Here is a 71,879-nt window from a genome sequence, read left to right as displayed (position 1 = left end):
AAAAGTAAGTATTTTTCTTTTGAAAAGTTATTATGTGTATAACAATTCAATGCTCCTTTAAGTGCACTAATTTCCAGTTTTACCTTTCAAAATAATTGAGTGGTATGCTGTATTTGATTCAATGCAATGCATCAAGGGAAAAGTAAGTATGAAGATGTAACTTTACTTTGATATTTGTTTTGGCGTTTTGTCGTGTCTATATATTGTGCCTTGTGTTGCTTTAGTGCTACGCATGTATGTTGACATCAGAAGTGTTAGACATGTCTGTTGTTTATACTGTATAACTTTTTTTTTTATTGGGAGCTTGGAACTAAACTAGGGAAGAGGAGGTTCCAGGTCAAGCATGTAATTGCTGAAATAGATTTGATACCTATCTAGTTATCTGAATTCAAGATAGTATTAGATGATCACGTAGCCCTTGATGCATTGCTAAGTCTATATGCTGTAAAATATAATGTTATAATGTTTTTACTGAATGTAGCTGAAACATAAGCATGTAACAAATATAGGAACAAAGTTTATAACTTACAACAGTTGTATTCGTTGTGCTACTGTTGTTTCTGTAATATGCATGTTTAGTTATGTAACAATATTGTATATGAATTTATTTCACTTAGTGGCATATTTTATGTGAAAAATATAATATGCTTTATATCTAGTCTTAATTCTTGCATACATTATTTGCTCAAGCTTAATTGATTATTTGCATACATTAATTCTCGCAGATCATAATTGATGATTCGCATTGATGAACCAAGCTTGGAGTTTTAGGTTGCTACCTCATGTAATGGGATGCTGTAATGGGATGCTGATTTTATTCTGATTTTAGGCATAATTGTATTTTAATTCGTGTAAGAAAGATGTACATAAGTTGTTTGGCTACACTGGCAGAACCTTGTTTTCTTTCTTCTAGTTGTGATGAAATGATGCTGTTTTCTTGCATTAATTATATTAATCACGAGACTTTTGATTTTATTTTGCTACATTAGTTAGTTAAAGCTCCTAAAGAACTTTAACCGGAAAACTTTTGGATGACATTTTGCTACATTTTGCTGTTTTCTTCTAGTTGTGTCAAATATTGTGTACATTTATCATTTCAAACGTTACAAATTTTTATTATGAAGTTTGCTATCTTGCATAAATGTTATTCGAACCTATTGCTTGAATATTTTGGATGACTGTGAACAATGGTCCTTCATTCATGATTCTAGTGGTCCGATTCTAGTGAAACAAACCACAGCAGATGATTTGATCAGGTGATTTGATCAGGTGAATCATAATGAATCAGGAAAATCAGAGAAGCAGCAGAAACAAACTGATTTGATCAGGTGAATCATAATGAATCAGGAAAATCAGAGCAGCAGAAACAAACGACAAGTTGTAGATCGGTTGCTCTCTGGACCGATCAGGACTCATCCTAATCGGTCTGGGAAGAGTCTGATCGGTCTGTGGACCGATCAGACTATGGGTGGATCGGTCCACAGACCGATCCCCCTCTCGCTTTGAGTCCAGCGTCTTCTTTCTGATCGGTCTACAGACCGATCAAATAACCCACAGAATGCTTCTGTGTGGTTACTGATCGGTCCACAGACCGATCAGATAACCCACAGAAACTTTCTGTGTGGTTCCTGATCGGTCACGAGACCGATCAGATGACTATGTATCACTGAATCGGTCTGCCGACCAATCCAGACAACTAGAGTATCACTGGATCGGTCAACAGACCGATCCAATGTCCTTGTGTTAGTTTTAGAGCCTCCCAGCCCTAAACCCTAACGTCTTCCTGGTCCAGAGAACGAGCTACCAAGCCCTCTCTGACCTAGTTCGGAGAACGAGCTGCCGAGCCCTCTCCGACTTCGTCCGGTCCAGAGAACGAGCTACCGAGCCCTCTCTGACCTAGTCCGGAGAACGAGCTGCCGAGCCCTCTCCGACTTCGTCCGGTCCAGAGAACGAGCTACCGAGCCCTCTCTGACCTAGTCCGGAGAACGAGCTGCCGAGCCCTCTCCGACTTCGTCCGGTCCAGAGAACGAGCTACCGAGCCCTCTCTGACCTAGTCCGGAGAACGAGCTGCCGAGCCCTCTCCGACTTCGTCCGGTCCATAGAACGAGCTACCGAGCCCTCTCTGACCTAGTCCGGAGAACGAGCTGTCGAGCCCTCTCCGACTTCGTCCGGTCCAGAGAACGAGCTACCGAGCCCTCTCTGGCCTAGTCCGGAGAACGAGCTGCCGAGCCCTCTCTGACTTCGTCCGGTCCAGAGAACGAGCTACCGAGCCCTCTCTGACTTGCGTGCCAAGTATCCGTACTTGGACTTCTCCTCTCCTCATGATCAACCTTGATCATTAATCAGTCTGAGTTTAATTACTATATGATACAAACTTAAATCAGTGTCAACATCAAAACAACAGCCAGGTCAGATTGTATCAACAAAGCCATCGAAAACATACTTTTCTCCATTCATGGTCACCTTGTTAAGCATACAAATATAACAAAATTTAGGCAAACAAACGATCAACCTGTCCAATGGATTCGATCTGTTGATGACCTTTCAGGCAGCAGTGCTCATGTGTTTGACATAGATGGAAGTGCCTACTTGCGCAAGTGGATGAAATCTACTAGTTGGTCGTCAAGCTTGTCCATCACCTTCTGGAAGAATTGCTTAGTTAAACATGCAATTGTGTTGGCTAAAAACATGGTTGTAGCTGAACTTAGTCTTGTAGAAAGAGCAGCTTTGACATGTAAAGAGAAGAGTCAAATAATGGAGAAGACTCGAGCAACAATTGATGCCGCTATGATAGAAGGGATCCCAAGCAATATTGATCTTTACGAGGTATTAGTTTCCGTCCAAAACCTATCAATAACTTGTGTTGGAGCTCATGTATTGCGATGCTGAGTTTTCTCATGCTCTATCATGTTCTGCCTTTGGATCCAGGAGCTTGTTCTTCCCTTGGTGGCCATTGGTAAAAATTTCAACAAACTTAGGCATTGGAATACTCTATTGTGACACATCTAAAGTTACATGACAATTTATATAATGGTCCTCCATTCATGGTCACCTTGTTTACTAGTTTAGCAGCAGAATAGTGGAGACAAAAGGGATTCATAACTTTACTTTGAAGTGTAAGTGTTTCTCTACAACCAGAATCAAATACATTCAAATACATTCATTCAATTAAATAAAAAAGTTTACTGTCAAATACATTCATCCAGCTAAATAAAAAAGTCTACCGTCAAATACATTCATCCAACTAAATAAAGTCTATTAATTAATCACTGATATGAACAGAGTCCAATTTTTTTTGAATCTCTTCACACATCTTGGTGATCTTAGCTGTATTACGACGATATTCATCAGCTAAATCTAGTTGACTTTTTATCAACTTCGCTAGTTCCTCTGTTTGCTTCATTTTTTCACCACAATTTGAAGATGCAGTTGAAGTTGAACTCGAAGTTGAGCTTGAACATTTTTGGACAGTAGGGGCAATGAAAGCATGTTCTTTCTCATTGTATGAAATAAAAGCTCGAAATACTTCCTCTTTACTGAGATATGATCTATGCAATGCACCGCTATATTTGTTAACTTGAGTATGAGTTTCTTCCCAACTATCATAAACACCGGGGTTTCGTCCAACAAATATCACATATGTTTTTCCCTACATTACAATAAATAAACATTAAAACATAAATTCTAATCTTAAAATATAGATTGTGAAATTCAAATAGGAAGCTAAAATCAAATCAAAGGGTTTACCATTTGAGTATTGAAATCCAGCTACAACACCGACCTGTTTTATTCGATATAAAAGTTACAAAATTTTGAATCAAACAACATGCAAACTGATATGTATTATAAAAGATAAAAAAAGCAAGAAACAAATATAAAAAGGGCACACAATATGCAAACTTATCATAAAAGGTCAAACAACATGCAAACTTATCATTCTCTCCGCATAACATGTATTATAAAAGGTAAAAAGAAAAAAAAAACAAATATAATTTGCATCTAATTATATTTATTCAATCTCTATGATATCATAATCCAAAAATGAAAAAGAGTATTACATGAGTTCATCTCTTTCAGGTATCATAGTTCTTAGTGCCATAAACGTAAGTATTTTTACCCCAAATTGAATTCATTTATCGAACAGATCTTAATTGTAAAAGTGATCTGAGTATCAAGATTGTACCCATTTGGATAGGCATGAAACATCTTTGTCACAAATAGATAATAGAAACTTGAAACAGGAAGAAGCTTTCTCAATTAAACATAAAAATTTAAAGAGGTAAGTGTGCGGAGAGTCAAACAGGAAGGTGATAGCCGATTCTGCTAAGGTTCGAGGAGAGGGAGGCGCCGGCGCCGCTTCTGCTAGGGTTCACTGAGAGGGAGAGCTTGTAGCTGGAGACGGCTCGACGACCAGGAAAGAGGTGGCTCGCGAAGAGGAAGGTGGCGGAGAGGAAGGAGATGGCTCACAGAGAGGAGACGGCTTGCGGCAGGTTTCGAAGAGGGAGAGCTTGCGGCTAGAGACGGTTGAGCGGCACCGCACTCTGCTAGGGTTCGCGGAGAGGAGACGTCTCGCGGAGAGGAAGGTGGCTGGCAGAGAGGAGGTGGCTCGCGGCAGGGAGCGCGAGGGGGTTCTCTTCGGCGGCTAGGGTTCGCGTGTTGAGGTGTTTTGAGACGAGGAGAGGAGGGCGGCTCTGCTTCGCAACGAGCTTCGGCGAGAGAGGAGGGGATTTGGAGAGGGAGGAGAGGCGCGAGACAAGGAGAGGGAGGAAGGAGAAAAATCGCGGCTCCTCTTGTGCTAGGGTTAGCGTAGAGGAAGGAAGGAGAAACGCTCGGCCGCGATTTTTTGTTTTGTTTGAAGGCTTTGACATGCCTTATTCTCGCGATGACGTGGAACTTTCCATGTCAGCAAACCGCACGAAAACCGCAGCAACCGCACCGCAGGGTAAGATTTCTCTCTCTCTCTCTCTATATATATATATATATAGAACAGCGCCCGCTCCTCCCACCCACTCTCCCTCCCTCTCAACCAGCCCTAGTCGTAGGCGCTGTTGCCATAGGCTCATTTCCCTTGACGTTTTTGTCACCAAAGCCAGCGCCAACACCAAAGTTGCAATCAACGCAGCTTCGCCTCCACCGCAACCCGCAGCAACGTGGACACCTATATATAACAGTGCCACCCAACTCCTTTCATTTCGGCCAAAGGTAGGTGGTCTCGGGTCAGGTTCAATTAAGAAATTTGTCACGATTTGTCGCAGTTTTGTTAGTAGACAATGATTTAGTTGACGGATGGTGAAACAAAGTTTTTTTTTTATCAACTGTGTAACTGATGATTTTTTTAGATGAATTTAAAGACCAGTTTAATAATATAATTTCCTATTATTCTCAGTCATTACTATTCTTTTCCACAACAAACGCCTTTTTGATAAACAGTAATCCAGCACAATGTCACATGAATTAAATATTAAACATAACATTAAGTTTTCTTTGCATTGTGTTATATATGCATTTTCTTCTCACATATATATGTGCAAGTGAAGAGGCTAACATCAAGTATCTCAAACCCTTAGAACTTGTGGCACAAGGAGAATGACCCTGAAATTTTCACCCCCTATTTCCTAATTTAGGGATCAAAATTAAATTTGGTCCCTAAATTAGGGACAATTAAATTCGGTCGTCAAATTCTTATTCCCTAAATGCATGTGTAGTTCTTGTTCGGCATCCTAATCTCTAAGTTAGGAACTGAATTTATTTTTGATCACTAATTAGAGACCGAATTTAATTTTGATCCCTAAATAGGGACCAAAATTAAATTCGGTCTTTAAAATAGCGTTTGAATTAGTTTCGGTTGTTATAGTCGCTAATTAACGACCAAATTTAATTCTGGTCTCTAAATTAGTGACCGAATTAAATTTGATAAATATTTCCGTCATTAATTTAGATTTTTCTTATTATAATAGATTACAGCTTACCTCACTACCTTTTTACTTGATTTGTTCAATTACAGTCATCTCATACCTTGTCGTCTAACTTCCAAACTAACCAACCTCACGCATTGTATATATCTTACCTATTTTTCCGGACAATAGAACACTTTGACTTTCTTTTAGGGTGCGTTTGATTCAAGTTATCATGTATAATCTTGGTTATGTGATTACCTACTAATCACATAACCAAGGTTATGAGGAATAAAACATAACTAAATGTTGTTTGGTTCAACCTAGGTAATGCAACAAAAACTTATTTGTTTGAAGGTTTTAATGAATACATTAGTTTAATATTTTACCGTATTACCCTCAGTTACAAAATCAACTATATATTATTATTATTATTATTATTATTATTTATTTTTTTAATGTTTTTTTTTACTTTTCTTTTTCTTGTATATATTTTTTACTTTTTTATGTTTTTTTTATTTTTTTAATGTTTTTATATTTTTTATATTATTAATATTTATATTTTTTTTTATTTTTTTACATTTTTAAAATTTTAATTTTTATTTATTTATTTTATTTTTTATTTTTAAAATTTTAAAATTTTTTTAAAATTTTTAAATTTTTTTAAAATTTTTAAATTTTTTTAAAATTTTTAAATTTTTTTAAAATTTTTAATTTTTTTTAAAATTTTTAAATTTTTTTAAAATTTTTAAAAATTTTATTTTTTTAATTTTTTTTAAAATTTTAAATTTTTAAAATTTTTAAAACATTTTTTTATATTTTTTTTACATTTTTTCCATGTTTTTTCTTATCGGAGGGTATTTTTGGTAAAAAAAATCGTTAACCCCGGAATCAAGAAAAACCTTAGTTTTCTGAGGTTTTCCGATTCCGGATTGCATAACCCTTTTGCTGACGTGTCAGGCATGGAACATTATTCGGGAATCATTGAATATCTAAACCAAACAAGGTTTTTGTTGATAACCTTGGATGGATAACCAAGGTTATCAAGAATAACCCTGAACCAAGCGCACCCTTAGTGTCATCTTTGAGATAAGCTAAGCTGATACGATGCATGTTTGTGGGGTCCTAAAGATGATATGGTTTTGAGGCATGACCACCACAGGAAGGTCAGAAGTTAAGCCTCCGTGGTTAGTCAGCAGTTAAGCTGACATGGAAGTCAGGAAGGTCAGAAGTCAAGCCTCCGTGGCCAGTCAGCAGTTAGGCTGACGTTGAAGTCAGGAAGGTCAAAAATCAAGGCTTCGTGGCCAGTCAGTAATCAGGCTGACGTGGAAGTCAGGAAGGTCAAAAGTCAAGTGTACGTGGCCAGGGTCAAAGTCTCAGCTGACGGGGCGATCAAAGGAGGAGATCATAAGCCGGACAAGGACCAGCCCCGATAACGATCTATGGCAGAGCCCAAGCCCATGGGTCAGGTATAGTTGAAGACAGCCCACAAGCCAGGGGTAACATATATACGAGCAGGTCTGGACACAGACCTAGCGAGCAGGTCGGAAAGTGCCAGCCATGGATAACAGCGGATAGGAGCAGATCTGGACACAGACCTAGCGAGCAGGTCGGGAAGTGCCAGCCATGGATAACAGCGGATAGGAACAGGTCTGGACACAGACCTAGCGAGCAGGTCGGGAAGTACCAGCCATGGATAACAGCGGATAGAAGCAGGTCGGGACACAGACCTGTCGTACAGATCGAGAGGTACATGCCAAGGATAGCAAGTATAGAGGCAGATCTAGATACAGATCCAGCGTGCAGGTCGGGACATCCAAACCAAGGATCACAGGTCTGGATATAGATCCAGCGTGCAGGTCGGGACATCCAAACCAAGGATCATAGGTCTGGTTACAGACCCAGCGTGTAGGTCGAGAGGTACAAGCCATGAATAATATTAAGCGGTAAACAGGTCTGGATACAGACTCAGCGTGCAGGTCAGGACCCAGACCTGGCAGACAGACCCAGCATTTCGGCACTACAGGACAAACAAGCCAGGGAATCGTAACTGCTTGTCAGAAAATGTCAGAAAGCAATCAGCGTGTCAGGGAATATTCTCACAGTCAGGGCTCATTACCCCGGTTGGTTACCTCGTCAGCCTATGAAGAGGCGCCACGTGTCATTCACCACCAGACAGAGCCTGACAGCCGACATTCCCTGACACCCGTCAGACCCAAAAACTTCCATTGCAGTATAAAAAGGGATGCCTTGTCCCTTATGCAGGTACGCTCACTCGTCATTTCTCACTAGTCTTTTGCTTTTTGTCCTTTCTCTGTGATTTTTGGGGAAAAAGTACTTGACTTGAGCATCGGAGGGCCTGACCCGGGGACTTTTTCCCTAGTTTCTGGTCCCTAACGACTCGGGAGATCGTCTGAGTGTGTGCAGAGTGACAGCGTCATCTTCCTGGTCGTCAATCTCAATCAGTCGTCCGTGCGAACCTTTCAGAGGGGGCCCCAGGTAGATCAGACGCCTCCACGACCTTTCGTCAACATCCAGTACACCAAGGTCTACCTCCATCCGACTCAGCTTCCGGACAGGATCAAATTTGACGTCGTCTGTGGGAAATCACAACAACCTGTTTCGGGACGTGACGATGGAGTCGGGGCGTATCAATGTCACAATGACCGCCGGAGAGTACGAGCTTTTCAAGGAGGCTAAGAGGCGAGCGGCCTAGGAGAAGCAAATGACCGTTTCGCGACCGCAACAAGCTCCTGTGGAAGCTTCTAAGGAGCCCCTTCCTGTCTTAGATCGGGGCTCTAAAAGAAAATAGCCTGAGATATTGCCTCAGGTTCCTTATCGTGAGCCTGGTGCTGGATACTATCAGCCAGAGCCCCAAGACCATAGCCTCAAAAAAGAACAACCACAAATCTCCATGGTCGAAAGTTCATTGCCGCAAGACTCGAAGAAAGTAAAGGCTCTTGTCGTGGCAGAAATATTCCCTGAAGATCCGGATGAGAAAGTGCCTTTCTCGGCCAGGATCTTGAACGAGAGATTGCCTAAGGGCTACAGAGCTCCTTCAATCGGCGAATATGACGGAAGCAAGGACCCAGAGGAACATTTGCGCAAGCTTAAAAATGCGGCCCTGTTACATCAATACAGTGATGCTGTTAAGTGTAGGATTTTCTTGAACACTTTAGCTGGCTCGGTTTTAAAGTGGTTTGATGGGCTACCTCAAGGGTCCATCACCTGTTTTCTGGACTTCAAAACGGTTTTTCTGCGTCGATTTGCCAGCAGTAAGAAGTATCAGAAGACAGATCATTGTCTCTTCGCCCTGAAGCAGGGACCGACCGAGCCTTTAAGAAGTTACATCAATCATTTTAATCAAGTGGCTCAAGATGTTCCCATGGCCACTTCAAAGATTCTAATGAGTGTCTTCTCTCACGGATTAGGGGAAGGAGAATTCTTCAGAGATCTCATCAAAAATCCAGCTCGGAATTTTGATGAGATGGTGGAAAAGATTGCTTCTTACATCAAAGTGGGAAAAGCCCAAGCAGCTCGGAGGAAAGCTGATAGACCACCTCCCTCCACCAACAAGCAGGAAAAAAGAATACCCCAACCTCCTCAACCTCTACCGCGAGCCCGGGAAGCCAGACTTGCCTTCCATCCTGGCCGGAGATCAGACCGGTTCCCCGAGTTGCAGCTGTGCATGTTCCCCGACCGGGACCATGGAACAATCAGTACTGTACTTATCATCGGTCTCGCACTCATGATACTAACCATTGCTTTTAGTTCGCGCGAGATTCCAAGAAGGCTGCCGAGATGGGTTTGCCTCCACCTGAATTAGCCCCTCAGTTGATTAGGATGATGGAGGAACAAAGAGGCATGACTGGACAGGCCGGGCAATCTCGTCCCGATCTTGCAGGACCCAGTACCCATCAACCCGGTCGGGGGAAGGAACCGGAGGGATCGCGGGAGGCTGAGAACAGAGTTAATGCCGCTGTCAGGGAGATCGGCATGATATCTAGGGGACCAACCGATGGAGATTCAGGGAGAGCACGCAAGTCACATGTGCGTCGGTTGGAGGTACATACTGTCGTATGCAGTCAAGAGCAGGCTGCTGGCTCTGTAATCAACTTTGGGCCAGCAGACCTGGAAGGTCTAGAACTGCCTCATGATGATGCTCTTATCATCAAGGTCATCATTGCCAACAACCGAGTTTCTCGGGTTTTTGTCGACACCGGGAGCTCGATCAATATTCTATTCAGGACTGCATTCAAAGAGATGCAAATTGATGCTGCTGAACTCCAGCCGGTGGTCACATCTTTATATGGGTTTACGGACAATGAAGTGAAGCCCATGGGTCAGATTAAGCTGGCCCTATTGTTGGGCACCGAGCCGTTGGTGTGCACAAGGAGGAGCACTTTCATAGTAGTGGACTCCCTTTCTTCTTATAATGTCATTCTAGGAAGGTCCGTCCTGCATGAATTTAGGGCTGCTGTTTCGACCTTCCATCAAAAAATCAAATTCCCCGTGGGCGAGCAGGTCGGGGAAGTTAAAGGAGAGAAGAGAGTCTCGTGACAATGCTATATTGATATGGTCCGAGTGGAAGCTTGGAAAAATCAAAGAACGCAAGACAGGGGTGTGCACACTGTTCAAAAAGAGCCTCTACCTGTAGCGACAGAATCAATCCCGTGGGAGGAGGTGCAACTATATGCCGAGCGACCTGAAAGTCTGACTCGGGTGGCAAGCGACCTTCCCTCTCCCCTCAAGGAAGAGCTAATTCAATGCTTAATTCATAACAGGGATGTCTTCGCCTGGTCCACAGAGGAGTTACCTAGAGTCAGGCCGGAGGTAGCCGAGCATAAATTACATCTGTTACCTGACTCCAGACCTGTCAAGCAGAAGAAGAGAAACTTCTCAGCTGACCAAAATAAAATAATCAGAGTTGAAGTGGATCAGCTCAGGAAGGCAGGTCACGTTAGGGAAGTACAATTCCCGTCCTGGCTCTCTAACGTAGTCCTGGTAAAGAAGCCCAACAATAAGTGGAGGGTGTGTATAGACTTCCGAGATCTTAACCGAGCCAGTCCCAAGGATTGTTATCCTCTACCTCAGATTGATCAAATGGTGGACTCCACGGCCGGATGCGAGAGAATCTGCATGCTGGATGCCTACCAAGGATATCATCAGATTCCTCTAGCGAAGGAAGACCAAGAAAAGGTTAGCTTCATTATGGCAGACGGTACTTTCTGTTATACTGTTATGCCCTTCGGTCTCAGGAATGTTGGAGCCACCTATCAAAGAATGATGGACAAAATTTTTCGGGAGCAAAATTGGACGCAATGTGGAGGTTTATGTGGACGACATACTCATCAAGTCCCATTAGCCAAGAACCTGATTAAAGATGTAGAAGAAACATGTCGGACTCTCCGGTAATATGGATTAAAGCTGAACCCATTGAAGTGTTTGTTTGGAGCTAAGGGAAGAAAATTCTTGGGTTATCTGGTGACTGAACGAGGGATAGAAGCTAATCCGGAAAAAGTTCAAGCACTAAAAGATATGCAGCCTCCTCAAAATTTGAAAGAAACCCAGAAGCTGGTCGGCAGAATAATAGCTCTGTCCAGATTCATTTCCCGATCTACAGACCGAGCTGCTCCTTTCTTCAAGGTGCTAAGGAAGGCCTCCAAATTTCAATGGGATGAAGAATGCACGAGAGCTTTCGAAGAATTGAAGAAGTATTTGGAGACTCTCCCCTCTCTCTTTAAGCCAGTTGTAGGAGAACCTTTATGGGTCTACTTGTCTGCCACCCCCGAGGTTGTAGGGACTGTGCTTGTTAAAGAGCATGATAATGTACAACGGCCAATGTACTTTTTCAGTCATCTATTAAAAGGGGTCGAGTCTAATACACGACCCTAGAGAAGTTGGTTTATGGACTGGTTCTTATGGCTCGACGACTTAGACCGTATTTCTTATCACATCCCATCACGGTTCTGACTAATAGCACCATAGGAAGAGCACTAACTAATATAGAAGTTGCGGGTCGGCTTATCAAGTGGGCAACGGAGTTGGGAGAATATGGCATACAGTATCAGCCGCGCACTGCCATTAAGGCGCGGGCCTTAGCAGATTTCCTAACAGAAATTCATCAAACCAACTCTGAAGAAACCTGGAAGGTTTATGTAGATGGATCGGCTAATCACCAGGGAAGTGGGGTTGGAGTCTTGGTAATATCTCCTCAAGGAGATATACTACAATTGGCAGTTCGATTGAATTTTCGAGCTACGAACAATGAAGTAGAATACGAGGCTTTGTTGGCAGGACTGCAAGCAGCTCGGTATGTTGGGGCAACCCGGGTAATTATTTATTCAGATTCCCAGTTTGTGACTCAGCAAGTAACCGGCAATTTTAAGATAAATTGCGATAAATTGCAAACGTATCGGGAAGCTTATGAGAAGATGAAGGAAGAATTTACAGAGGTTACTGTAACCAAGATACCCAGATCAGAAAATGAGAGGGCAGATGACTTAGCAAAGATGACCAGTTCCTTAACTACTTGGGTGTTAGATCGGTCAACGACACAAACCTTTCTAATAGCCTAGATAGATTTGCAGAATAATCAGGAGGCAAGTATTGATTGGCGGGCGCCCATGATCACCTATCTTAGGCAAGGTGTCTTACCCACTGACCCAGAAGAATCACGGCTGGTTCGGAGGCAAGCCCATGCCTATGTCATGATCGGAGATCAGCTCTACAAGAGGTCCTTTTCCAGGCCCTTACTTAAATGCTTGGATACGGAAGAAGCCAACCAGGCCTTGCGAGAAATACATTTGGGATGCTGTGGCAATCATGTGGGTAGTCGGACATTATCTCGCAAAGTGCTCCTAGCCGGATATTTTTGGCCTACATTACAAAGGGATGCTCATAAGTTGGTAAATACATGCCTATCCTGCCAGAGACATCAAAATTTAATACACCGACCGACAGCTCTGCTCAGAACCTCCATAGTCTCATGTCCTTTTGATCAATGGGGCATGGATATTGTAGGACCCTTTCCGATGGCTCCAGATCAGAGGCGCTTCTTATTGGTGGCAGTATATTATTTTTCTAAATGGGTAGAAGCAAAAGCCTTAGCCCGGATCACCGAGGATGCCGTCATTCAATTCCTGTGGAGCAACATTATTTGTAGATTTGGTATTCCTCATAAGCTAGTGTCTGATAATGGAAGGCAATTTCAAGGACAAAGAATCCAGGCCTGGTGCAAAGGATTTGACATAGTGCAAGCCTTCACGTCGGTAGCATATCCCCAAAGCAATGGTCAGACCGAGGTAGTCAACAGAGAAATAATACAGGGCCTAAAGGTCAAGCTGGATCATGTCGGGGGAAGTTGGGTGGAAGAGCTGCCAAGCATTCTGTGGGCTTATCATACAACACCTCGAGAAAGTACAGGTCTGACACCATTTCACCTGGTCTATGGCAACGAGGCAGTGGTACCAATAGAAATCAGAGTGCCATCAGTCAGAAGGATATTATATGATGAAGAAAATGTGAAACGGCGGTTGGCTGAGTTAGATCTTATTAGCGAAACCCGTGACAGAACGGCGGCTCGGCTGGAGGCTTATCGACAAAGAATGAGACAAAATTATAACAGAAGAGTGATTCCTCGATTCTTTGGAGAAGGAGATCTGGTCTGGAAGCAAATCAAGCCCGTGGGGGACGTAACTAAGCTAGCACCTCAGTGGGGAGGGCCTTACAAAGTCATTAAAAAGTTAGTATCCGGAGCTTACTATTTACAAGATGAGCGGGGTAAGAAGCTAGACCGACCTTGGAGCGCTAATTATTTGCGACCTTGTAGAGACTGAGGGATTATATAACAAAGAGTGAGCTAGGCCATGAGCCGAGCTGTTGCCTGATTGACAGACCTGGTAAAAGCCAGATTGGAAAGAGCGATGTGGAAGTATAAAAGCAGAAAATGTACATCTCAATATTCCTTTCGGCCAACTAAACAATTCTGACAAAAATAAAACCTAGAATGCAAAGTATTTTATAAGAAGTTGTTGTCATTATGTACAAGTAGCCAAGAAATGTCACTTGAAGGGTGCAAAAATGTCATCTGGGATCTCTTTAAGGATCCGGTCATGATCCAAAAATTCAGGAGGCGGAACTGATTTCAAATAGTTTTGCTCATAAAGTTGACGCAGAGCCCCGCCTGCAGCATAAATGACAGAAGTGGAGAAGCGCTGACCTACTTGAGTGCAAAATTCAGGAGAACTCAAGTATAAAGCCCGGCTCTGTTGACATCGATCATTTTCACCTTCTCTATAAAGGGTCAAGGCTGTCGATACGCCCTCTGTAGTGGCCCGAGCCTGAGCTAGTTCATTCTGGGCGATGACCAGTTCCGCTGCTTGGGAAGTCAATTGGGCTTCCTGGGATTTCAACTTCTGGTCTTGCTCCTGAGTTAGGGCCTCGGCAGCATGTAGCTTTTGAGCCAATTGGTCCATAGCTCGTTGATGCTCTGAAGTTTGTTGATCTATATTCCGCTGGTGCACAATATTGACTTGGCTTTGTTCTTCCTGGAGAGTTTTAAGCGCACAGTTGGCCTGAGCTAGGGATACTTCTAGGTTGTTCTTCTTTTTGGTTAGAGCTTTTATTTTGGCCCTCAGGGCATGGCTAGCCTGAACAGGATCATTCAACTGTAATTCCAATTCGGATACCTGGTCCCTCAGCATTTTATTTTGATGATAAACATCATGGAAGGACTGGTTTATTGACAGGGACTCTGCACAGGCCTGGGATATAAAAAAAATATCTGGTAAGAATAGGGAAAACAATAAAAGTGGTAGTCCGTCATAGAAGCATACCTTGATGTATAGCTCAGAAAATCTTTCCATCTGAGCGAGGGGTGGTAGGTGTTCCATCTGGCGCATACTTTCTTCCCACAAGGTGGCCAAACGACCCTTCATGGTGAAGCAGCTGGTAGAGACATCTTTTCGGGACCTTAATCCCGCTTCAGCAGGGGTGGTGGTACGATAGTGATGATGCATAGGTGGTGAAGGTTGTGAGGGTTCGACAGCTGATCCAGAAGGCCCCGCAGCTGATCCAGAAGGCCCCGCAGCAAATCCAGAAGGCTCTGCAGCAGATCTAGCGGGGTGAGAGGCTCGGTGTCGACGTCTCTGAGCCAGTGGTAGCTCATCTGAATCAGAATCATCGGAGGGCGGTCGAGCCCTGCGCCTAGAGGAAGAAGGGGCATCCTGGCTCAGGCGGTCATTGGTGGAGCGGGCCCGACGAGCTGCTTGAGAAGCGTCTCTGGAAGCAGCGCTGGCGAAGAAAACATTGCCTGATCTTCCACCAAGGCCCACAAGTCTTTCACCAAGGCCTAGACCAGGGATATAAGCAACCCAGGGAGGATTCACAGATTGGCGGGTCGTGGGAGTAGTAGGCCGGGTTGTACGTGGGGCCTGGGGGCGAACAGGGGTAGTTGATTGGGGTGAACGCGCAGTTCGTGGGCGAGTAGGGCGAGCCAAGAGAACAGGTCGGACACCAGAAGACCCTCGTCGAGTAGGTCGAGGGGGAGGGTTGGTCAGGGAATCCCCACTGATTGAAGTCGAAGATGTGTGGGGGAGTGCTCTTCTCTGCAAGATAACTCGACCACGCCTCATTATTTCCATATCACTCAGAGGAAGGGGCTGAGCCTCTGAAGCGTGGGTCAAGACTTCAGCTGCACAATATAAAATGTGAAATTAGCTGCTAAGATGTCGATGAAGTGATAATAGAGCAGAAAGGAAGGCTTACCCAGGGAACGAGGCGTCTCAAGAGTCAGATAACTCAAGCAAAAATAGGACAACACTTCCTCCTCAAATAATAAGCGCGTTAAGTTCAGCTGCCAGCCGGCCAAGCGAGATGAGGCTTCTATGTAAGAAGAGTCAAGATGAAATTCCCCTAGCTCGGGAGATGAAGGAAGCGACTGTTGCCATCGCAAGGGCCACCCAACCTCGTGAGGAAAGCTAATGAAGAAAAATTTGTCCCTCCAGCTTGGGTTGGAAGGCGGTGGGGATGAGAAAAAAGTGGTTCGGAGACGGGGCTGAAAACGGAATGTGCCTTCTTCCTGACGTCGTAGGGTGAAGAAGCAATGGAATAAGTGGGTGGACCAAGACAGTTCACACACATCACAGAGCACTACGAAGCCACAGAGGATCCTTATGGAGTTGGGTGTTAGTTGTCCTAGGGGAATCCAGAAGTAGCTGCATATGTCGGAAAAGAAAGGGTGGATAGAGAGGCGAAGGCCTGCCACAAATTTCTCTTTGAAGAAGGTGCTAGAGCCCGCAGGAGGATCGACAAGTTGATGTCGTCCTGAAGGGATAATCACCTGCACGTTGTCCTCGACGCCGTAGGTATAGCCCAGGTCATCCCTCTCTAATTCATCGAAAGTGGACGAGCCATGGTAATACAGGGCCGCCAAAGAAGAAAGAAGAGAGGAGGACGCCATGAGAAAAGAAAGGGAAGGAAGGAAAAAAGAGTCAGGCGCGAAGCTAGCAAGGCACAAGTAATGGTTCGAGAATGATACAAGACCTCAGTAGAGGAGGAAGACAAGCCAAGCCTCGAAGCGAAGCTTGAGGAGATTATTTATAGACGCTGAATAGAGGGGTAAATTCGTCAATTATCATCTATCGGCTCACAATGATTGGCAGGAGTAAAGGGGAACCGAAGGATCTTCCTTGGAAATAATGCCCAGGGGCATATTTGGAAAAACACCGACGCAAAGTACGAAGAGGCAGACCTCGGGAAAAGATACGAACAACTCTCAGAAAAATGCTCTCGCTTTCCCGGCTAGGGGTTAACTTTCAATTCCCCGGTCTTTGTATATACAGACCGGGATCACGAGGGAACCTGGTCTGGACTTAATGCTTAATTTCCCGGTCTTCAGCTATCCAGACCTGTAATGCGAGGTAAAGAACAGATCGAAGAACATGACCGAGGCAGTGGTATCCACAGGGAAGGCAAGGAAAGCAGGTCGGGGCAGTAGTAGGAGTCCAGACCGGGGGTAAATGATTAATGCGCTAAAAGAAAATCATGAGCCCGTGGTCGAGTTGTATCATGAGAAGGACAAACATGCTAAAGATACAAATTAGCAAATAAGTTGAGAGAAAGTTGATTAGCTACCGGATTGCATTAAAAAGTACATAAAAAAGTGCAATACATGTTGCCAGTTTAAGGATCAGCGTCAACAGGGTCAGGATTATCATCAGCAGAGCCAGCAGCGGCTCAGAGGGGTGAGACGTAGAATCGGCCGGAGGCTCAGAAAGGAGGAAGAAGTTGTCATCGTTCTTAAAGGAAGGGAATGACCCATCCGGGATTTCGTCCATGATGCGACCTATATCTGGGAAATCTTCGGAAGGGGCAGCAAGAAGCAAATTCTGTTCAAGCATTTGGCGAGCTCCTCCACCCGCGCCACAACATGCTATGAAGCTCATCAGATCTCCCATCTTCCTCATGAAGAAAGGGGAGGTAACGTAGGCTTGCTTGTAGGCTCTCAAGCGACCCACTTCCCCTGCCTGGTAATCGGCCAGCTTAGTCTCAGTCTTCTCCTTGTCACTATGGGCCAAAGCCAGGGCTTGTTGATCTTGAGAAACAGTCTCTTGAGCTTTCAGAAGGTCGGCCTACATAGATTTAAGAGTCTCTTGGCTGGCCTCCCACTGGCTTTGAATAGCTTTCTCCCGGTCGGTGCTAGAAGCCAATTAACCCTGGACTTCAGTCAAAGTCTTCTGAAGAGTCTCCCTGGTTTCCTGCAAACTCGCCAACTGGGCATCCTTTTTATCTAGCTCAGTTGCTAGCGCCCGACGCCTCTCCACTTCAGAAGTTAATTTGGACTCGCATGTCTGCAGAGCTGCTTCCAAAGTCTTTATCTTGTCAAAAGCTGCATGAGAAATGTTGCGGGCAGATTCTGTAGACTCCCCAATCAAGCGAAGATAATGCATTAGGTCTCTAGGGGTTGGATTAAGGGGATCGCGTGGAGTTAGTGGTAACTCTATTTCCTCAAGACGAGCCTTTAGTACTTCATTCTCCTTCTATAAGCGGGAGGCATACTCAATGGCACTTAAATTGGCGGAGCAGACCTACATTAGACATAGGGGGAAAAATTATAAAAGATTTCAGCAAAAGAACAAAAAGATAAGAAGACTTACAGAGACAATCTGGCAAGCTGCTTGATCTAACCCCTCCATCAGAGGACTCTTCCAAAACTTTCGATGGTCGGAGCGCCAGGAGGCCGCTAGGTCCCCCTCTAATTCAACCAGGGTAACAAGGGAGGAACCCCTTTCAGCAGTTTCTGCAGCGGCATCTGAGCCTATGAAGGAAGGCAGGTGCCACGAGTCAGTAAAGAAGTACTTCTTGCGAATTGTCCTCCAAGATCTAGAAGTAGGCACGGGAATAGCTAAAGAAAGGGAGGCAGATTGAGTTTCAGAGCTCCCGAGCTGGTCCACTAATGGTAAGGGTAGCTGACCAAGAGAAGAGGCTTGAGCGGGAAAAGAAGCCTGCTCGTGAGTTATATCCCGACCGGGAGCCGGGGTTGATATGTGGGGCGACACAACGGGAACCTCGGGCCCCATATCAATCTCCAGGTCGGAAGTAGCAGTCTTAGTTTCCAAAGAGTGAAGGGCAGCAGATGAGCGACGACTAGAAGGAAGAGTTGGAGGGGATGCCTGAGTTGCCGGAGTAACTTTTTTCCTTTTACGCTGAAGCTTTATACGCTTGGCCGGCAGGGGCGAGGTAGCACGCTCCTCCTCGACTGGTTCTATAATGATCGGGTCCTCTACCACAGTGGCCAGGTAAATCTTCCTTGCAGTGGCCAGGTCTTCTGCGGGAGCCATATTCGGGGGAAGGATTGAGGAAGCTTCCTCTTGAACCGACGCCGGTAGGATAGGTAGTGAAGCGGAAGGAACAGATTGTGAAGCGGAAGGGCCGGAGCGAGCTGCCAAACCTTGCTTAAGCTCCTCACCTAAAGTTTTCAAATAGGAGACAGGTCGGCGTTTTACATCGGAGGAATACGCTCGATACAGGGCCACCTCTGTAATAAGAAAGAAAGATACCTCAGTTAGCGAAGAGTAGTAGAGAGGAAAATGGGGTCTTACCGAACGGAGCCCCTATGTCCTCCCGAGCAGGGCTGAGCCCAAATAAATACAGAAAGCCTTCCAATAGTAATATAGATAATCTAACGCTCACGCCTTGGAGTTTTTCTGAAGCAGCATCACAGGCGGGCTGATGGTGATGAACAGGAAGATTGGCGGGAATGTAAGAACACCAAGGGATCGGCTGGAACCAAGATGTGGACGTAGGCAACCTAACAAAAAAGAAGCAGGACTTCCATCCCTTATTGGAGGAGGGCATATCAGAAAAAAATTTATAGCCAGGCTAGCCTACACCATAAACACTCCTGGTTCCGAGCGTTTGAAAGAGTAAAAATGATGAAAGAGTTCAACAAATAAGGGAAGCTGGTATGTGCGACACAAAATGACTGTACCACACATGGCTTTAAAAAAATTGGGAGCAAATTGGGAGAGGCAGATGCCAAAGTAGCGGCATAGGGAAGAGATGAAGGGATGAACCGAAAACTGAAGGCCTCCTAAAATCTTATCTCTAAAAATAGTTATGAAGCCTTCAGGAGGATTCGCAGGATGTTCATTCGGTGTAGGAACTCGGAGATCATAAGTGTCACTCAGTCGCAGGTCAGCCCGGATCACGTTTAGGTCATGCTCATCTATATCAGAAATGAAGCTCGAGAACCAAAAGGTGGCCTTATCGTCTGCCATTATCAATACGGGGAAGGTCGAAGAGAAAATTGGTTGAGAAGAAGAAGAGCACCAGACTGGAAGAGCCTAAAAGGGAAAGGGTGGAGACGCTAGAGAAGTCGAAGCAACAGAAAGAAGGCAGTCAAAAGGCGCAAGGTAATGACTGCGGACTACCTTTAGGGTTTATAAAGGAAGTTGTCCTAGGGAATATCGAAAAGAGATGTCGGGTATCTTTTTGGGTGAAGAGCCTAAAGCCGTTTGATCGCCGAGGGACAGGTTCTTATGGGAAAGCGTGTGCAAAAAGGCGTGGCGTGGGTGGCGACAGCCTGCATAAGCATTAAAGGCGTATGACAGGTGTCGATCCCCTAAGAGCCGTATTAATGATGGACGTGAAAAGGAAATTATGAGATAAAGCGGTAATACAGAAATGCTTACCACACGATTTTCTCGAAAACCGTCGAAGAAAAGTGGCGGGAAAGGAATTCAAAGGCAGCGAGGCCAAGGCTAAGTACAATTCTAATATAATTAGTCTCACAGCATTATTAATGGTATATCTCTTGATGACAGACGACACCGAAGCTTTTCAGGCAATTCCCGGTCGGGCGATCGACCCCCAGATGGGTCTCCAGGTCGACAACATTCATCTTGATCAGGAGATCACTCTCCAGGTTTACAACGTATATCTGGGTCGGGATATACTTTCCAGGTCGGCTGTCCGAGACTCTCGCCCCAGTGCGAGTTATAAGTGAGCATGGCTCTCATGCCCAACGACCTTTCTAGGTCGGCTGTCCCAGACTCTCGCCCCAGTGCGAGTTATAAGTGAGCATGACTCTCACGCCCAATGACCTTTCCAGGTCGGCTGTCCCAGACTCTCGTCCCAGTGCGAGTTATAATTGAGCATGACTCTCACGCCCAACGACCTTTCCAGGTCGGATGTCCCAGACTCTCGCCTAGTGCGAGTTATAAGTGAGCAAGGCTCTCACGCCCTACGACCTTATGGGTCGGCGCGATAATCTTCTCGGTCGGTACTCTGTATATCCCCTGACGCAAAGTGCAACAGGCCAAGTTATCATGCCCGACTGGTCAGTAAGCCATATATTCTAGGTTTCTTCTAAATACGGGATCTCGCAGGCATATTCTCAAGCGACTCATGGACTTCAGCCAAAAGCTCAGGTATTAAAAAGAGGGGGTAAGCAAGTTAGCTTTATTATTTTTGCTAGAAATATTAGAGAAATGCAGGTTTCTTATCAAAACACAGCGATATCCGAGCAATGAGAAAAGCTATGATATGAGTAAAATACAAGAGACAGGTTTTGTTCAGTTCATCAGGGCTACATTTTTCAGGGGTTTACATGGCTACCCGAGCCGGAAGCTTGCTCCTTTCTAGTCAGATGGGCCCGAATTTTAATCAAATCTTCCTGGATAATATCAATGGTGCGCTTCAGTTGCCCAATCGTATCATCTTTGATCCGTCCTTCCTCATTTAGAAGAGCCACCTCATCCTCATGTCTCATCTTCAAATAGACGATATAATGAACTTGGCTCTGGAAGTCGGATTGAGCTTTTAACTTGAGTGCAACTTCAGCCCGGGTCCTGGATTTGGCAGCCAACCAGAGGCTTTCCATTTCATGGGTAAGGGATGCTTGAAGATCTCTACTCGCAGTCATCTCCAGTAGGATTTCTTCTTTTTGAGCCAGTAACTTTGTCAGAGTGGCAATTTGCTGGTGTGAGGTTTCCTCTTTCTGGGCTGATAACTCCACTAGATGGTTAATTTGCTGAAGTAAAGAAGCCAGCTCGCTAGGTGTTGCTGGAAGGTCCATGGAGACGAGATATGTTATTAACAAGAGGACAGCTTGGAACATCGCATGCCCGAACCTTTTATAAAGAAGAAGAAGGTGAAGAGATTTCCTCGGAACTTGGGTCAACTCTTGGAAAATAGTGTAACATTTATAGGAGGAAAGTGCGCTCAGGAGTTGAGAAGTCTATAATCAGCAAAAGAGATCGTTCGTTTCCTGGGGAGACAGGTCGTTAAAGGATGCGAGAACTGTTAGGACCTTCGGATGCGGCTAGAGAGGGGGGGTGTGAATAGCCGACCCCAATTTTTCTTTTCTTCCTACGAATTAGGTTAGCGCAGCGGAAATAAAATAATAGAAACGAGAACGAGAAGATCAAACCTTAGACGCAGCGATGTAACGAGGTTCGGAGATGATACTCCTACTACTCGGCGTGTCCGTAAGGTGGACGAAGCCTATCAATCCGTCGGTGGATGAAACCCCGGATAACCGGCTAATATGAACTCCTTCTGGGTGGAGAAACCTCACCACAAAATCTTTGCAACAGCAAAACAGAGGAGTACAACAATAGAGGAAGCAAACAAGAACAATAGAAATTGTAAACACACTTGCTTGCCTTCTCGTCGGAGTCCGTTGATGAAGCAGCAGCTTCACGGCTCCAGCAGCTAGAAAACCAGTACGAAGCTCACGCGAAGCTTCAGCAAACCGAGAGCTCAGCAAAGCTCAAGAGGAAGAAGAAGAATCAGCAGAAGCAACTCTTCCAGTGTTTTTTTCGTTCTTCACTGTAGAGGCCTTATATCATCTGGTATCTCCCTGCAACCTGTGAAGAAGAACAGATGAAAACAGACGAAGCAGAGATAGTCGTTGTGTCGCAACGGCTAGGCCTGGACCGATCAGGCTCCATCCTGATCGGTCCGGGAATCTCCTGATCGGTCTGTGGACCGATCAGGCCCTAGGCTGATCGGTCCCCAGACCGATCCCCAACTCCCAGATCGCCTTGCTTCCTTCTGTTTCATTACTGATCAGTCACCAGACCGATCAGATATCCCACAGAAACATTCTGTGTGGTTACTGATCGGTCACCAGACCGATCAGATAGCCTTGGCGTCACTGGATCGATCTGTTGACCGATCCAGACAACCTGGATCGGTCTGCAGACCGATCCAGATACCCATAGCCAGCCTTATTTCCTCTCTGGTATAGAGAACGAGTTACCGAGCCCTCTCTGACCTAGTCCGGAGAACGAGCTACCGAGCCCTCTCCGACTCCATCCGGTCCAGAGAACGAGCTACTGAGCCCTCTCTGACCTAGTCAGGAGAACGAGCTACCGAGCCCTCTCCGACTCCATCTGGTCCAGAGAACGAGCTACTGAGCCCTCTCTGACCTAGTCCAGAGAACGAGCTACCGAGCCCTCTCTGACTTCGTATGCCAAGCTTCCATACTTGGACTTTTCCCGTGTCAAGTCTCCATACTTGGACTTTTCCGTGCCAAGCTCCCTGCTTGGACTTCTCCGTGCCAAGTCTCCATACTTGGACTTTTCCCGTGCCAAGCTCCCTGCTTGGACTTTTCGACGCCAAGTCTCCATACTTGGACTTTTTCCGTGCCAAGCTCCCTGCTTGGACTTTTCCGTGCCAAGTCTCCATACTTGGACTTTTCACCAGATGTCTGGTCAACCTTGACCTATCTGGATTTCCCTTGCCTGGCTTCACTCACCAGGACTTTCCAACTGCCTGGCTTCACTCACCAGGACTTTCCCTTGCCTGGCTTCACTCACCAGGACTTTCACCTGGCTTCACTTACCAGGATTTCCCGAATCAGGTCGACTCACCTCGGGTCAACCAGGTCAACCTTGACCAAAGATTGCACCCACAATCTCCCAAGTTTGTATTCTGTCAAACATCAGAATACAACTTTTCTATTCTCGTCAAACATCAGAATAGAACTTTTCTATTCTCGTCAAACATCAAAATAGAACTTTTCTATTCTCGTCAAACATCAAAATACAACTCGAGTCAGGTCAACTCGAGTCAGATCAACCAGGTCAACCTTGACCTAAGGTTGCACCAACAAGAACCAGGTCAGTTAACATGAGGATTGGGGTCTAGTCAGTCGGACTAGAACCTCCTTCGACTAGACTTAAAGGGGAGGCTTGTGATATAGTGCATGTTTGTGGGGTCCGAAAGATGATATGGTTTTGAGGCATGACCACAGGAAGGTCAGAAGTTAAGCCTCCGTGGACAGTCAGCAGTTAGGCTGACGTGGAAGTCAGGAAGGTCAGAAGTCAAGCCTCCGTGGCCAGTCAGCAGTTAGGCTGACGTGGAAGTCAAGAAGGTCAGAAGTCAAGCATTCGTGCCCAGTCAGCAATCAGGCTGACGTGGAAGTCAGGAAGGTCAAAAGTCAAGCGTACGTGGCCAGGGTCAAAGTCTCAGCTGACGGGGCGATCAAAGGAGGAGATCATAAGCCGGACAAGGACCAGCCCCGATAACGGTCCATGGCAGAGCCCGAGCCCATGGGTCAGGTATAGTTGAAGACAACTCACAAGCCAGGGGTAACATATATACAAGCAGGTCTGGACACAGACCTAGCGAGCAGGTCAGAAAGTGCCAGCCATGGATAACAGCGGATAGGAGCAGGTCTAGACACAGACCTAGCGAGCAGGTCGGGAAGTTCCAGCCATGGATAGCAGCGGATAGGAGCAGGTCTGGACACAGACCTAGCGAGCAGGTCAGGAAGTGCCAGCCATGGATAACAGCGGATAGAAGCAGGTCGGGACACAGACTTGTCGTACAGATCGAGAGGTACACGCCAAGGATAGCAAGTATAGATGCAGATCTGGATACAGATCCAGCGTACAGGTCGGGACATCCAAACCAAGGATCACAGGTCTGGATACAGATCCAGTGTGCAGGTCGGGACATCCAAACCAAGGATCATAAGTCTGGTTATAGACTCAGCGTGTAGGTCGAGAGGTACAAGCCATGAATAATATTAATCAGTAAACAGGTCTGGATACAGACTCAGCGTGCAGGTCAGGACGTAGACCTGGCAGACAGACCTAGCATTTCGGCACTACAGGACAAACAAGCCAGGGAATCGTAACTGCTTGTCAGAAAATGTCAGAAAGCAATCAGCGTGTCAGGGAATATTCTCACAGTCAGGGCTCATTACCCCGGTTGGTTACCTCGCCGGCCTATGAAGAGGCGCCACGTGTCATTCACCACCAGACAAAGTCTGACAGCCGACATTCCCTGACACCCGTCAGACCCAGAAACTTCCATTGCAGTATAAAAAGGGATGCCTTGTCCCTTATGCAAGTACGCTCACTCGTCATTTCTCACTAGTCTTTTATTTTTTTGTCCTTTCTCTGTGATTTCTGGGGAAAAAGTACCTGACCCGGAGACTTTTTCCCTGGTTTCTGGTCCCTAACGACTCGGGAGATCGTCTGAGTATGTGTAGAGCGACAACGTCATCTTCCTAGCCGTCAGTCTCAATCAGCCGTCAGTCTCAATCAGCCGTTCGTGCGAACCTTTCAGAGGGGGCCCCAGGTAGATCAAACGCCTCCACGACCTTTCGTCAACATCCAGTACACCAAAGCCTACCTCCGTCCGACTCAACTTCCGGATGGGATCATAAGCAAAGAGTGTTTTGTAAACATTTACTTAATCACTACTTGATATTTTTTACCGCCTAGTATAGGGTGAGAGCTTACCCTTGCCGCTTTTTTCTTGATTGACAACTATAATTAATGTTCAATTGCAATCATCTCATATTGAGTCATCTAACTTTCATACTTACTGAACCAACCTTAATTATGCCTTGGAATCATCTTACCTATTTTGACAGCCATTAGACCACTTTGGCTTCCTTTAGTGGTATCAGTGTAAGCAAAGAGTGTGCATCTGCTATGCTCATTGCAAGAGGTCTTGATATTCTTACAACAAAGTAGGCCAATGTGCTTGATCTTACCTATTGGACAACCACTAAAACACTTTGACTTTCTTTTAGTGGTATCTGCGAGATAGTAGAAGCAAAGAGTGTATCATAATTCATAAGCATCTACTGTGCCCATTGCAATAAGTCTTGAAATTATTATGACAAAGAAGGTCAATGTGCTTGTGTAAGCAAAAATATTGTTCATTGGAAAAGCTAATACTAAGAGTCTGATAAGCAAATGACAAACAATAACTAATTTCCTATATAAAAAGAACCAGTACACCCAATTGCAACAGTGAAACAGTTGAACAAAAATATTACATATATTATCCCTTGATACGGTGGTAAAGAAAGCTTATCAAATATGAGTTAAAGGTGGAAATAACAGTCGCGCGTGGAGGTTAAAATTAAGACGGTCAAAGATAAGGAATCGCTTGGTCACCAAAGTTGACCAAGCGAGCATCAACGAGTCAAGCGGGCCTAAAAGCTAAGTTCCGTTCGACCAAGAGACTCACTTGGGTAGGTTGCTTGTCTGACCATGACGATTACAGAGGGGACATTAAATGCTCAACTACGACGACCCTACAAGAGCCAGTCCGATCAGACCGCATGTCCATTCACGTGGGGAACAACCTACCGAGACCAGCAACTGTGGAGAAGAACAGCTGAAATCAACCAGGCGGGGAATTTCGGCCGGGCGGCTCCCCCGCTCGGCCAAATAGTGGAACCCCTTGCCTAACTCATTGTATCGTTTTGGGAGTTGATGCCGCTGACAGTAGGGCATAGTAAATAGGCAAATCGTACGACGAAAATTTCCACTATTATATCAGAGATTTGCACGCTCTGTTAAGGATTGATATCATAAACACTTTTTTGATATGTCTTTTCATAGGATAGTTGAAAAAATATGCACACGTCTCGATAAGCATTCACGTTTGCTACTAGAGCACTATATAAAAGGAGTCCATATACCAATAGAAGTAAGAGTTATTTTTGTGCTAAAGCTCTTGTTGTTGCTACAGTTCTTTACTGTCTTTCTACTATTCCGGTGACTGATTTGAGTGTCGGAGGGCCAATACCGGGACCTCTTCCCTGGTTCAACATTAACATTCTTAATTTTACAAATCAGAATGGAGTCTTTATAAGATCAACCGTACCACTAAATCACATCCCCGACTAACTATCTTCACTATTTTTAAACAAGATGAGCCATAATATTAGCAACACTAGAGCGTAATGGTAAGTATTAGTACACAATTCTATATTTCCAGGTAGACAAACCAATAATTGTAAGACTGAACTCCACAAATCTTTAATAGTTGAGTTGTACCTTTGGCTTTACTGTCTAAACATTTTCGCAACAGCAGCAAGGCTATCTTCATTAGATGCTCGTTTCTATTATAGAAAAGTTGTCAAAAGAAAGACGATTATATATACAAGCTATAACCTGAGTGTGTCATTATTCTTAAAAGTAAATAGTCGTTCATAATTTATCCTTTTTATATTGACCTGAAATAAAATAACGGGACACTAGGACAAACATATTCACCTTTGCCATTGTTATATTCTGCATGTGTCGAATTTCCATCAAATGGAAAAACACAAAATGGATTGCATAAACTACATCAACATGCAGCAGACATTAACTCAGTTTCAACAAGTAAACCAGCGTTGTACCATTACCGATGCACTTAGCTATAATTTCATTATTAAATTAACTATTTCCATAGCAACAAGAACGAACATACTAGTAAATGTTGAAAATAATATGGATGTACTATCTTGTATGACACCCAATGGGTAGTATACATGCACTCTGCCTTGACGTGACATAAAGTAATAAATATAAAACTTAAGTCAATCAAACATGCATGTTCAAGTTGTCAAGCATTTAGATTGGGATATCTACAACAAGTATAGTAGTACTGGAGGTTTACTAATGATTCTATGATCTCATTAACGAATTAGGCAATTCCATGTCGCGTAGAGGGAACAAGATAGACAGTATATTTTGGAAATACTATCATGTAAATCATATTATAAGAGAGCCATTCACATGATCGACTTTGCGAGATATTAGGATTTTCGAAAATTCTTTATATCCTAGTTTGCTTATTTAGATGAAGTTATATATATACATTCATGTTTCACTTGTGCATTGTCCGTATCAGAATTTGATAGTAGATTAGTAGATATTTCTATATTGTCTGAATTTTTATTTAACAGAGTTTTTGGAGTGTGATTTACAATTCATTTGTTTCATGGAAAATATTTTTTTAGAAAAATAGTGTGATAGAAAAAATGGTCAATGGAAAATTGTCAAATGTATATTGCTCTTCACACTTCATAATTCTAAATCTTAAATTTAATTATTTTAATCAAATATTATAGCCTCTGGCTAGGTTATTATTGTATATATATTGCTCAAAAATGTATATTACTCCAAAGGAAAAATATGTAAAATTACACACAACAAGAATCATGTCATGTTCAAATCTGAGTTCTTTAAACTTTTTAAAATGTTAAATTGTAGTATGAAAATGAAACATAGTAATTAAGTTATCGATGCATGTTACTCAGAAATTTATTTATGGCTCGGGAAAAAATGTAAAATGATATATGTCGGTACTGTGGTCTCTGATAATAAGAAACATACGTAAAATAAAATTTATAATCGACTCATAGCTGTCTCTAGAGACGAACTGGGTTATGGCTTGACGTTGAAAGAGCGATTATGAAACTTAATTGAAAAGCTCTTTTTAAGATTCAACTACCAGAATGTTCTTCACTTTGCTTGTGATCACCTCCTCTGATTCCCTACCTTCTGATTTCTTGGATGCATATATTAATTTATAAGATGAAAGCATTGGTTTGTAACCGATGCTTTGAAGGCTAGCTCTTAATCGCATTATATGTTGAGGAAGATGAATCAATCATGTCCTCAACATAAGCATTGCACATCTTTTGCAGCATAGCAATCTCCAACATCTTTCACTCGTCCAAGTCAATTCATTAAGGTTATTTAGTCGCATAGACCATGTCAGTTACATAAACTACAGGATGATCATTTCACAAAGGCCAGAGCACAACCTTAAGTAGTCTCAAAAAACCACATAAGTCACGTAGACTATATGATGATCAAGTTACAAAGACCGGAGCAAAAATTAATTAGTCACAAAGATCAAACAAGAACATTCAATCCATATTTTAGGGTAAATGGTTCGTACGACAGCAATTACACATTGAGCAATAATTGTTAAGAAAATTGTTACACCTTATATAGATGCTCTATAGAATGAATTAGAGATATCAAATACTTGCATTTACCCCAGATTAAATTATTTACATCAATATAAACATCTCTAATATCTCCTAATTACTATTATGTCAATAGCATGTTCAACATCTCCAATCAATACAATTATTCACAATTACATTTTATGTATTGAACTAAAAATGAAACTGGTACCAATAAATAAATGTCACAGATACAAATCAATCATAATCTTCATTTTTATCTAGAATCAATTCATTCTAATCAATCGCTTTCCTAGTTATGCTCCATAGACCGAATCACCCATAGCCAATATTAATAGGAAATATGCTAAAGTAGCAGACACTAATTAGAACTTCAAGTAGACAACTAAATAGTCATTCAGGGTAACATTAATATTAACTTATAATCTCAAGGGTCTCATATAGTAGAGAAGCAGGGATTCATTCTCCTACTACCCTTCTTGTTGCCATAATACATGTCGTATGAATCACATGCTAGAATATTATTCTCTTCGCCAAAAAAGAGCTCATGTTTTCCCTAAAATTTAACATCATATAGATTTTGATTTAGACATACCTAATGTCTAATCCTGAATTCAATATATGAATTCCAATATGACTTTAACTAGATTCAGTAAATGGTGGGTTCATTTACTCTGATCATTACATACATGGTCTCATCTTGACATAATTATCAAGATGACCTTAACTTATAGGTATGTATCTATTCACATCTACATAAGTTGTCCCATAAGCAATGGTCTTACCTCTATTTATACTTAACAAATAAAAATGATTGTCCATGTGAGTAGACTAATCTTAATTTGCCAACATGCTTATCGAGACTTTTATTCAAATGTAACAAAGACAAATACACTGAATAGATTATGACATTTTCATTTATCAAAATGTCTTTATAATAAGTTATATTTTTCGAAGTCCCAAAGACTTCACATGTTATTGAAATGATTTTTTAGTCAATGACTTAGTAAAAGGATTGGTAAGCATGTCACCTGTAGGGATGTACTAAAAAATTATCTTTTTTTGTTAACAATATCCCTTACAAAATTATACTTAATTTCTATATGTTTGTCTTTACTTTGATATTTGAGATCCTTGAAAAAAGCTATAGCAGTTTGACTGTCACAGTATACTGTAATAGGATTCCTACTATCCTCAGCAATCATCAGATACTTTAGAAACATTCTTAGCCAGACAGCCTCTTGCACAGCTGTTGTACAAGCCACATACTCAGCTTCCATTATTGACAAAGCTACACAAGCCTGCTTCTTGTTGTTCCATGAGATGACACCACCATTCAGGAAGAAGGTATAGCCAGATATAGATTTTTTGTCATCAAGGTCCCCTGCCCAATCTGTATCTGTGTAGCCACTCAGGTTCATATATGATCTTTGGAAACAGAGACAATAATTTGTTATTTCTTTGAAATATCTGAATATCCTCTTCACTGCTTTCTAGTATCTCGATCCTGAGTTTGACCAGAAACGATTAATTAAGCCAACAACATAGCTTATATTAGAACGAGTACACAACAAAGTGTATATTAAACTACCAATAGTACTGTATCTGATTTTTTCTTCATTTTGGTTATTTCCTCAGGAGTCTTGGGATACATACTTTTGCTCAAAACAATACCTCTAGCTATAGATGTCTGTTCAAGATTGCAATCTGACATATTAAAGTGTTATGACATCTTAGTGATATAAGCTTCTTGAGACAAACCCAAAAGCCTTTTAGATTAATCTCTAATGATCTTCACTCCTAAGATGTACTCAACTTCTCCCATATATATTATATTAAATTATGATAAAAGTCAAGATTTGACTTCTATCACACATTTTATGTCACTTCCAGCTATTAGCATATCATCAACATATAATGCTAAAATTATAAACTTTCCTTTTTTCTTTCTTAGGTAAACACAATGATCCTAATTGATCATTTCAAAACCATAAGACAAAATGACTTCATTAAATCATATGTTCCATTGTCTTAACACTTGCTTTAACCCATATATAGACTTCTTAAGTCTGCATGCTATATTTTTTTAGCCTTCAATAATGTAATCTTCTGGCTGTGCCATATAGATTTCTTCATCAAGATTATCATTAAGGAAAGCTGTTTTTACATCCATATGATGTAATTCTATATCAAATTGTGCTACTATAGTTAGGATGACACGTATTGACACAAATTTCACAATTGGGGAGAATGTCTCTTCAAAATCAATACCCTCTAGTTGGGTATATCATTTTGTAACTAAATGATCCTTGTATCAATTAATCGAATCATCTATTTTCCTCTTTATCTTGAGAAACCACTTATTCCCAATAGCCCTTCGGACCGGAGGAAGATCAACTAAATCCCAAACTTGATTCTTTTCTGATTGACTTCATCTCCTTAGCCATTGGAATTTTCTATTTTTTTTCTTACTGAGCTTCTTAAAGCTTCATCAACTATCCGAGGTTACTCATCTTCAACTAGGAGAATCATCAATATCTCATTCTCAATGTCAAACCTTCTGAGAAATAATCCGACGACTATTTCTTCATAGATTAGACTATTTGAAAAACTGACTCATTCAGTGGCAAATTACTCCCACTAGGTTGACTATATTCAGACATCTCCTGATTTGTTGATAAATGAACATTATTCTCCTCCTCTATCCCATATAGAGGAATAGTCTTCTCAACTTCTCCTCGTGTTGGGAATTCAGTTTCAAGAAAAGTAGCATCTTTTGACTCTATTTTAGAGATAATTTCATCTTGTCGCTCACCAATAAAGACATAACCCTTAGAAGTCTCAGAATACCTTATAAAGATACACTTCTTACCTCTGTATCCTAATTTTTCATATTCATGAGTCTTATCATGAATGTAGATAGCTGACCTCTAAGATCTCAGATTACTCAAATATGGCTTTCTGCCTATCCAACGTTCATGTGGGGTAGATGGAACTGATATTGAAGACACTTTGTTAAGTATATATGACACAACTAATAATGTTTTTTCCCAATAGGAGATTGGTAAATTAGCTTGCGCTATCATAGACCTAACCATTTCAATAAAAGTCTTATTTCTTCTTTCAGCAACCCCATTTTACTGTGAAGTTCCAAGGATAGTTAGTTGTTTAATAATCCCTTTCTCATTACACATTGTCTTAAACTAATTAGACAAATATTCACCTCCACGGTCAGTGCACAGGGTTTTAACTTTATGTTCCAATTGATTCTCAACTTCATTCAAGTAACCAATAATCTAATGCTTTAGATTTGTGAAAAATCAAATTAACATGACCAAAATGTGTGAAGTCATCAATAAATGTAATGAAATAATAACTCTCATTTCTAGCCTTCAGATTCATTGGACCACAAATATTCGAATAAATTAATTACAATGGTGATTTAGCCCTAATAGCCTTACCAAATGGCTTCCTAGTTGCATTTCCAACAAGACAATGCTCACATATAGATAAATTTATCTTAGCATGAGTACCTAAAAAGCCCTCAGCTAATCTATTCATTCGTTCTTGTCATATATGTTATAGTCTAGCATGCCAAATTTCATCATTAACATCAGCATTACTAGTAAAAGCAATGTTTGAAAAATAACCATCATTATTATTTGGTTCTACATCAAGAACCATAAAACTATTTGTTATATAATCATGCCCAATTAACACATAGTTAATTTGAAGTTCCACACAACTGCTATAAAAATTTACACAATAACCTAAATCAAGAAGACAAGTGAAGGAAACCAGATTCCGTAGAATCTTAGGAGCATACAAGACATCATGTAGAAACAAGGTTTGCCCACCATGTAGGTTGAGCTTGCAAGTGTCAATTCCTTTGACTTCAATTTTTTACATTGTTTCCCACATATATCCATTTGTTATCAGCTGATACCCGATGATACTCCACATATGTAGCTCAATCATGAGCTACATGGTTCGTTGCTCCTGAATCTGCAATCCACAAAGGATAAAAATTAGCTAACAACACTGTACTTGCAATATAATGCTCATGGAAAAAAGAAAAAGATGGATATACCTTTTAGGCTCAGTATAATCCCGAGAAAAATGATCCTTCTTGCCACAGTTGTAGCAAGTCAACTTTCTTTTAGGTCTTTGTCCATATTTTTTCCTTTCTTCTTGATTTGGTTTTTAGCAGCAACAATACTAGCCTCCTTTCTATTTTCCTTTCCTTTCTTAAACTATTTTTTATTATTCTTGGAACCAGAACTTCAGCTACAAAAGCTTAACTAGAGATCCTTGTAGATTCAATCCTCTTAAGCTCAAGTTCAATATGGTGTGAGACATTAGTGAAAGTCTTGATACTTTCACTATGAGTCAGATTTTATTTCATCATTTTCCAAGAATCAGAAGGAGAATGAATAACTACCTGAACATGTTGTTCATTGGTCAACTCATGACTGACAGTTTTTAAGTCTTGAATCATGTTATCCATTTCCCTGAGATGTTGGGCCACAGTGACATTCGAGTATTTTTTATAACTATCAAACTTAATTGTCAGCTGACGGAGCTTACTGAGACTTACTCCATTGTATTTCTCTCTAAGGGTTACCCAGACAGCATGAGCCGATGGTAATGGCTCATACTCAAATATCAGGTCATCCACCATTGAACTAATCAATATTCCCATAGCAATAAAGTCCTTCCTTTTCCATGCCTTATAGACATCAAAGTCACGTCTGTGTTGCGTTGTAGAAACATCAGCCGGTTCGTCCATGAATTGATTTACAACCTCTAAAACTTGCTATTCCTCAAGAACGTATTGTATCTTGAGGTGTTATATTTTGTAGTTATCCCCATATAATTTTTTCTCTTTTATTGAGTTTAGCTATGATGTTTCTAGTTGCCACAATCTACATAAATAAAACATTATTTATTATTTCAGTGTAATTCATATGCATGTAATTAATTATTGACTTAGTATAAATTAGAATTGGTTTACAAAATCAAGTGATAACTATATTTCCACTCATCATTTGTATTAGGATGTATACTAAAAGTCTAGCTTTTTGTATGAACATTTATTTTTAAATGAGAATCACATTGGTCAAATGTCTGCATTTAGTTAAATGCAGTTGCCCATTTAATTTATATTGTAGATAACATGGTGTATGATGTCACATAGAAGATTATGTTATCAGTTCCTTATAAATTATAAATAGTATCTCACAACGAAGATGGATTGAGACAAACCATTGGAATGGTTGTAAAGTAATTTGGTATTAGTTTATCTTGACTATAAAATTACACTAGTACACTTTGTATATATTGAGCAGGACCATTTAAGGTAGTTCCTTTTATATTGACTACATAGAAGGACAGAACCTCTGTTATTATGGATGTGCGTACTCTTAATCTTGATATAATAACAAGCACATATACTTAGTATTTATTTCTTTAATTTATCAATGGGTGAGATTTATTCGTTAAATCAATAGGCCCGATAAGTTGAGAAATAATATTATTTATATGGTGTGTTGTTGATTATAGATGGAAACTATGTCCTAGTTATCTAGGTTGATGATGTCCCCTTGAGGAGCTCATAAAGATTGTCATGTAAACCCTGCAGATGGACTTAGTCTGACATGACAATAAAATTGAGTGGTACTACTCTTGGAGTTAGATATTAATTAAGTGAGTTGTTAGTAACTCATTTAATTAATAGACATTCGATATTTTAAACACAGGGAGATTAACGCACTCATGATAAGAAGGAGCCCATCGGGAAACTCTTTAGTGATATAAGTTATTATTGATGAACTTGAGTTGGGTGTTCGGGTCGAACACAGGAAGCTCAAGCTCATCGGGAAACCAAAACTAATTCCTCCTCTCGGTCCTTGTTGTAGCCTCTATATATAAATCTTCATATCCACCCAAGCCCTGCTTCTTACCCAAGCTAAGGGTCGGCCACATCCTTGCTTGGTGCCCAAGTAAGGGGCCGGCCAAGCCTTGCTTGGTGCCCAAGATGTGGGTCAGCCACATCCTTGCTTGGTGTCCAAGCAAGGGGCCGGCCACAATTAAAATAAAAGGGAGGTTTTATTTTTGTTAAAATCTTTCCTTTTATAGTCATCCATAAAGGGATTTAAAAGAGAGATTTTAATTTTAAAATCTTTCCTTTTTGTAGCCATCTACAATGGTTTAAAAGAGAGATTTTAATTTTAAAATCTTTCCTTTTTGTAGTCATCCACAAAGGGATTTAAAAGAGAAATTTTAAATTTAAATTTTTTTCTTTTTTGTTGCCCAAGCAATGGCCGACCACAATTGGAATTAAAAGGAATATTTTTTTTTTGTTAAAAACTTTCTTTTTTAACAATCACCAAGGATTATAAAAGAGGATATGTGGTGCCCATGTTTTAAGACACAACCTAAGAATCCTCTCTTATCTCCCTTGTGGCAGACCCCCCTCTCTTCTTATTCTCCCTTTGCTTTCTTTCCCTTAAGGTCGGCGGCACATCAAGGCTCCAATCCCTTGTGGCCGATTGTTTGGAGGAGAAGAAGAAGAGAAGAAGGCATCCTATTCTAGCATCTCTTAGTGGCCGAAAGTCTTGGAAGCAAGAAGAGAGTTCGGGTGGTGTAGTTTTGGTAGATCGTCACCCACACGACGTCCAAGAGGAGGAGAGGAATACAACAGAAGATTAAGAGGTTTTTAAGTTATAAAGAAATGTATAACTAGTTAATTGTTTCCGCTACGTACTAGTTTAGTTTTTCTTTATATAAATCCTGAAATACTAACACAAGAGACCAATGATCTTATGCCTCAATTGTGGTCTCTGTAGTTAAACCTAAGGTTATTGTAAGGAGTTTAAATATTCAATTTCTTTGAAAGGGTTTATCTAGGAAGTAGTGGATGATCTCATACCCAAGAAGGCTGAGTGTCTCGCCATGACCTGGAAGCCAATCCTTGAAGTAGATATTTAATCAACTTCTGTAAATTGGTTTAATTTTGAAGAACACATGAGTTAAACTTAGATTAAGAATGTTAAGTTTCGTTTATAATCCAAGTTTAACTTCTAAAGAATACATAGGTTGCTAGGAAAAGTTCTGTGCTTGTATAAATTTTTATATAGGGGAAATAGAACGGAATTCTAAGTAGCACCCAACAATTTGTATGTGTCAATCCAATCAACATTGATCAATTATATTATACACATCTCATTAAATGAACCAATTATTTTCATATGAACTAATCATATAATAAATATGAACTAATCATAAAATGAACTAATCATTGACAAGTTTGTTAACACATAACACAACTTTTCATAACATAACTCTATTCGTACATAATGACAGAAATTATTACACAACTCAAAAACTAAATGAGCTAATACTGTTCGTACATATTGACAGTAAATAGAACATTAGTAACATAGATAAGCTAGCACCACTCCCACTAGGATAAATGTTAGTGCAGTGGGCAATTGTATTTCATTCATCCCAGACTCGATAATGGCATGATTAGCCTCAGAATCATCCTTTAGATCCATGTTTAGATCTATTTCTGGATCTACTATACACTCTTCTGGATCTTCTTCTGATTCTTCAAGATCCATCTCTAGATCCTCTTCAAATTCTTTGAGGTTCATTTCCGGATCCTCTTCAAATTCTTTGAGGTTCATTTCCGGATCCTCTTCAAATTCTTTGAGGTCCATTTCCAGATCCTCCTTAGATTCTACGAGATTTGGATCCTTCTCAAATTCTGCAGGATCGATTTATTCGGGATCTGGATTCTCTTCAGGTTCTTCAGGATTCCATTCCAATTGAAGTAACTGTCAGCACATTTCTGAATATGAGATGCATTCTTCAGAATAATCCCATAGTTGGTGTGCTATATCACTGAGATGTTCTAGTAGTGAGTAAACAAGAGCCCATCTTCTATCATTGTCCTGTACTGGATACCCTTCTTTCTCGAGTTTCTAGAATATCCAATCGAGCTGACCAATAAGTCATCTGACTCCATGATCCGGGTCATATTCTAGTTCTTTGATCTCCTCCCAAAGCTCATGTTGTCGTTCATAGCGACCTATCATCGTGTATATTGTTCGTGATATCTAGAATTGAAAATAATGATGTCAGTACAAAACCGACAAACCAGTAACAGAACCAGTCAAATTCAATTTGATTCCTTATAAAGAGACAAATTAGATTGACTGAAAAATGTGTACTAATTGGGAATAAAAACATTTGACAAAAGGAATAAAATAAGTGAAACTAATACCATTTGGATTGTAGATACTACTATGGCAAGAGACTTAAGCATGTTCTTCACGACTTTTGCGTTGTTTGGATTCCTGAGTAATCGAGGTCAGGTAAAATTCTTAGCGGCACTGGCACAGAAGCGTACCGAATTTAGTAAAATAAAGATTGGACTTATTATTATGCATATGTCTACTTCATTCTAATTTACATTTACCACAAGAGAGCTTCCAACATAAGATAAGGACAGAGTATAGACTGAAAATGCCACTTCAGAAAACACAAGGCTAATTTTTAATGTCTTCTTGACAATCGTTGTGGAAAGTTCATCATAAGTAGGACAATTTTAAGTCAGAAATATAACAAAGATCTTAGTTTTTAAAAAGAAATAAAATAATTTTTCTGCTCCCTTCATCTGCAGTTGTTTTTTTTTTATCAAGGGAAACAATACACTGACTGAGAAATGGCAAGCAAGACCCTTTTGTAAATATGTACTGCGCTAGAGCAGTGCCGGACATCCGGACATGATACTAAAAGGAGGTCATAATGATACAAGTTATCGCGACAAGTCCTAACTACATTACGTCCAAAGTTGCGTCATATATGGCACCTTTGTACCTGAAATTGTTCGGGGATTCAAAAAAAATGGACAGGCAGCTAAAAACTATGGCAATTTATTAAAGCGCGCACGTAAATATATATTTTGATATTTCAATCTTGTTCTCTCCTCTTCCCTCTCTCATGTAACCTTTCTCTTCATTCCTCTCCACGATTCTCTTTCGTCTCTCGTTACACCATGGTACTCATTACATCCTTAGAAAGAAATTCATATGAACTAAAATGAGACAAATTAAATCTATCTAAGACTATCAATGGATTTCAATCAAAATTTATTAATGGACCTAGACAAGTGTGATTGAACCTATTTTAAGTCATGTGAATTTATGAGACTATAAGTAATCCAATGATATCCTCCATTACTTATTTTAATTTTTCTAGGAGGTGTTATAATGTTATCGAAAAAATCAATTAAATTCTAGACCTCGTGGATTTGATATGGAATCATATTAAACTTAACGTTGGTTTGATATAGAATCATATCAGCCCATAATATTTAAGATTTAGCTGATTCTTTTAATAATACTTTAACACTTTCAGAAAAATCAAAATAAATAATGAAGGATACTATTACTCCTTGTACCCTAAAAAATTGACAAGACTTAAAATAGATCTAATCAGACCTATCTAAATCTATCACTTAATTACCGGCTCTACTACGTCTCAAAACATTAATGTCAACGTTATTTAAAAAAAATAAAAACTTAATTATTTTGTTAAGATTTTTCATAAAAAAGAGATTAATGATGCTTACCATCTTTTTTTTTTTTTTTAAATAGATGACATAAGATGATCCTCAAATTTATTTATATTCTTTTGTATTTTTTTTTATTAAGGCTTTAAAATTAAAATTAAAAATATACATAAATTTAGAATGTAAATTTTAGGGGTGAGTATTCAGTTAATTCGGTTAATTTGTTATTAATTTTGTATAAATTTTTTTAATTATTTTTTTAAACAAATTCGGTTAATTCTATTTTAACCAATATAATCTATTTTTAATTTAATTCGGTTAATCCGATTTTAATAAAACTTTGATTTCGGTTAGTCAACATTAAATCAATTTTCGATTAATTTATATACCGAATTAACCGAATACTCATCCCTAATAAATTTAGAATAAAATTGAATTCTTTAGAAGAATGATTAATTATTTTTCATCAAAACTAATTAATAGACTTAACAAATTTTTTTGTTAAAAAATATATATAAACAAATTAAGAAGATCATTTGAAAGCCAGGTATATTTTAGATTTTTAATATCGTTAATGACTCTTAGGGGAAATTCCCAGTTCAGTCCCAAATATTTGGGTACTTTCCCGGTTCAGTCCTAATTGTTTTAATGTTCCCGGTTGCATCCCAAATGTTTTTAAAATATTCCCGGTTCAGTCCTAATTGTTTTAATGTTCCCGGTTGCATCCCAAATATTTTTAAAAAAATTCCTAGTTCAGTCCTAATTGTTTTAACATTCCCGATTGCATCCCAAATATTTTTAAAAAATTCCCAATTCAATCCTTCCATTTATTTCATTATTAAAAGTAACAGAAGATGTTCATGTGCAACTTACACATAATAAAAGACCCAAAATCCTAAATGTAAAAACCTAATTTCTTTCTTCCTATCTTCCCATTGTTCTTTCCCCAAACGTATACATCGTTCTTTCTCCAAATTATGGTAATTTATCAATTAATTTATTATGCCAAAGTACATACTAATTAATGTATGATGCATGTTTTTTGCTCATATCATTCCAAACAAATATTATGGAATGTGAATGTGATAATGTTGTTAATTTACTGCTCAAATAATGAGGCCACACCAATTTTTTGGAATTGGAAATTCTAAATTCTACCAACAAAAAAGAGAATGAAGGGCAAAAAATATTATTTGGGTCTTTTATTATGTGCGAGTTGAACGTGAACATGTTCTGCTACTTTTAATAATGAAATAAATGGAAGGACTGAATCGAGAATTTTTTAAAAACATTTGGGATGTAACCAGGAACGTTAAAACAATTAGGACTGAATCAAAATTTTTTTAAAAATATTTGGGATGCAATCGGGAATGTTAAAATAATTAGGATTGAACCAGGAAAGTACCTAAACATTTGGGACTGAACCGGGAATTTTCCCATGACTCTTATATGAAAGTTCTGTATAATTTTTTTTTTCTTTTATTAATTTTGTTATTTTCTTATAAAAAATAAAAAATAAAAAATAAAAAATAAAAAATAAAAAATACTTTTTAAAAAGTTTTTTATTTTTATTAGACATTTAAAATTTTAAAAATATAAATATAAAAAAATTTAAGGATTAGTTTAATAATATATATATATTTTTAAAAATTTAAGTTCCTGAAAAGCATTAATAAAATTATTTAAATATGAAAAAACTGATTTTTTTTACTTTAATTTAGGTTAAAATAGGTAAAAAATTACTTTCATATAAATCGTGCTATTTAAACGGACGAAATACCTATCCGCGGAGCGATCTGGCGGCCATGCGATCTGTTTGAGCTGCGGGGAAGACGATACCGTGGTGGATCCGGACTCAGGCACCTGTGTCTGTTGCTCCTGCGGCTGCGTAGTCTCCACCGACGAGTTCCGCCACCAGGCGTTCACCTCTGACGGCCAGGCTACTGGCTTCCTCCACAACATCACCGATTTTGACTACCGCCAGCGGAAGCTCCACCGCGCTCGATCCCAAATAGAGGATCTTACCTCTGCCCTCGGCCTCTCCTCCCTTCGAGCGACCGATGTTTCGAACCTCATCTCCGGAGCCACTGACGGCTCCTTTGGCGACGGCCAGTGGTTCAGCGACCTCATCGCTGCCTGCTCCTACATCGTCGCGCGACGCCACCGCATCCCTACCTCCCTTACTGAGGCGGCCGACGCTGTAGGCCGTGATGCCTGTGACGTTGGTCACATGGTCACCCGTGTCGTGCAGCATCTTCGCCTTCCCTCGCTCCCGGAGTTCAATATTGCTGCTGCCCTCGATCGCGTGGTTAATACCTGCCAAAGCTTCAAGGGGCTGGATCCTGAGAAATCGAAAGAGTTAATCGGCCAAGGGCAATTCCTTCTCAACTGCGCCACCAAATGGTTCCTCACAACTGGGCGCCAGCCGCTTCCGCTGGTTGCTGCGGTCCTCGCCTTTGTGGCGGATGCTAACGGGGTTAAAGCTTCCGTGGAGGAGATTGCGGAGGGGATTCCTGCTGGGGTAACCACAAGCAAGCTCCGGCTCAAGGAGCTAATGGAGACCCTCATTAGGGTTGCAAGATCCTTGCTTCCATGGGGGAAGGACGTCACACTCCAAAACCTAACGCTAAATGCCCCTTTGCTGATTCGCTTGATGGAGAGGAAATCAAAATCGGACCATTCTGTGGATATTGGCTTTGGTTTCGATGCCTTTTCCGGTGCTTTGAGAAAGGACAACGAAGACGAATCTAAGTACTTCAAGATCGGTGAAGAACAAGATTGTACTGCAAACTGTGATAATTTTGCATATGCTAAACTGTCAGGGGAGTGCATATCAAGTGCCTACGATAAAGTCTTGGAAAGAATTGATCACCTTAAAGCAATTGGAGAGTTTGATAAGGACCGATCAAAAAGGATGAGGAGAGATATAGTGGAGACCAGGGCACTCCAAGATGCTTGGGAGGGGAGGTGGGACAGAGAAAATAAATTGACGCTGGATTCAAAAGATTATGAAAACATTTGGAACCAAGCAAAATGCTGATGGAGGCATCAAGGTGGAGGATTGTGTTGTGGAAGAGAGGGTGGGCAGGAAGAGGAGAAGAACAAAAAAGCAATGTGAGGATAAGCTTGATTGGGAAGACTGCACAATTGAGCTTTTGCTGCTTCATCGAGTGCAGGAGGATGAAATAGAGCAAGGTCAATATAAAAGATTGCTCGACTTGCATGTATTCTGTTTGTAGGCAGAGTTATGAAACACCAAACAGTTCATGCATTGACAGATTTGAAGAGTCAAAGGTCTTTGAATTCATTTTGCCAATTATTTTTTTGAATATTACTTCTATTTTGATACAGAAACAAAATTTTGTTAGTGATTTTTGTCAATGTGATTTAATTTTGTTTTATCATGATATATCTGTACCAACAATTCTGTAATGTGACACTATAAACCTGAGAAATTATTATGATTTCTTTGTCGTTTTCTCAATTAAGCAAATATCTGATATGTTTTTTTGTGTTGTTTTTTATCTGAAGTTTCATTTGATTGTTTTTACTGAAGTATTTAAGCATTTTTCTCCTTTCTCTATAAATTGTAAAAAATTGATCTTTTCAACTTTTTTGATTACTGAACTAGAACATTTGAAATAGAAACATACATGAAACTTATGTTGCATTTCACATTCTTAGAAGTGTTTCCCAACTGGAATTTCCCCTGGGCTACAGATTTGTTCCCCCTTGGTGTACATGCACATTATTTCTACATAGTGCTCCTTCTGTGATATAGGATAAACAATTTGAAATGCAGATGAATGCATGAATAGGAATTATACTGTGTAAATATCTGCAAACATCTTTATATTAATATTTGCAGCTAAGGCTGTTTTATATCATATCAAAATAGATAAAAATTTTGTCTGTCGTTTTAAAAAGAACCAAGGCTGAACATTCTCAGTTCATTTGTAAATCTCATGGCTTTAGTTTGGTTTTATTTTTATTTGAAAACTTACAAATGAAAGTTCTAGTTTGAGTTGAAATTTGCTAATGTTTTGATAAATCAATTCTGCATACTCCTACATGCTTATGAGTTTCCAGCATGACGGTGATGAGGAAAAGAAAGAGATGGGTGTGAGAAACTTCACAGCATGATTATCTCATTTAACATGCTTATTGGCTTGCGAGAAAGATGACAGAGATTGTTCCCCTTTGCTTTCAATAAAACAATCAAGGAATTTCATTCTAAAATAGTGATTTAGCATTTCATATATAAAAATTTATATATTTGTTCATTTTTTGTTTTGATCTACATTTGCTGGAACAATGAAGATGCCCAGGCTTGTTTGTCAAAGCTACAACAGAAGAAGTTGAAAGTTATGGTAAGTGTTATCTTTTGTTTAACTGCTAGATTCTGTGTGCAACCTGGCTGAGTTGAATGTGCACATTGTGCTCCTTTTTTTTGGTTTTTGGGTTTTTGTCTGATGATTGAAGTTTGTGTATTCCATTTACATTATTGTGGATCTTGATACCTTTTTTTACTTTAGGATTCTGTCCCATCTTCAACAGCCAAACCTGTTGCCAAGACTGTCAACAAAGAGTGCAGCAGTAGTGAGGAAGATGATGATGATAGCTCTGAAGAAAGTTCAGATGATGAACGTTCAAAACAGCAACAAGCTAAGAAGGTAACTCTTGACTTTCTATCTTTTCAAACATCTATGCTGTCATGCTGTCAACAAGCTGCTAGATTCTGTGTACAACATTGCTGAGTTGAATATGCTCGTTGTGTTTCTTTTTGTGATTTTCTGGTTTTGTTTGACGATTGAAGTTTGTGTATTCCATTTACATTATGTGGATCTTAATATCTTTTCTGCTTTATGATTCTGTCCCATCTTCAAAGACCAAATCTGTTGCTAAGACTGTCAAAAAAGAGAACAGCAGTAATGAGGAAGATGAGGATGATAGCTCTGAAGAAAATTCAGATGATTAACCTTCTGAACAGCAACAAGCTATAAGAAGGTAACTCTAGACCGTTGGATCGTTACGCACGTGAAAGGAGAAGGGGGGTTAATCACGTGATTTTAAAAGACTTATCTTTTTCGTTTTACAAAATAAGTACGCAGCGGAAAACTAAACACGAAAACAAAACAAGCAAGAATTTGATCGGTTACTTGGTTCAGAGCCTTCGGCGACTCCTACTCCAAGACCCACGATCCCGCGGACCGTATCAATGGGTAATTCACTATAATCCTCTTCCGGAATAAAAAAGATAGGATAAGTGTAACAAGCAACACATTCCTTTTAAGCAATAATTAAGTACATAAAGAAAACTTCGTTACCCAACACTTGTAAATGATCGAATTAGGCTTGGTGTTGGACAACACCACAATAGTAGTCAGGCGCATCAGCGGTATAGCAGAGTAGCAGCACGAAGTTGGAGCGATCGGAGTGTCGAATGGATGCGCAAAGGCTTGTAGAAGAGTTGTGTATGAGTTAATGTAGAAGCCTTAGGCGAAACCTTCTTTTATTGAGTGTTGAAGCCGCCTTTCATAGCAGTGGAGGCACTTTCAACCCCTCAACTCTTATCCTGAATAGCTCGCCTCTTATCGTTGACGAAGTCCAATTTTATCCGACCGAAGGTGCCTTCCAAGCTCTCGTAGGTGCCTTCTATTGCTACTCTCGAAGGCGCCTTCCATCGGTTGAAGGTGCCTTGGGTACTGTTTACCCGAGACATTTTGTGCTCCTATCGTCCTACAAAATGTGTTAGTCCAAAACAAAATATCTAACCTGTAAAACAAAGTTAGCACAATAAAAATAAGCAGTTTAGTAATTAGATCTTGTCTCCTCGAGACCAGGATCTAGTTAAAGTCTCAATTTAGTTTTTCAAAATGGATCTAAATTGGACATGCGCCTAAAGTCCCAAATTGGGACTCGTCTTCAGAATATTCTCTTCAAGTGACTTACCTTATCTTACAGAATCGCTTGACTCTACCTCAATCCATTAGGTTTTCCCGCTACTTGTCAGGTCTGCAGACCCAACTGAACTTTGACCAGCTATCAAGTCCCGCGGACCCAGTCGGACTTCTCGCCAGATTTTTGGTCACTCCTTAACTTATCTGGACTTCTACACCAGCTATCAGGTTCTCCAGACATAGCTGGATTTCAGCTTGGTGTCAAACTAGTCAAGTCCTGCACACTTGGTAGATAGATTAGATCGCAACACATCTAACTTTAATTCACTTATCATTTATCAAAACTCAGGTTTGATCATTGGTGCCAACTGCACTGATAGAGAGACTTCCTCTCTTTTCAGTCATGTATGCTGCAAGCAAGCTATGAAAATCATGTACAGTGTTGAAAGTTACGCTAAGTGTTATCTTTTGTTTGGCTGCTAGAATCTGTGTATAAACTCGCTGAGTTGAATATGCACATTGTGTTCCTTTTTTTGATTTTGCTTGATGATTGAAGTTTGTGTATTCCATTTACATTCTTGTGGATCTTGATACCTTTTCTCCTAAAGGATTCTGTTCCATCTTCAAAAGCCAAACCTGTTGCTAAGACTGTCAAAACAGAGAGCGGCAGCAGTAAGGAAGATGATGAGGATGATAGCTCTGAAGAAAGTTCATATGATGAACCTTCAAAATAGCAACAAGCTAAGAAGGTAACTCAGACTTCATATATTTTCAGCCATATAAGCTGTTAGCAAGCTGAGAAAATAATTCTAGCTTTTCTATTTTTAATCATATATTCAGTTATCCAAATTTTCACAACTTATCTTGCTGTGCCTCACATGGTTAATATACTTTCTTCTTTAATATCCCTAGGCGACTCAAGCATCTACAAAGAGCAATAGCTCTGACTCATATGAGGAATATTTTGATGAGAAAAGTGAAGATGAGAAGCCACCTAAGATTCCGAAGAAGGTAGTTTTGAGAAGTGGTAGGTACATGCATGAACATATATATGCCCTTTGTTTACATGGCAATTATGTGACTGACTCATCTGAGGAATCTTTTGATAAGGAAAGTGAAGATGAGAATCTACTTAAGACTCCGAAGAAGGTAGTTTTGAGAAGTAGTAGATACATGCATGCATCAGCATATATATGCCCTTTGATTAAATGGCAATTATGTGACTTTGTGTTCACTTATAGGGTATCAGAACTACCTATTAAACGTTTCACATGGAGCAATCTTATAGTACGTGTGGGAAAGATGGCCAGATGATCAATAGTGTGGAACTGTTTTGCACATCCGAATGGTGAATGGTGCTGAGATATGTTAGCAGTGCATTGGAATTGACATCGCTAGCACTATCTAGTACTACTGAACTTAGTTTGCGTAAGAAATCTATCATAAAGCAAAGTTTTCTTTGCATTAAGGAGAATCAAACCAGGAAACCTATCTTATAAATTTTTCTTTACCCTGTTTTCAATATTGTTTCCTTCCCTCATAGGAAGCATGTCCTAGATGACTCATCACTTTTTGTTCTTTTTTACTGCATCATTGTATTTGTTTTTTACACCCTATAAAGTATGCTACTTTAGAACAAATTCACAATCCATCATATAGTTGGATTTTTCTACTTCAGTTCTGGTTCAATTCAGCCCATCTAGTTTGAATTATTTGTGACCTATTAGATTAGATCTTGCACAGTGGTGAGTTAAAATAATTGATGATTCAAGTAATCAGTGAAATTTTGATAAGTTAATCTTGCTTTCCTTTATTTGACATCAAGCAATTTCTAATATGTCCAAAATTATCGGTCCTGAAGATTTAGCTAAAGGAGAATCAAGAAGACAGGTGTTTTAACCTCTTTGCATTCAACTCTACTAATTTTATGAGCATTCATCTTGATTCAATACCCTAGGATGAATTTCAAGTTCTGCCATGATCCTAAAACACCCTGGATTCCAACTTTAGGGTCTGAAAATCTCTGATTGACCGGTATCATCAATATAATCGCTTAAATTTTGGTCATCCATATTGCTAAGTAATAGCAAGGTTGTGTTTGACACAACTGTCATCACTAACTGTGACCTGCTTTGTTTGGTGTTTTGGCCTTTGGGGATCTGGTTAGTTGCTTCTATGAGATGGTGTTGTTGCTAATGCAGGATGATGATGTTGAGATGAAGGATGCTAGTGTGGTTAGTGCTGAAAAACAAACTGCTACGAAGTCTGGAAAGAAAATGGTATCATCCACTGTTTTGTTTTATGTATGATTGTGGACAAAATTTTAATTCCTTTTCTGTTCATATAGTTAGGGCAAACTGATTGTTTTATTCTGTATTATCTTAAAATTGTTACAACAGAGAATCAAACTCCTGGATCTCAAACACTATTTATTGGTAACTTGTCCTATGTTGTTGGACAGGATGATGTGTAAGTGTAACTTTATACGAAATTTACCATGATGCTTCTATATTATATAAAAAACTTTTGTGATGTAATATTTTGATTTTCTTTCTTTCAGGGCTGAATTCTTCAAGGCTGCAGGGGAAGTTGATGTGTGTTTGGCTACATCAGAAGATGGAAGCTTCAAGGGATTTGGTCATGTCGAATTTGCTACCGAGGAAAATGCTAAGATGGTTTATCATCTTTTATTTGTTTAATCTGCTTCAGTCATTAGCTTCCTTTTTGACATTTTCTCTCTATTAGAATTTAACCATTGCAAAGCTTCTTTCAAATTGTGCAGACAAATAACAGAGATTCAATTGTTTTATAAAATTCATTTGTTTTTTTTCCCCTTCTGAAGGCACTTGAATTGAATGGCAATGATTATTTGGTCGTGGTGTTAGACTTGATGTGGCCCGTGAAAGAGGTTCCTATACCCCTCAGAGTGGGTAAGTTTCTCAACTAAATTTGGTCAAGGTCGTAAGGGGAATTGGGGAAAGACATTCTAATTTGAATGAATTTTTTTAGTATCGTCATATTTGCATTTTTCAAATAGGTTCATCTAAAGCATTTTTTTTTGTAATATTTCAAAGGATGCACATCTATTCTTTTTCTTTTGCAGTAAGGATAACTACCAAAAGGGCAGCAAAGGTCAAAGTCAAACCATATTTGTGAAAGGCTTCGATAGATCACTTGAAGAGTATCAGGTATATTGTTGTATTTCAATGCATCTTGTACTCTCCTCTCAAATGTTGTTAAACAATGATGCTCGGCACTTGTACAGATCAGGAGCTCTCTTGAGGAGCATTTTGGCTCATGCAGAGAGATTACTCGAGTCTCGATTCCCAGGATTATGAAACTGGGGCTCCCGAAGGGTCTGTTCCTTTTAATCCAATCTGGTTTCGACTGGCAAACATATATTTGAGTTACGAAACTCTCTTTAATTTTCTCTGTGTTAGGATTGCATACATGGGCTTCAAGGATCAGGAAAGTTTCAACAAGGCATATGGGCTCAATGGTTCTGATCTTGAAGGACACACATTAACTGTGGATGAGGCGAAGCCAAGACCTAATAATTGTGATGGTGGCTGGAGTGGTGTCAGGGATGGTGCAGGTAGAAGCAAGCGGCAGGAGATTTTGAGGAAGAGACGGTGCCAAACGTGGTTGAAGGGGTGGCCGTGGCAGTGGACCTGACTTTGACAGCAGTGGCCATGGTTGTGGTAGTACACCATTCAGGCAGCAAAGTTCTAGGACACCTAGTACAGGTTTGTGAACAAGTATAATCACTTTGGATAATCTCATGCATCTGTGCCCAGCATTTTTGATAAATTCACCATTTTGCAGGAAAGAAGACCACCTTAGGTGACGATCAGTCAAATTTAGAATCTTTGCTGAAGATCAATTTTGTCTGTGTTGGTTTAGCAACACCACCGTCACCATTGCCATCGATGATGATGCCGTTGTGTTTGATCCACAAGGAACTTGCAAGCATTCTAAGATATTGCTTTTGTTATCATTGTTGTTGATGCCCACCTCCATCTCCTCCTTTGTCATGCCTATAATAGCTCTTGCCTGCCTTTATAAATTCGTCAACAAATTTATCATAGAACATTTCACAATTGCTGGATATCTCATTTTCAAACTTGTGTTCTTTCCAGACTTCTAAACTGTCAAAATGTGAAAAAATAAACATTAAAAAGTTATACCTGCATCTCTGTAACATCACATGCAAATCCTTCCATTGTAAAATATAGTGATGTTGTCATCGTCCTCTTGCTTCAACTCTAGAGCTTTCCCTCTTCTCAGAGATCAGAGGATGGTACTCCTGACATAACTTCATATTGGTTAGTCAATCATCCCACCTGCCACTTGTCTTTTTTGTCACCGTGATTTACCTCCTCCGTGTTGGTCCTGAGGCGGACTGATGGGGGTGCTGGGAGCGAGCGTGCTCACCTTTTACTACATATTGGTATAGTTGAGCTTTTAGTAACAGTCTGTTCCAGTTCTAGAGATGCTACTTGTTGCTAGTGTTGCAAATAATAATCATCTCAACGATGTAAGTTTCCAACATCAAGAAGTCATTTCTAATAGCTATAACATTTCTGAAAGTTTACGTTTGTAATATATCTGACGAACTCGAGAGATAGTCTCACTTTGATCGTGTATGATTGATACTGATTTTGTTTTATGAGTTGAACCTGGCCTGCTCTTTTTTATCTAGGACAATTACAGTGGACAACATGATCTTATTGTGAGTTTCAAATTATCTTCATCGATCTAATCCAATGTTGTGCAATTGTATCGACGAACTATAACATTTCTGAAAGTTAGTGTGTAATCTTTCTGACAGACTGAGAATAATCCCCTCCTTGAAGGAAACTCTAAAGCAGTGCTGAGAATAACTAAGTGTTTGCTCAAACTATTTGCATCACATTGCCTCGTCCTATCCAATCTAGAAGATCTCTAATCATGAACAAATGTGCCGAAATTATGAATACAAAGTAGAAACCAGGCTTCTACATGTTTTGAACTGACTCCAAGAGTATATAAGCAGACATGTAGATCTCAAGAAAGGCATTTTACAAAGAGAACTGAAATATACACAATTCAAATGACAAATTCTGTGATCGGATGACCTGAACAAGTATTTCGGATAAGACATTCCTTATCACAAGAATAGAACGAATATTATGGTTCCTCTTGTACACTTGTGTGAGTAGCATTTGCTATGTGATCACCAATACTAATAACAATGAATTTAACCAAAAAAGTTAACAAGCTTCAATCTCAATGAATGAGAGGGCAAGGGTCTCGCTGCGCTACAAGCCAACCATGCAGTGAAATTGTCCAGTAATTGTTCATGCCATGAATTAATCCCCAGGCTATCGATTAGCCCACAATAATCCCTGACCAATGACCTATGAAAGTTGCCTGCGGTACAATTATGAATGTGAAGATCAACGACTCAAAGAGCACAAAGCAGATTGGCTAAGAGAGAACTCCGAATAACTTCAGACTTAAGATGGTTGCTTCACTGCAAGGATCGTCATCCACCCAAAAACCACACGAATAACCCACAGCTATTACTCTTCCAAAGTGCACCCATGTTGAATACCAGATGCACCACGCTGATATGAGAGAATGCGGAGACAATGATCCTCCAATACTGCCCTTCAATCGCCATTTCGTAGCTTAAGCCCACGGTCGCATATCCGAATGTAAAGCCAAATTGCAGAGCATACGACGACGATGCAACTAATAGCAGGTTTTTCCCATATCAACAACTTGAGCAAGGGCTTGTAGAGAAGAACCCACAAATAACTCAGAATCTATCTCACAATTCAACTTCGACACTTGTTCTTGAGCCAAGAAACAACAAATCCAGTGCTCAAGCAGGACCGAGATGGCTCACAAAATGCCTGGTAAGGAAGGAAAAAAAACATAATTTGATGTTAGGATCACACAAGCCTAACAGCAATCACCAATCCAAGAACCTATCTTTCTTAAAAAAAACTGCATCGGAATAAGATATCTAACAACTCAATCACTATGAAAACAAGCATTTCATAGGGAAATCACAACCGAAACGATAGCAAGGACGAGTAAATCGAAATCTTGGGTTTGTTTTAGCGAAGAAAGAACGGAGAAGATTGAAATAGTCCATACCTATTATCGGAGAGGCTTTGGTGATCAAGATCCACGAACCAGATCTGAATTTCTACTCGAGGACTTCCTTCCTATGCGTTTGTTAATAATCCAAACAAATCAAACAAAACCAAACCAAACCAAATTGAGAAAAAACTTTTAAGCAACGAAAAATATGTATAAAAAAAAACACCTCTAATTACTTAAATAATCAAATGAGCATTTTTTATATTATACACTCACATAAATTCATCATGCAGAATGCAAAATGTCCCTCGTTTATTTGTATTCTAATATCACTATTTATTCCAACTCAAATAAATTCGCCGTCAAACAGAAAATTAATGATTTCATTTAAATTTTATCATGATTTAATTGGATTATTTTATTTTATTATTAAGAAAAAATGAGCACTATCTCTCTCTTTTAAAAATAGAAACCATTAATTGGAATATTTAATGGTTTTGCCACCATTAAATCTTTACAATGTACCAAGTTTCTTACTCCTTTCGTTGTAGATTTGGGAAACCTTCGCCGCCATCGGTCATCTTCCTGAGGGCGCCGCTCTCGCCCCTCCTCTCCTGTGCGAGCGACGCCGATCCGGAGCAGTTACCTCTTCAGCAGCATCATCTCTTGTGAGTTGTGAGTGGAGGAATCGATCCCCTTGGGAGCAGAAACGGACCTTCAAAGAGCGATATGTTTCCTTTTCGTTTCCTTCGTCCATAGTTGTTCCTAATCTCTTTGTTCTTCTTGTGTTGTGCAGCAATTTGGGGGAAGACAACGAAGACTCCGAATCGAGTTTTGTCATCAACAAAGTTTTTGTTTTGAGGTAAGTATTTAGGAATTTGTAAAATTTAAAACAGATTTTACATAATATTTTTAGGGATAATTTCGTTAGGTTAGTCTGTTTAGATTATCAGGTAGGAGTTGATTGAGCCCTAAACTAAGGTTTTAATTAATTTCAACCCAAGTTTTAATTAAACCCTTCTCCCCATCGCCTCTCCTTCCCTTCCTTCCAGTGCGCTCACAGCGCTGTTCCGCCTCGCGTCCAACCCGGCGCAGCCCTCTGCTAGCGAGCAGCCGACGCCACTTCTTCTTCTCCTTCCCGCACTTATGACATCGCGTGTCCGGCCACCTGCCGCAGCACTTGCCGCCTTCTCCCCTGTTTCCACCGCCGCCACATTCCAGCTTCTCTGACTGCCACAGTTTAGTTAATCATTATTTTGGTTAATTAGTTAATTAGTTTAGGGTTTTAATCTGTTAATTAAGACTATCAGATAATAATTAATCAAGATTACTTGATTAATCAAATGATAATCAATTAATTAAGTTATTAATTAATCAAATTAAGATAAGGTAAACTGTTAAATTAATTTATTTGATTAGTTGATAAGTTAAACATGCCTATTGGCTATATTTGTTCATTTTTTGTTTTGGCCAACAGCTGCTGGAACAATGAAGATGCCCAAGCTTGTTTGTCAAAACTACAGGACTCTTTGCCCAATGGTTTGTTTTTGAATTTTAATGGTATTTGTCATCTTATTATGGGCAAAATTAAATAAAAAATATATATAATTCATTATAAAGATATATTTATGCAGATGCTGTTGTTGTTGGGAGTTTCCATGTTTGTGTTAGTGTTTCTCATTATTCAAGAGACTAAAGGAGATTGTAATAGAGAAGAAATCATCACAGTTGTGCCACTCATTAAGGACCATGAGAACCAATTGCTTCAAATAGACACCATGATGCGTGGGATAGCACAGACCCTTACTTGGGAGAAGAACTTGTCTTTTCTCTTCACCACACAAAGCAAGGTAATATAATGTAACAATTTGCTTAGATTTTGTTTTATCTCCCAATTTAAATTTAACAAAATTTGATATGCAGATAGTCCCACAACTTTACATGGCAATTATGATGCAGAAATGGGTTGCAGAAATTTCTTATGTAGAGCCTCAAGGGAAAGTTTTTTCATATTATGGTCAAGGAAATGAAACTTATGTATTGTTCTCAAATGATTATGATTATTTATGGTGCGCCCAGGCATTGAATGGTACTGGAAAATTCTCTGATGAGGTTACATGTTCACCACCAAGGCATTTGAATGATTCCTTGTTCCACATTGCATCATATGTCGGGATAGGTTTGCAAAGCATTCATATGCTATTCTTCAACACTCCACTAGGAAATTCCACAAATGGGGTTTTGTCGGTGGGAGTGCCTCTAGAAACTCTCAAGGATTCTATCTCAAGCATCAACATTCATGGTGGGCACCTGCATTTGGCTACCCGAGGAGGAGAAGTAATTGCACCAGATGGACCTCCTCATACTCATTTTGTTTACGGTGACAATGGAGTATCCGTTCTTGCAATGGATGAGGATGATATGAATGTTGTAGAGAAGTATGATGACTTACCTTGCCATGGAAATATCTCTGTTTGGCCATCGCATATTAAGTGTTTGAAGATTCAGGGTAGGAGGTATCAGTTTGGTTGTTTTCTCCTAGATGCATATGGAATGGAACTGGTGATTAATTTAATACTTAAGAGTATCTTTCTTCATACTGCATTTCAAAACTAGGATGAAAGAATTGATCTTGTTCTGACTTGAACAATGTCTGTTTGTTTACTAGGTATACGTAGCAGCTTTCCCCTGTAAACGAGGCGTATCATTGTTGAAAAAGATGAGGACTGTTGTTGTGATTCTAGTATTACTCATCATTCTAGGCATGGTTCTTGGAAGTTATGTGCTGCTACATTTACTTCATAGGTCACAGTTACAGGAAGGACTGCTACAAGCTAAACTTATCAAGCTTAAAGGAGCAATTCAACAAGCAGAGAGAAAAAGTATGAACAAGAGTTTGGCATTTGCTAGCGTTAGCCACGACATACGTACATCTCTTGCAGGCATTACTGGATTGGTGGGAATTTGCCTTGCTGATGCACCTCGAGTTTCTGAGCTACATTCAAATATGCAACAAATTAATACTTGTGTAACAAAACTTCTTGGTGAGTAGTAGTATTAACCATTCGAAACTTTAAAGCATAGATGTTTATTTCCTAATACTGGTTTTGTTTTACATAACCTTTGTGTGACATCATGGTTACAGGGATACTAAATTCTGTCCTTGACACAAGCAAAATTGAAGCAGGAAAAATGCAACCAAAAGAAGTTGAGTTTGATATATGTCAAGTCCTTGAAGAATCAACTGATATCTTTCACATTGTGGGACTCAGTAAGGGTTTAGAGGTTATATGGGATCCTTGTGATTTTTCCATTTTTACATCTACCATTGTGAGAGGCGACTGTCAAAGGCTTAAACAGATAATTGATAACCTATTGAGCAATGCAGTGAAGTTTACATCTGAAGGACATGTTGTTCTGCGTGCATGGGCTAGAAAACCAAGCTTAAAAAAAATTGAAGTTTCTTCCAGAAAAGGTTATAATTTAAGAAATGTGTTGAATCCTTTATTAGGATGGCGTTCCAAAGATAGCTTGGGTGACAAGTATGTCGGGGATCTAATTGAAAGTGATCCCAATCACATTGAGATAATCATAGAGGTGGATGATACAGGTGTAGGAATCCCCAAGGAGAAAAGAGCTTCTATTTTTGAAAACTATGTTCAAGTTAAAGAGTCAATGAATGGAGGACATGAAGGCACTGGCTTAGGACTTGGCATAGTCCAATCCTTTGTAAGGACACTTGGAACCTTTCTTTATATTTTAGTGATAATATCATTTACCTTTATGTGGTGGTTAATTTTTTTAATCAACAGGTGCGTCTTATGGGTGGTGAGATCAAAATCATGGATAAAACTCTTACTGAAAAAGGAACTTGTTTCAGATTCAACATTCTTCTGAAATCATGCAAACCAAGTGATGCGAATGTGGATGATGAATCAAGAGCTGAAAGGTCGAGTTCATTGCCAACCAACTCAATCATCATTAAGGATTCTGCAAATTCTCAGATTGTGCAATCTAGTATTTCAAGTATGGGATTCAGAAGGGGTTTAGCAAGAGATAGCATTCATGCCATACTTTTTGTTCAAGGTGATGAAACTATACGAATAATGCAAAGATGGATGGAAATCTCAGGAGTAGAAGTGTGGGTGATTGATCATTGGAGGCTTATTTATTCCATCACAGAGAAAATTAAGAATAGTCTTGGTCGTTTAGGGAGATCTAAGTCAAGGTCACTTGCAAGTTTGTTGAACACGACAGCTGAATTCTCACACTCAAAAGATGAAGCCAACAAGTTTCTACCTCTCTCCAATATAGAGTTCAAGACTAGTTCAAAAGACTACACAAGTTGTGTATTAATTGTCATTGATTTCAGTCATGGGAATTTTCCAGAGATTGAATTAACTTTGAAGACATTGATAAGTGGCAATGAATCTCTCCACTTCAAGATTGTTTGGTTGGTTAACTCCAATGCTCCTACTGATGGATTGAGAAGATCTAAGCACGTGCCATGCCACCTCATATTGAAAAAGCCAATCCATGGATCCCGCCTATATGCACTCTCGAGACTTATACAAGATTTTGGGAGAGAAAGTGAACATGATTTGCATAAAATGCCTAGTTCTATGGAAAGTAACAAGTTTTCATCCAATTCTTCATCTTTCCAATGTAGTAGCCATGAAGTGTTTTCATCGAGTCTAAATTTGGAGCATAAGCCATTAAATGGCATGAACATATTCCTTGCGGAGGATGTACCTATACTGCGGCAAGTGGCTACAAAATTAATTTCTCGCCTTGGTGCGAGTGTTACTTCTTGTGAAAATGGGTTGAATGCTTTGAATTTAATTCGAGATGCTTTAAGGAAATTAGATTCCTCGCATGAAGGTAATGCAAGTAATGATTCAAAGGGCTTTCCTTATGATGCTATTCTTATGGATTGTGAGGTAAAAATCATAAAAGCAACGTTGTTTAAGATGTCTTAAAATTCTAACTAATACTTGTCTAATTTTTTCCTTTACATTTGTACCATAGATGCCATTTATGAATGGTTATGAAGCAACGCGGCTTATTCGCGAAGAAGAAAGAAATTATGGCCTCCGAATTCCAATTATTGCTCTCACTGCCCATGCTTCACCTGAGGAAGAAAGAAAGACAGCACTTGCAGGAATGGATTTCCATTTGACAAAGCCATTACAAGCCAATCAATTACTCCATGCCATCAACACTGTTATAAAGGTAGCATATAACTAAATTTACATATCAGTATTATATATGTAAAATTTTGCATCCAAATTCTGATTTTGCTTGATGAAAATGCTCTAAACTTCATGATTTAACTGAAATCTAATAGCAGGAATCAATCTGACAAGTTTAGAGAAAGACTGGAAGTAAAAGATACTTGTAATTTCATTGGAGAAAGCATCTCTTCTGGCATCCTTTGCGTCATTCCTAAAGTACCCTCTTTTGATCCATGAAGAGGTTTTTATCCTTTTCCTTGGTCATAAATAAGAAGGGAGAGATAAGTTGTTGATTTATCTTGTCTACTTGGAAGAAAATAAAGAGTTTTATTGACATGGCATAGTTTTTGCTTTAAACTTTGCATTACCTTTTTTGATTTTGGTCAAATTCTGTCAAATGCAGAAACATCTTTAGCCTTAAGAAAAAAAGAATGCTTAAAATTGCCATCTTTATGAGACAATTGCATTGGAAATTTTTAATGCAATTTGACATTCACGTCATAGAGCTCTTGAGCTTTTGCTAAGGTGGAGAAACCTGATTATGCATCTGAACTCCATGATTTCTAGATGTGTGCCTAAACACAATGACTGCAATTTGTATTATCATATAGTAAGTTTGATAATCTATGTAAACCTATTCACCGAAGATTTATCTTCTCTACAGCTTATGGATTCTGTCCATGTCTATCTATGGTGAAAAAAGTGTTGTGTATAATGACTCGAAAAAACCCTGAAAAAACAACTTATTCTGGCCTCATTATTCTTGTTTTTACATGTATTTCTTTTTAATTGCCAAGATCACTTTCAGAAGTTTCTCCGCAGGTTAATGTCTGGTGGTTTTATTGCAATAGTAATAGTTGAGAGCCTTTCTATGTTTTCATCTGTTTTTGTCCCTCTACTTTTCTGTGTTGATTTTGAAGACTTATTTATTGTTCGACTGGGAGTCACTAGAATAGGGAACAAAAAACGTATTGGTATCTTGGAGCTTTTGGTGATAGTATCTGTTCCAGTTCTAGAACTACTGCTTGTTGACGACAAACATCTCAATGATGTAAGTTAAATCATTTCTAAAAGCTATAACGTCTCTGAAAATTTACGTTTATAATCTATCTGACAAACTGGAGAGATATTTTCACTTTGATCATGTATGATTGATACCGGTTTTGTTTTATGAGTTCAACCCTGCTCTTTTTTTATCTAGGACAACTACAGCGGACAGCATGATCTTCATCGATTATTCCAACGTCCTGCAATTGTTTTGATGAGCTATAACATTTCTTAAAGTTGGTTTATAATCTTTCCGACAAACTGAGAATAATCCCTTCTTTTGAAGCAGCAGTCATGAGAATAACCAAGTGTTTGCTCAAACTATCTGCTTTCGGCTATCGATAAACCTCTTTTAAAATGATATATCTTAAACAAAAGTTCACATTTAGAAGATCTCTAATCACGAACAAAGCGTGCTAAAATCATGACACTACAAAAAAATCAATCATTTTAGGATGAATTTAGCAATGAAATTCCAAAAAAAATCGTTGCAAAATTATTTTGCAACGAAATTTGCGATGAAAAAATATTCGTTGCAAATCAGTTGTCCCTAAATTTAGCAATGAAAAACTGAAAATTCGTTGTAAAATTTGCAACGAATTTTCTATTCATTGCAAAATTTACCGTTGATTTTGCGACAAAAAAAAATTTGTCGCAAACTTCTCTTCAACCGAAAATCTATTTTTTGCAACGAAATTCTAAGTTTGTTGCAATCTACAATGAAATCAAAATTTGTCGCAATCTGCAACGAAAACTAAATTAGTCACAATTGGCAACGAATTTTAATATTCGTTACAAATTACAACGAATTCAGAATTTTGTTGCAAATCTAAGAAAAATTCTAAATTCGTTGCGTATCTGCAATGAATCCAGATTCGTTGCAGATTGCGACAAATATTAATTTTTGTTGCAAAATTTCGATATGTTTTTTTGTGTTGTTTTTTATCTGAAGTTTCATTTGATTGTTTTTACTGAAGTATTTAAGCATTTTTCTCCTTTCTCTATAAATTGTAAAAAATTGATCTTTTCAACTTTTTTGATTACTGAACTAGAACATTTGAAATAGAAACATACATGAAACTTATGTTGCATTTCACATTCTTAGAAGTGTTTCCCAACTGGAATTTCCCCTGGGCTACCGATTTGTTCCCCCTTGGTGTACATGCACATTATTTCTACATAGTGCTCCTTCTGTGATATAGGATAAACAATTTGAAATGCAGATGAATGCATGAATAGGAATTATACTGTGTAAATATCTGCAAACATCTTTATATTAATATTTGCAGCTAAGGCTGTTTTATATCATATCCAAATAGATAAAATTTTTGTCTGTCGTTTTAAAAAGAACCAAGGCTGAACATTCTCAGGTCATTTGTAAATCTCATGGCTTTAGTTTGGTTTTATTTTTATTTGAAAACTTACAAATGAAAGTTCTAGTTTGGGTTGAAATTTGCTAATGTTTTGATAAATCAATTCTGCATACTCCTACATGCTTATGAGTTTCCAGCGTGACGGTGATGAGGAAAAGAAAGAGATGGGTGTGAGAAACTTCACAGCATGATTATCTCATTTAACATGCTTATTGGCTTGCGAGAAAGATGACAGAGATTGTTCCCCTTTGCTTTCAAAAAAAAAAATGAAGGAATTCCATTCTAAAATAGTGATTTTATTATTTCATATATATAAATTTATATATTTGTTCATTTTTTGTTTTGATCTACATTTGCTGGAACAATGAAGATGCCCAGGCTTGTTTGTCAAAGCTACAACAGAAGAAGTTGAAAGTTATGGTAAGTGTTATCTTTTGTTTAACTGCTAGATTCTGTGTGCAACCTGGCTGAGTTGAATGTGCACATTGTGCTCCTTTTTTTTGGTTTTTGGGTTTTTGTCTGATGATTGAAGTTTGTGTATTCCATTTACATTATTGTGGATCTTGATACCTTTTTTTTACTTTAGGATTCTGTCCCATCTTCAACAGCCAAACCTGTTGCTAAGACTGTCAACAAAGAGTGCAGCAGTAGTGAGGAAGATGATGATGATAGCTCTGAAGAAAGTTCAGATGATGAACGTTCAAAACAGCAACAAGCTAAGAAGGTAACTCTTGACTTTCTATCTTTTCAAACATCTATGCTGTCATGCTGTCAACAAGCTGCTAGATTCTGTGTACAACATTGCTGAGTTGAATATGCTCGTTGTGTTTCTTTTTGTGATTTTCTGGTTTTGTTTGACGATTGAAGTTTGTGTATTCCATTTACATTATGCAGATCTTAATATCTTTTCTGCTTTATGATTCTGTCCCATCTTCAAAGACCAAATCTGTTGCTAAGACTGTCAAAAAAGAGAACAGCAGTAATGAGGAAGATGAGGATGATAGCTCTGAAGAAAATTCAGATGATTAACCTTCTGAACAGCAACAAGCTATAAGAAGGTAACTCTAGACCGTTGGATCGTTACGCACGTGAAAGGGGAAGGGGGGTTAATCACATGGTTTTAAAAGACTTATCTTTTTCGTTTTACAAAATAAGTACGCAGCGGAAAACTAAACACGAAAACAAAACAAGCAAGAACTTGATCGGTTACTTGGTTCAGAGTCTTCAACGACTCATACTCTAAGACCCACGATCCCGCGGACCATATCGATGGGTAATTCACTACAATCCTCTTCCAGAACAAAAAAGATAGGATAAGTGTAACATGCTACACTTTCCTTTTAAGCAATGATTAAGTACACAAAGAAAACTTCGTTACCCAACACTTGTAAATGATCGGATTAGGCTCGGTGTTGAACAACGCCACAACGTTCAACGCCACAACAGTAGTCAGGCGCATCAGCGGCGTAGCAGAGCAGCAGCTCGAAGTTGGGGCGATCGGAGTGTCGAATGGATGCGCAAAGGCTTGTAGAAGAGTTGTGTATGAGTTAATGTAGAAGCCTTAGGCGAAACCTTCTTTTATTAAGTGTTAAAGGCGCCTTTCATAGCACTGGAGGCGCCTTCAACCCCTCAACTCTTATCCCGAATAGCTCGCCTCTTATCGTTGACGAAGTCCAATTTTATCCGACCGAAGGTGCCTTCCAAGCTCTCGTAGGTGCCTTCCATTGCTACTCTCGAAGGCGCCTTTCATCGGTTGAAGGTGCCTTGGGTACTGTTCACCCGAGACATTTTGTTCTCCTGTCGCCCTACAAAATGTGTTTGTCCAACACAAAATATCTAACCTGTAAAACAAAGTTAGCACAATAAAAATAAGCAGTTTAGTAATTAGATCTTGTCTCCTCGAGACCAGGATCTAGTCAAAGTCTCAATTTAGGTTTTCGAAATGGATCTAAATTGGACATGCGCTTAAAGTCCCAAATTTGGACTCGTCTTCAGAATATCCTCTTCAAGTGACTTACCTTACCTTACATAATCGCTTGACTCTACCTCAATCCATTAGATTTTCCAGCTACTTGTTAGGTTTGCAGACCCAACTGAACTTCGACTAGCTGTCAAGTCTCGTGGACCTAGTCCGACTTCTCGCCAGATTTTTGGTCACTCCTTAACCTATCTGGACTTCTACACTAGCTATCAGGTCCTCCAGACATAGTTGGATTTTAGCCTGGTGCCAAACTAGTCAAGTCCTGCACACTTGGTAGAAAGATTAGATCGCAACACATCTAACTTTAATCCACTTATCATTATCAAACTCTGGTTTGATCATTGGTGCCAACTGCACCAATATAGAGACTTCCTCTCTTTTCAGTCATGTATGCTGCAAACAAGCTATGAAAATCATGTACGGTTTTGAAAGTTACGCTAAGTGTTAATCTTTTGTTTGGCTGCTAGAATCTGTGTATAAATTCGCTGAGTTGAATATGCACATTGTGTTCCTTTTTTTGATTTTTTTGATTTTGCTTGATGATTGAAGTTTGTGTATTCCATTTACATTCTTGTGGATCTTGATACCTTTTCTCCTATAGGATTCTGTCCCATCTTCAAAAGCCAAACCTGTTGCTAAGACTGTCAAAACAGAGAGCGGCAGCAGTAAGGAAGATGATGAGGATGATAGCTCTGAAGAAAGTTCATATGATGAACCTTCAAAACAGCAACAAGCTAAGAAGGTAACTCAGACTTCATATATTTTCAGCCATATAAGCTGTTAGCAAGCTGAGAAAATAATTCTAGCTTTTCTATTTTTAATCATATATTCAGTTATCCAAATTTTCACAACTTATCTTGTTGTGCCTCACATTGTTAATATACTTTCTTCTTTAATATCCCTAGGCGACTCAAGCATCTACAAAGAGCAATAGCTCTGACTCATATGAGGAATATTTTGATGAGAAAAGTGAAGATGAGAAGCCACCTAAGATTCCGAAGAAGGTAGATTTGAGAAGTGGTAGGTACATGCATGAACATATATATGCCCTTTGTTTACATGGCAATTATGTGACTGACTCATCTGAGGAATCTTTTGATGAGGAAAGTGAAGATGAGAATCTACTTAAGACTCCGAAGAAGGTAGTTTTGAGAAGTAGTAGATACATGCATATATGCCCTTTGATTAAATGGCAATTATGTGACTTTGTGTTCACTTATAGGGTATCAGAACTACTTATTAAACGTTTCACATGGAGCAATCTTAGAGTACGTGTGGGAAAGATGGCCAGATGATCAATAGTGTGGAACTGTTTTGCACATCCCAATGGTGAATGGTGCTGAGATATGTTAGCAGTGCATTGGAATTGACATCGCTTGCACTATCTAGTACTACTGAACTTAGTTTGCGTAAGAAATCCTATCATAAAGCAAAGTTTTCTTTGCATTAAGGAGAATCAAACCAGGAAACCTATCTTATAAATTTTTCTTTACCCTGTTTTCAAAGTTGTTTCCTTCCCTCATAGGAAGCATGTCCTAGAGGACTCATCACTTTTTGTTCTTTTTTACTGCATCATTGTATTTGTTTTTTACACCCTATAAAGGTATGCTACTTTAGAACAAATTCACAATCCATCATATAGTTGGATTTTTCTATTTCAGTTCTGGTTCAATTCAGCCCATCTAGTTTGAATTATTTGTGACCTATTAGATTAGATCTTGCACAGTGGTGAGTTAAAATAATTGATGATTCAAGTAATCAGTGAAATTTTGATAAGTTAATCTTGCTTTCCTTTATTTGACATCAAGCAATTTCTAATATGTCCAAAATTATCGGTCCTGAAGATTTAGCTAAAGGAGAATCAAGAAGGCAGGTGTTTTAACCTCTTTGCATTCAACTCTACTAATTTTATGAGCATTCATCTTGATTCGATACCCTAGGGTGAATTTCAAGTTCTGCCATGATCCTAAAACACACTGGATTCCAACTTTAGGGTCTGAAAATCTCTGATTGACCGGTATCATCAATATAATCGCTTAAATTTTGGTCATCCATATTGCTGAGTAATAGCAAGGTTGTGTTTGACACAACTGTCATCACTAACTGTGACCTGCTTTGTTTGGTGTTTTGGCCTTTGGGGATCTGGTTAGTTGCTTCTATGTGATGATGTTGTTGCTAATGCAGGATAATGATGTTGAGATGAAGGATGCTAGTGTGGTTAGTGCTGAAAAACAAACTGCTATAAAGTCTGAAAAGAAAATGGTATCATCCACTGTTTTGTTTTATGTATGATTGTGGACAAAATTTTAATTCCTTTTCTGTTCATATAGTCAGGGCAAACTGATTGTTTTATTCTTTATTATCTTAAAATTGTTACAACTGAGAATCAAACTCCTGGATCTCAAACACTATTTATTGGTAACTTGTCCTATGATGTTGGACAGGATGATGTGTAACTTTATATGAAATTTACTATGATGCTCTATATTATATATAAAACTTTTGTGATGTAATATTTTGATTTTCTTTCTTTCAGGGCTGAATTCTTCAAGGCTGCAGGGGAAGTTGTTGACGTGCGTTTGGCTATAGCAGGAGATGGAAGCTTCAAGGGATTTGGCCATGTCGAATTTGCTACTGAGGAAAATGCTAAGAAAGTTCATCATCTTTTAATTGTTTAATCTGCTTCAGTCATCAGCTTCCTTTTTGACCTTTTCTCTCTATTAGAATTTAACCATTGCAAAGCTTCTTTCAAATTGTGCAGACAAATAACAGAGATTCAATTGTTTTATAAAATTCATTTTTTTTTTCCTTTCCTTCTTGTAGGCACTTGAATTGAATGGCAATGAATTATTTGGTCGTGGTGTTAGACTTGATGTGGCCCGTGAAAGAGGTTCCTATACCCCTCAGAGTGGGTAAGTTTCTCAACTAAATCTGGTCAAGGCCGTAAGGGGAAAGACATTCTAATTTGAATGAATTTTTTTAGTGTCGTCATATTTGCACATCATTAAAAAAGAACATTTTCAAATACGTTCATCTAAAGCATGTTTTTTTGTAATATTTCAAAGGATGCACATCTATTCTTTTTCTTTTGTAATAAGGATGACTACCGAAAGGGCAGCAAAGGTTAAAGTCAAACCATATTTGTGAAAGGCTTCGATAGATCACTTGAAGAGGATCAGGTATATTGTTGTATTTCAATGCATCTTGTATTCTCCTCTCAAATGTTGTTCAACAATGATGCTCGTCACTTGTACAGATCAGGAGCTCTCTTGAGGAGCATTTTGGCTCATGCGGAGAGATTACTCAAATCTCCATTCCCAGCATTATGAAACTGGAGCTCCTGAAGGGTCTGTTCCTTTTAATCCAATCTGGTTCCGACTGGCATACATATATTTGAGTTACGAAACTCTCTTTAATTTTCTTTATACTTTCATGTTTTGTGTCAGGATTGCATACATGGGCTTCAAGGATCAGGAAAGTTTCAACAAGGCGTATGAGCTCAATGGTTTTGATCTTGGAGGATACACATTAACTGTGGATGAGGTGAAGCTGAGAGCTGATAATTGTGATGGTGGCTGGAGTGGTGGCAGGGATGGTGGAGGTAGAAGCGGCGGGAGATTTGGAGGAACAGAAGGTGCCAAATGTGGTGAAGGGGTGACCGTGGCAGCGGACCTGACTTTACAGCAGGGGCCGTGGTTGCGGTGGTACACCATTCAGGCAGCAAAGTTCTGTGACACCTAGTACATGTGTGTGAACAAGTATAATCACTTTGGATAATCTCATGCATCTGTGCCCAGCAGTTTTGATAAATTCACCATTTTGCTGGAAAGAAGACTACTTTCGGTGACGATTAGGCAAATTTGGAATCTTTGCTGAAGATCAATTTTATCTGGTGGCCTGTGTTGGTTCAGCAACACGACCATCACCATTGCCATCGATGATGATGATGCCGTTGTGTTTGATCCCATAAGGAACTTGCAAACGTTTGAAGGTATTGTTTTTGTTATTGTTGTTGTTGTTTTCCACCTCCATCTCCTTTGTCATGCCTATAATAGCTCTTGCCTGCCATTATAAATTTGTCAACAAATGTATCATAGAACATTTCACAACTGCTTGAAATCTCATTATCAAACTTGTGTTCTTTCCAGAGTTCTAAACTGCCAAAATGTTTGAAAAACTAAACATTAAAAATTTATACCTGCATCCCTGTAACATCACGTATGCAAATCCTTCAATTGTAAAATATAGTGATGTTGTCATCGTCCTCTTGCTTCAACTCTGGAGCTTTCCCTCTTCTCAGAGATCAGAGGATGGTGCTCCTCACATAACTTCATATTGGTATCGTCGAGCTTTTAGTAACAATATCCGTTCCAGTTCTAGAACTGTTGCTAGTGTTGCTAATAATGAACATCGCAACGGTGTAGTTTTCGACATCAAGAAGTCATTTCTAAAAGCTATACCATTTCTGAAAGTTTATGTTTGCAATCTATCTGACGAACTTGAGAGATACTCTCATTTTGACCGTGTATGATTGATGCTGATTTTGTTTTATGAGTTCAACCATGCTCTTTTTTTATCCAGGATATTTACAGTGGATAACATGGGGTAAAAGACGATTCGTTCGCTCCCAACGTTCCCATTAATCTGTCCCTAGACCAACACGAAGAAGGTAAATCACGGATAATTATTAGCCATTAGTGTAAGTGGCCAAGGCATGAGGAGGACATGCTTTAACATACCGAGTTTCGACCTCAAAATCTTATATGGTAACACTTCATGTCTCAACAACCGCATTGCCCCGAGGGGACTAATTACAGTGGACAACATGATCTTATTGTGAGTTTCAAATTATCTTCATTGACCTAATCCAATGTTGTGCAATTGTACCGACGAACAATAACATTTCTGAAAGTTAGTGTGTAATCTTTCTGACAAGCTGCGAATAATCCCCTCATTTGAAGGAAACTCTAAAGCAGTGCTGAGACTAATTGTTTGCTCAATCTATTTGCATCACATTGCGTCGTCTTATCCAATTTAGAAGATCTCTAATCATGAACAAAGTTTGTTGAGATCATGAATACAAAGTAAGTTCGGTAGGATTCAGTCCACATGGGTGGACTAGATTCAATTGAGTGTATATGAGTGGACTTAATCTCCTTAAAATTGGGCTTATACTTGATTAACACACACATACAAAACTAATTATCATTAAAATAATTAAACCCAATTAAGTGATCTAATGTTTCAAGCATATAAAGAGGGTTTGGATTAAATGGATGTAGATTTAATGTGTAGATCTAAAAACCCGATTTATTAACATTGATGGACTGTTAATGAGATATGGGCTTTTATGGTGGATAGTCCCCATAGGTTGGGCTAGGTATAAAAGGGAAGAGATAAGGTTTATTAGGCCATGCTGAACGTTGCTCTCCTCTTCTATCTTCTTCTCCCCCATTGAGAAGGAACGTGTTCGCCGGCTCACTCTTGTGGAAGACATCCGCTGCTCTTGCAGGATACTATGGCGACAAGTAAGAGGTCATAACATAGCAATGGATTCAAGTCAACGATTCATAAGCTATTGTCTCATTTTCTATTGTGCTTTAGAGATTGATAGAAGCTAGATCATGTTGTAGATACATCATTTAGTTTGTATATGATGTATTGCAACTCTTACAATTGGTATCAGAGCTTATGATTGACTTATTATCAATTTTTAAGACGTAAGGATTATTTTTCAATGTTTTGGCACAATACATCAGATTTTTTTTTTTATATTTTTTATATTTTTTGATTCCAATTGGATGAGTGAAATTGATGTATATTCGTTGAATGTAGTATGGATAGATTAGGATTTAACCTTTGAATCGAGTTTTTTTTGCATTATCTAAGAAGGACAAGATTGGCGGCGCGATTTTAGGGCAGAAAAATCGCATTTTAGAAATGAGTGTTTTCTGATATCAATTGATTGGGAAGGTTCCCAATTGATTGAGAGTCGCGGATTCACGAACAGAATCGTCTTGAATTGATCCGTTGATCAATTCGTGCTTACCAATTGATTAGCATGAGGAAATAATCGATTCAGACTACCTATCCCGACAAGAATTCAAAGGAAAGCTTCTGGATCGATCGGCTGATCAATTGGGGTTACCAATTGATCAGTCAATCGATTGAAGGTTGCAAAAATCAAACAGAAAGCCTCTAGATCGATTGATTGGGGTCACCAATCGATCAGGTAATTGATTGAAATCATCAAAAATAAATAGAAAGCTTTTGAATCGATCAACTAATCGATTGGGGTTTACCAATCGATCAGCTAATCGGTTGAAAATCATAAGAATTCAACATAGAGCTTCTAGATCAATTGACTAATCGATTGGGGCTCACTAATCGATCAACCAATCAATTGGAGTTCGCTGGACTATCCACATAAGGTTTCTGAATCGATCAACTAATCGATTGGCATTGGTCAATTGATTAGTAGATCGATTGATGTGGATGAACAAATGAACAGAAGCTTTCTGGATCGATCAGTGAATCGATTCATGTATGTTCAATCGATTGACACGTGCGAATCGATTCACATCCATTCTTGATCGATTAAAAGGGCGTCAATTAATTGATATCCAATACCAATCAATTGATAACTGAATTTAGCTTAATTTTCAGCAATTTCTTCTTGGATTCTTCTTCGCTTTTGCTACCTAATCGAATCTATATTATCGCCAAAGCGAGAACTATTGGAGAGGCTAGGAGTATTAATGTAGAGGGATGTATATCCATGTTAAGGGTATTTGGTCTAAAGGAAAATCATTCTTATGCCGAATATATGTTTAAGGAAGCTCACAAATTAAGTTCAACTTCTTGATCATACACATGGTGTGTCGGCCCAAAGCAAGGAACACTGTGTGGCCGATTGGAAGCATTATGAGTGATGCTAGAAAACATAAGCTAACTAAAGGAAGCTCATGAATAAAGTATCATGCGCGTAATGCGTCGACTCAAAGAAAGGCGAGTTATGTGGCAGATGAAGGTGATCAAGAGTTATTTAGAAAGTACCAATAGCAAATTACAATTAGTCCAAAGACTTAATATAATGTTGCACTAGATATCTCTATGTATGCCCATATAGTTTGCATGTTTTATTTGTTGCATTTTGTTATTGCATAAGATACATGCCTTGTTTGTTAAATTGAGCTATATTCTTTGCTTTGTTTATGTAGTACTCTCAATGTCTGCTAATTTGAACAACATTCCCGTGCTTACTGGCACAAACTTTGGACAATAGAAAAAGCATATTACGATTTTATTGGGCTGCATGGATCTAAACTATGCCTTTAGACATGATTGCCCTACACTTTTAACTGATGATTCGACTGTGAATTAAAAGGTGAACTTTGAAAAGTGGGGGCGATCTAATCGCATGAGTTTGATGATCATGAGAATGTCAATACCAGAATCACTATGGAGTTCGATAACTGAGAATGAGGATGCTAAAACTTTCCTTAAGGAATTAACGGACCGATTCGCCTCAAACGAAAAGGTCGAGACTACTATACTTCTCACGAAGTTAGTGTCCATACGGTAGTACACAGGAAAGGATAACATTAAGGAATACATCATGGAGATGTCTAACCTGGTTACAAGACTTAAGGCACTAAAGTTAGACATGTCTGAAAGTGTCCTTGTGAACCTCATCTTGATCTCTCTGCCTACACAGTTAACTCTTTTTAAAATTAGTTATAATACTTAAAAGGAGAAATGGACACTAAATGAGCTCATAGCTCAGAGTGTACAAGAAGAGGAAAGATTAAGAGGTGATACATCTCAAAGTGCTCACTATGCATCCTCATCTCAATATTCGAACAAGAACAAGAAGAAGGGTAATGTTAAAAGCAAGGGTAAACAACTTGCAGTGACTGGGGCTTCAGGACAAAAATGCAAAAGCAACAAGATTCAAATCCAACTTGTTTCTTTTGTAAAAAGAAAGGCTATCTGAAGAAGGATTGTCCTAGATACGCCAACTGTCGTGCTAAGAAAGGTATACTTCTCAAATTTGTTAGTTCATAAATCAGCCTAGCTACTGTACCTAATAACACTTGGTGGATAGATATTGGTGCAACTGTTCACATAAATGTAACTATGTAGGGTTGCCTCACAAGCCGAATGCCAATTGATGCCGAAAGATTCATCTATATCGGAACGGGCAAGAAGGCAAAAGTGTTGGTGCGGTTTGCACTAACGGTCTAACTCAAGTTTTGATGAATGATAAATTAGGTTAAGTTAATTTTGTGATTGATCTAACACTCTGACCAAGTGTGCAGGAGAAGTCCAGACAGGTCGACGGACTGACCGGATGCCTGGCACGAAGCCCAGCTAGGTCGACGGGCCGACCGGATAGCTGGCACGAAGTCGAAGCGGGTCGACGGGCTGACCGGACGCTTAGGCACGAAGTCCAGCTAGGTCGACGGGCTGACCGGATAGCTGGCACGAAGTCCAGACGGGTCGAAGGACTGACCGGACGTCTGGTAGGTAAGTAAGGTAAGTCACTGGAGGGGAGTGACTGTGAGGACGCGTTCCCGAGAAGGAAACATTAGGCGTCGATCCGACTTAGAACCATTTCGGAACTCTAAGTCGAAATCTTGACTAGATTTCGGTCTCGGAGAGACGGAATCTAATTCATACTCTGTTTATTGAATCATACTCTTTTTTGTTTATCTATAAAACTGTGCTAACAATCTGTGTTGCAGGGTATATTTACCTCGGACTAACCTTGTCTTGCAGGAGAAGGGTTTCTGGAGAAAGGTGGTCCGGGCGCCCGGAAGGTAATTTTTATCCCCTTGCGTCGTTGACACGTGGAGCATGCTGGTTGGACCTGCTACGTCACACCAGGGCGCCCGGAAGGGATCCGGGCGCCCCGACCGTCCTATAAAAGGAGGGTTAGGGGGGAGCTTCAATAATCAATTCAGAATTCAAGATTTGCTCCACTGCTTGCTCTGCTGTGCTACGTTCTTGTGACACCACGGGGCTACTCCGACAAAGCTCTGCTTCTTTTCGTCTTACTTTTCTGTTTGTCGGTATTTTCTTATTTCTATCAATACTTGTACTTTCAAATTGTAATCATTTTACGGATTGATAGTGGTTGCCCACCGAAAGTGGTCAATGACTACGGGCCTTTGAGTAGAAGTCGTCCTAGGTTCCGAACCAAGTAAAAATCTTGGTGTCTTTGTCTTCTTTATTTTTCCTTGTTTACTTTTCCGCTGCGTATCTCGACGATAAGTTTTAATCGATATTCACCCCCCCTCTATCGAATTTCACGATCCAACAAGTGACATCAGAGCGGTACTCAGAGCAGGTACCGCTCTGATTTGGTGCAACCACCAATCAGACAGAGGGTGAAACGTTTCTTTTATTTTTTTTATTTTCGGCTTTCAGTTTTTCGCAAAAATTCCAAACTGGTATTATTACCTTTTTGGAAAAAAAATTTCGTTGCAATTAATCTAAATTTGTGCAACACCAATTTAGATCTCTTTATTATTATTATTTTTTCTTTCCGCACTGCTAATTCAAGACGAAGTCTTCGGATCTCTTTTTTCGGTTTAATTGTGTGTGCAGGTCATCATGTCTCAATTGGAAGGCTTCAGCACAGTACGCCCTCCCCTATTCAACGGGAATGACTTCTTGTACTGAAAGAAAAGAATGGAAGTCTACCTGAAGACAGACTACGATCAATGGTTCAGCGTCACAAAGGCCTACCGAGCACCAGTCGACAACTCCGGGAATCCACTAGACCCGGAATAATGGACTCCGGACATGAGGAAGAAGGCATCGACGGAGAATAAGGCGATTAACACGCTACACTACGGACTAACAAGGGAAGAGCTGAACCGGGTCGGACCACATCAGAATGCGAAAGAGCTATGAGACAAATTGATCGAGCTGCACGAAAGAGCCAGCGATGCTAAGGTAACAAAACGTGACTTGCTATTAAATAGAATTTTTATTATAAAAATGCAGGAAGGAAAAACAGCGAGTTAGCTCCACACGAGGATCAAGGATATCCTCAACGGGCTCCACGCAATCGGGCACCAGATGGAAAACAGGGATCTGATAAGGTACGCCCTAAATGCTTTTCCGCGTAATTCTTTGTGGGCATCCATCGTGGATGCCTACAAAATTTCTAAAAATTTGTCAAAACTAAAATTGGACGAACTATTTTGTGAATTAGAACTACACGAACAAACTAATGCTAGATCCGAGAAAGGTATTGCTTTGCTTGCAGGTTCCTCCAAGGAGAAGAAGAACAAGCCTGAACCCGAAGACGAATCTGACCAGGATTCCGAAGACGAAGAGTACCTGGTGAACCTGGTAAGGAAGATGTTCACCAGGAGAAAGAAGAATTTCAGCAAGAAGGATCTACAAAAAATCAGTTCGCTAACGGAACCGAGGAACGTGACGTACTTCGAATGCAACAAGAAGGGTCACTACAAGAACGAGTGCCCGAGATCGAAGACCGACAAAACGAAGCCTATCAAAAAGAAGACGCTCAAAACGACGTGGGACGACTCGTCTTCGGAAGAATCGGAAGCCGAAGATCAGAAGAACCGGAGTTATCTCGCGCTGATGGCCTATGAAGAAGAATCGGAGGACGAATCGGAAGACGGGTCCGAACCTGAATCGAGCTACGAGTCCGTACTCGTTTCCGAAGGTCCCGAAGAGGTATATTTTAATTTAAATAGGAAATTTTTTAAAATTATTTCATGTTTAAATAATAAATTAGTTAAAATAGAAAATGAAAACAAATTACTCCTTGAGGAGAATCAAGACCTCAAGGAACAAATCAAAAACTCAAATCCAACTCAAGATCTAATACTTGAGGAGGAAAATCTATCATTAAAAATAGAAATTAAAAATTTGAAAGAAATATTAGAAAAATTTACAACAAGATCTAAAAACTTAGACTTATTTCTAAATAATCAAAAAACATGTTATAACAAAACCGGACTTCGATATAAGTTAAACTCAAATAAAATTTTTAAATCATTAATAACCCAATACAAACCAACACGTAAAGCTTGGGTTCCGAAAGCGTGTCTGATCACGCAAGTAGCACTTAACCAATACTACATACCTAAAGAAGAAATATATTATATATATTCGAATAAACCAAATCAAAAACCAAAATACAAACCTAAACAAAAAAATTCAAAATCTAAATATTTTAAAATTCACGAAAACTTAGACTATCACCAAGTAAATTATAATTATAAAAGAAATAGACATAAACCTAGAACTAAAAATTAAATTAAAAGGCCAATAATTTAGGGGGAGGCTCCAGAGTAGCTGACACCTCCAAAACTAGCATATTCGACAGGGTAACCCTAACAAACCTACCCAGCAGGGTAATTAGGACTAGAATAAAAAGGGACAAAAGTTTAATTTGACCTATGGTACTGGTGAAGTTTTGGATGATAGTACGTTAGGGAAGCTTAGTCTATGCATGTCTAGAAAGATATGGCTTCAACCTGGTGCATTTGCCTAAGTGGAACTAGCCGAAGCTACCCCTTATGGATTCTAACTAGTAAGACTAAGGTTTTGTATTAAGTTCAGTGGATAGGACTATTTGAAAACCTCGAAAGCATGGTTACTGTAATGATGTCCAGGTGACTCACCAGAGCCCAGAAGTTTATCTAGAGAATACCTATTTGTTGCGCCCAAAGCTAAACCTTAATCTAACACAAAGTTAAACCAAACCCTATAATTGAATCAAAATTCATCTAACAAAATTATAGGATTCCCTGATTGATAATTTAGATCGGGTGAGATGACTAAGGTTTAAAATAAAATTAAAATTAAATTAAATTAAATGAAAATGAAAATTAAATTTTGAATTAATTTAAAATTAAAATTAAATTAAATTAAATGAAAATTAAATTTTGAATTAATTTAAAAGTAAAATTAAAATTAAATTTTGAATTAATTTAAAATTAAAATTAAAATTAAAATTAAATTAAATGAAAATTAAAATTAAATTAA

The 71,879-nt window shown here is 39.4% G+C and overlaps 4 protein-coding genes across 18 annotated transcripts; all 4 read left to right on the top strand.

Annotated features, from left to right (window-relative positions):
* Window positions 1–39,998: 39,998 nt before the first annotated feature.
* Window positions 39,999–41,339, top strand: LOC121995163 (plant-specific TFIIB-related protein PTF2-like; the record flags this gene model as incomplete). The annotated part of the gene is made up of 1 exon (XM_042548979.1): window positions 39,999–41,339. A coding segment is annotated over one exon (1,260 nt), but the record flags the coding sequence as incomplete, so codon positions are not given.
* Window positions 41,340–41,374: 35 nt separating this feature from the next.
* Window positions 41,375–62,525, top strand: LOC121997480 (nucleolin 2-like). Of its 9 annotated transcripts, XM_042551901.1 has the most exons (10): window positions 41,375–41,512; window positions 42,754–42,891; window positions 44,727–44,867; window positions 45,031–45,129; window positions 46,679–46,793; window positions 46,961–47,048; window positions 47,222–47,306; window positions 47,384–47,474; window positions 47,559–47,864; window positions 47,944–48,776. In XM_042551901.1, the coding sequence occupies exons 1-7, from the start codon at window positions 41,466–41,468 to the stop codon at window positions 47,272–47,274; spliced, it is 681 nt and encodes a 226-aa protein (XP_042407835.1). In that variant the 5' UTR covers window positions 41,375–41,465; the 3' UTR covers window positions 47,275–47,306; window positions 47,384–47,474; window positions 47,559–47,864; window positions 47,944–48,776. The 9 variants fall into 9 exon arrangements, 8 of the variants coding, with proteins under 8 accessions (XP_042407835.1, XP_042407842.1, XP_042407836.1 ...); XM_042551908.1 differs by lacking the exon at window positions 44,727–44,867; XM_042551902.1 differs by lacking the exon at window positions 47,944–48,776 and having other exon boundaries at window positions 47,559–47,865.
* Window positions 50,730–60,500, top strand: LOC121997476 (probable histidine kinase 2). Of its 7 annotated transcripts, none has more exons than XR_006116277.1 (11): window positions 50,730–50,879; window positions 51,008–51,073; window positions 51,689–51,750; window positions 51,846–52,061; window positions 52,135–52,773; window positions 52,880–53,255; window positions 53,357–53,940; window positions 54,024–55,151; window positions 55,240–55,443; window positions 55,562–55,686; window positions 58,236–58,285. XR_006116277.1 is itself a non-coding variant. In XM_042551895.1 (11 exons), exons 3-10 carry the CDS (start codon window positions 51,700–51,702, stop codon window positions 58,275–58,277), a joined length of 3,240 nt encoding a protein of 1,079 aa, XP_042407829.1. In that variant the 5' UTR covers window positions 50,730–50,879; window positions 51,008–51,073; window positions 51,689–51,699; the 3' UTR covers window positions 58,278–58,285; window positions 60,448–60,500. The 7 variants fall into 7 exon arrangements, 5 of the variants coding, with proteins under 5 accessions (XP_042407829.1, XP_042407827.1, XP_042407830.1 ...); XR_006116276.1 differs by having other exon boundaries at window positions 55,559–55,686; XM_042551895.1 differs by lacking the exon at window positions 55,562–55,686 and adding an exon at window positions 60,448–60,500.
* Window positions 62,526–63,097: 572 nt separating the features above from the next.
* Window positions 63,098–63,987, top strand: LOC121997485 (nucleolin 1-like). The gene is made up of 2 exons (XM_042551925.1): window positions 63,098–63,193; window positions 63,293–63,987. The coding sequence occupies exons 1-2, from the start codon at window positions 63,135–63,137 to the stop codon at window positions 63,585–63,587; spliced, it is 354 nt and encodes a 117-aa protein (XP_042407859.1). The 5' UTR covers window positions 63,098–63,134; the 3' UTR covers window positions 63,588–63,987.
* Window positions 63,988–71,879: the final 7,892 nt, after the last annotated feature.

The sequence above is a fragment of the Zingiber officinale genome, chromosome 6A, assembly GCF_018446385.1.
Source record: "Zingiber officinale cultivar Zhangliang chromosome 6A, Zo_v1.1, whole genome shotgun sequence".
NCBI lineage: Eukaryota > Viridiplantae > Streptophyta > Magnoliopsida > Zingiberales > Zingiberaceae > Zingiber > Zingiber officinale.
Note: the sequence above shows the minus strand (reverse complement) of the source record. Positions and strands in the feature narration are given on the sequence as shown.

Bases quoted from the DNA above. Each gene is read 5' to 3' on its own strand.
- LOC121997480 (XM_042551901.1), top strand. From the start codon at position 41,466: ATGAAACACCAAACAGTTCATGCATTGACAGATTTGAAGAGTCAAAG. The intron at 44,868-45,030 runs GTAACTCAGACT...TAATATCCCTAG, and splicing joins AATAGCAACAAGCTAAGAAG to GCGACTCAAGCATCTACAAA. The intron at 45,130-46,678 runs GTAGTTTTGAGA...TCTTTCTTTCAG, and splicing joins CACCTAAGATTCCGAAGAAG to GGCTGAATTCTTCAAGGCTG.
- LOC121997476 (XM_042551895.1), top strand. From the start codon at position 51,700: ATGAAGATGCCCAAGCTTGTTTGTCAAAACTACAGGACTCTTTGCCCA. The intron at 52,774-52,879 runs GTGATTAATTTA...TTTGTTTACTAG, and splicing joins ATGCATATGGAATGGAACTG to GTATACGTAGCAGCTTTCCC. The intron at 53,941-54,023 runs GTAAGGACACTT...TTTAATCAACAG, and splicing joins TTGGCATAGTCCAATCCTTT to GTGCGTCTTATGGGTGGTGA.
- LOC121997485 (XM_042551925.1), top strand. From the start codon at position 63,135: ATGCGGAGAGATTACTCAAATCTCCATTCCCAGCATTATGAAACTGGA. The intron at 63,194-63,292 runs GTCTGTTCCTTT...GTTTTGTGTCAG, and splicing joins GAAACTGGAGCTCCTGAAGG to GATTGCATACATGGGCTTCA.